The sequence below is a fragment of the Macrotis lagotis genome, chromosome 7, assembly GCF_037893015.1.
Source record: "Macrotis lagotis isolate mMagLag1 chromosome 7, bilby.v1.9.chrom.fasta, whole genome shotgun sequence".
In the NCBI taxonomy this organism is placed as follows: domain Eukaryota; kingdom Metazoa; phylum Chordata; class Mammalia; order Peramelemorphia; family Peramelidae; genus Macrotis; species Macrotis lagotis.
In genome coordinates, this window is record NC_133664.1 from 135,833,364 (window position 1) to 135,905,452 (window position 72,089).

A 72,089-nucleotide genomic window follows, 5' to 3' on the forward strand; every position below is an offset into this window, starting at 1 on the left:
ATAAGAAACAAGGCCTATTATTAGGGTCAAGAAATTTAACTCAGAGCATCAAAACAGAGAGAAAATCACAGAATAATAACTCTAGATCCATGGCGCAAAACTCAGAGGCTGCCCTCTGTAACTCCCTCATTCTATTGATGGAAGAAGCAAGAAGACAAGACAAAATCAAGAAGACCACTTTAGGGTTCAGAGTAAGACAAACCCCAAGGTAATATAATATGTAAAGAGACCAATCTACTAACAATTGGTATAGCCCTTTATAAAACATTTATATAGCACTTTAAGGTTTGAAAGCACTTGACATCTATCATTTCATCTGAATGAATCAAAGCAACAGTGTGAAGTAGATATCATCATCCCCATTTTCCATGGGGAAACTTGATACTGAAAGACTTATCTCAGATCACAAATTTTATAAATGTTTGAGGCAGAATTTGATATCATGTTTTCATAATTCTACATCCAGTACACTATCCCCTACATTACAAAGTCTCTCCCTAGAAAAAAAGCATTAAGAAAATTAGCAGAATTTATGGGTCTAAAAGGTAAGAAAGAAATGCCAATAGGCAGAAACCAGGTAGCATGAGCTGAGTAGAGCTTCAGATTGTAGTGGCTGGCTACTTGGGGTTCAGTTCTGCCTATGAGGTATCATTATTCAGACTGGGAAAGCATGGGTGGAAATTAAACAAAATATTATTTAAAAGGTTACAAGACATGGGAAGGGCTAGAAAGAGAGAGAGAGATAAAAGAACTGGAGTCCAGCTCAAGTTTTTATATCTTGCCTCTCATCTAGAGGGCAAAAGGTGAACTCCCTTCCCCTATACTCCAACCAGAATTAAATAGAGGGTAAAACCCAAGGAGATCAGGATACAAATTTTACATTAAACAAAGGTACTTTAAGAATGGGGAGAGTCCCCACCCAAGATTACAATTATTTGTTACAATCATAATTCTCTACTTCAAGTCAATTTACATGCCAAGAGTCAATTTACATCTCCACCCAAATTCTTTCTGTTACATTCAAATTCTCATCTTCCCTGCATCAAGATGAAAAAGAGACTTTTTTGAATGAAAGTGAAAATGATGGTTCTGGGACTTAAATGCAAAAAATATTTTGCTCCTCTGGAGACAGAAAGAGAACTAAAAGTACATTAAATAAGGTTAATTAATGAAAGACAGGGAATCCAAGGAGAATCAAGTAACCAGAAGGGCAGTGAAGCCAAATTAAACTTGAACTTCTCCAAAGGTAATGAAATAATACACACCTTACTAATCTGAATATACAGCTTGTGTCCTGATATTCCCTCCATTGTGGTTTTAGAAAATTGTCCTGGGTTTCTTTAAAAAGAATCAGGTTCTTTCTGTTATGTGTGAAATGCGTTCAAGAAATAAGGAGGGGGGAAAAGCAAAATCCCTTTAGAAAGTCTCAAACAGGAAAAAAAAAGCTGGTTGCTTATTTTATAAACTCTAACAGATGAGGGGGAAAATGTAAATTCTCCCATTAGAAATGAGACAGGAGCTTGGGCAAAAGTGATAAAACATTAGAGAATCACTCTGAGGAAGGCCAATAGCCAGAGGGGTCTCTTCTGGTAAAAGATAGTCATAGGGGAGATAGTTGTCATCTTTTTAGGGTTTGCATGTTATTGCTGCTGTTTCTGTGGCTTTTATAAGCCATATGGAGGGGACTTTCAAACCTCAGAGGTGACAATTAGCTTTTTAGATCAGAATTAAAGCAGCCAAAGACACAGGAATAGATCAAGCCCTACTTGAAAGCAGTTAGAACTGGGTGGGAGAAGAGCAGGGGAGTAATGGGAAGTATACTGAAGTCAAAAGAAGCAAAATCAGGGTTAGGGATAGAAAAGAAGTGAAAAGGCTTTGATGGAGAAAAAAAATCTACTTTTAAGTTTTCATGTTCAAACTTTCTCCTTCTCATCTTTACAGAAAGAAATAACCCAAGAGAAGCTGCAGGGAAAATCTAAATAATGAGTCACATCTAGGGACTTGACTGAAGAAGGTATTGGCATCAATACCTTCAATTGGCCTTTATTTACTTTTGTTCCCTTTATTTTATTCCCTCTTTTAAGACCTACTGAATTTCTTTTCATTTCCTGACCTCTTAATCCACATATTTAGACAAGAGTAGAGCTCCAATCCTGGTTCTTAAGCCATCTTGGGAACATTTATCAGGAGATAAGGATCAAACTTCACAAGTTAAATTGACCAATAAAGGAAGATTTCAGTAAATCAGTCAATTTCTCTAGGCAGCCCAGTCAGACTGAATCATAGAGAAGGGACCTCCCTATTTTGGTTTCCTCACTAACATCAACAAAATCACAGGGCTAGTCTCTATCATATTATGTTGTATTACGGTTGTTTCTATGTGTGTTATCTCTCCACTGAGTAATAAGCTCCAGGGAAGCAGAGATTGTATTGCATCTAAACTTTACACTTCTCTCAGGATCTATCACAATTTTGAATTAATTAATCCATATCTAGAATGCTTATGACTGATTAAACTGGAATCAATCTGTCCCCTCCAGAGTGGAGCTCTTCCCAACAGGCTTTTACAAACCAGCCCTTGGCAATAGAATTCCACTGAAGCAATTTGCACATCTGGAAAGCTTAATCTCATGTAGTTTATAATCTCAGTTCCGTTACTCCTTTCACTAACTCTTATCTTAAAAATTGCAGTTTACCAAATTGAAAATTTTTGATCACTTCAATGTCCTGGCCCCTGAAATTTGACATGATGGAAAGAGTCTTGGACATGTACTAAAAGAATGTGAATTCAAAACTACTTCTGATGTCCTAGCTAAGATGACATCCAAGGCCCCTTCTAGTTCTAAATGTATTGACTCATTCCACTCAAGGTCCCTCTTGCCTAACTAACTTGCTTGGTGGACTTGAAGGTTAGGTTAACTGCATCTAGGAGACACTGCATGGTGGAGAGAAAAAAGAACAATGTCTTATCGCTGAAACTACAAGATGAGTGAACATGGACAAGTCACAACCTTTCTTTGTGATTTGGGTCTTTTTATCACTAAAATAAAGATAATAATATTTGTTTTATTTAGTCTTTCACTGTTGTGGGGTTTTTTTTGGTAAAGATGATACACATGCATTTGTATATATATGGAAATGTAGATACATATATATAGAGAGAAAGATAAATTAGATATGCATGAATACTTACACATGCTATCTATACACACACATATATACACTATAATACATATATGCATAGAGATGTATATATAAATATAATATTCATCTTAGTTCTCACAAGCCACCTGACTGGCTTGTAGGTTGCCTGCTAATTTACACAATATCCTCAAAGTGTCCTGATATTAGGAAGACCTTATATATGTCTTCCATCTAGGAAAAAATTTTAGGGGATAAATATACTTTTGAAATGGTCATATGTCTTTTTTACTTCCTTCCCCAGCAAGTGTCTTTATTTCGTTCTTGCTTGATGTTTGAATCAGCAACACGATGGGATGTTCTGTAACCTTTGCCAGAATCCTAAAAGAATTTTCAAATGATTCCTTTGATTCAGAATTTCTATTGTGAAATAAAGAGGTGGATGTATTTATAGGATCACGTATTTATAATGGAAGAGACTTTAGGTCATTTAATCTAAGCCTTTTATTTTACAGGTGCAGAAACTGAGACCCAAAGTGGTTAAGAGATTTATTCAAGATTTCAGTAAGTAACAGAGTGTTTGGATAATCTATTTGTTTATTTGTTTGTTTGTTTGTTTACTTCAAATCCAGGGCTATTTTTTCCCCAATTATCCCAGAACACTGAATTTAGAGTCAGGAAAGACCTAATTTCAAATCCAACCTCAGATACATAACTAGCTGTGTAATCATGGGTAGAGTCATTTAAATCTCTAGATTTCCTCATCTGTAAAATGGAGGCAAAAAATATCATATACCCCCTAGGACTGTTGTAAGGATAAAATGAGATAATGTTTGTAAAGTACTTTGCAAACCTTAAAGTGTCAATTAAATACAAGCTATTATCATCACTACAAGTATGATTCCTCTTTTAATAATAAAGATAAATTCCTTAGGCACAAGGATTATTTAGTTTTTGTTATTGTATCCTTGACAACTGTAACTCCAGTAACTTATTAGACACTTGAAATTCACTGAATCAATAAATTGATTGAAGTTAAAATATAAATATAAATATAAAAATATAAATATAAAATAAAGACAAATCTGCCACATTGCCAGCAAGATAAAATAAATGCTAATATGTTTAATAGATGTGTTTTATAAAATGATCTCTTTGATGTGTGAAATTCAAAGTTAAGAATGCAGTCCACTTTTGTAAGATATGCATTTTTAATAAATATAAGAACTTTTTGACAAAAATGTTTTAATTAGCATATCTCAAAATTATATTATCTTACTCTGAAAAAATTCAAAATACATAGAAAATGAAGATATGGCACTTGTCTCCAATTAATATTGATATTACTACATAATCAATTTGTTCAATCCACCCTAAATATTATTCCTGTAATTGATGAAAAAAAAAATCTTACTTCAAATAATTCTTTTTTAACTTCCCATAAGATCTCATCTGATACAGACTCAAACTGTTCATTTTGAGTTTTTCCAATATTTCTCATGCACATATTGCAAGGTATCAGTTCCATTTCCTTTTGGCTAATTTTCTTTCCTTAACTATAAACACACTCCTTTTTTTTTTTTTACATGAAGGCTTTTTTTTTCAACTCATATGTTCTTTTAAATAAAATTATTGATATTTTATTTTATTTTTCCATTGCATGTTATGAAAGTTTTTCAACATTCATTCACACACACAATTTATAAGTTACACAATTTTCTTCCACCCTCTTTTTCCACCCTACTGTCCTCAGTACAGTCTGATGAATATTGTACATGTACATTTCTGTTTAACATGCTTACATTTTAGTCATTTACTGTATGAGGAATTAGGACTAAGGGAAAAGAAAGAAAATCAAGGAATGGGAAGCAAAAACATAATAGAAATTTTTTAAAAGTTAACACAGTGTTCATTCAGATTCTGTAGTTTGTTTTGTAGTTTTGTTTAGTTTGTTGTTTTTTTTTTAGTTTCATCTGGATGTGAATGGCATTGTCCAAAACAGATCTCCCAGGGTTGTCCAAGCTCTCTGAACTGCTGAGAGGAGCTGCATCCATCAAAGTTGATCTTCTCACAACCTTATTATTAATTTGTACAATGTTCTCTTGGTTCTGTTCCCTCTGCTCAGCAGCAGTTCTTGTAATTCTTTCCATGCTTCTCTCGAGTCCTAACATTCATTATTTCTTATAGAACAATAGTTTTCTATAACATTCATATATCATAACTTGTTCAGTCATTCCCCAATAGATGGGTATCTCCTCAATTTGCAATTCTTTGACACCACCAAAAGAGCTACTATGATACATGCACATTCTTTGAGGGTAGGGATTATATCTTATACTTCTTTTGTATATTCCACAATACCTATTGTAGCAGTTTTAAGCATAGACCAGAAATTCAGTTGCTGCTTTTACCGATTAACTAATATGATGTTCATCTCAAGACAGCATTGACCCCAATGTCTTCCAGATTCATTTCCTAAAATGATATCTCTGAGGTCTATCCACACCATATTTGTTTTGTTTTTTATTTCATTTTCATTTTCCCATCACTTGATCCAGTTGGTCTCTTACAAGTTGCATGCTGAAGTCTGCTCAGGACTCACAATTGTTGATTGGTAAATTTTCAATGTGAGAATTTACTCTTCAGAAATCAGTGAATGCTAAAAACTAGGACTTAATTTATTGTTCTGTTGATTCCCTAGACTTAAGAAATAAGAAAATGTTAAATATGCATATTTAAGTTAAAAAAAAGTGATCTGAATATATATATGTGTGTGTGTGTGTGTGTGTGTGTGTGTGTGTGTGTATGTATATTTGTGTATAAGTGAGAGCTGATTGTAAGATACCAGCACACTCCTGATTACATCATAACTAACTTGGAATTCTTGACCTGGTAGTTACAGACTTCTAAAGGGTTTAAAAATATATTGTAAGTGTTCTATGAACTAAGATAGGAAAACATTACATTTTTATTTTCACTCAATATTTGAAATTTAGCATTTCATTCAATTATTTAAAAACATTAAATGGAGAAATAGTCAGTAGTTTTCACCAAAATGTCAGAGATCCATGACAAATAAGAAAAAGTTGAGAATCCCTACCTTAAACAACTATAAAATTAGAACATCCTTGAATGAGAGAAGAGAACAGCACATAAATAATGAAAATTAGGATGATCAATTGTTGTTTAAAAATAAAGATTTACTTCATCATCTACTGTTACATGTAGTTATCTTGCAACTAGCCAACATCTGACAATGATCAGAAAATTAGTAGATTACATCATTATTGGTCATACAGTTCCCAGCCTAATGATTAATTGTATTACATTAAATGATGACGATTTCATCTTTAAGGAAAGTTAGCAAATCAAAATGATATATGGTGAAGCTAGAAATGAATTAGTAAAATCAGACTTTATTCAGTTGCTAGAGTCTAATTGCAACAGTATTTTAATTCATGTAGTTCTGATAATGAGAACATCAGAGAATAGACAGGGGCATCGGATAGTGGCATGAAGTCCTTAAATATCATTTAACTTAATTTTCATATAGTAAGGAAGAATTAATCCCAGAACCCTAGGCTGCTTGATAAAATTATAGGAAGAAGTAAAATGAGATGTTACAATCTTAAAAAGAAGTACTGTTATTGAGTCATTTCAGCCATGTATAACTCTTTGTGATCCCTTTTGGGGTTTGCTTGGCAAGGATACTGTGGAGTAGTTTGCCATTTCCTTCTCCAGTATATTTTACAGATGAGGAAACTGAGGCACGTGGGGTTATGACTTGCAATTAGAAAGTGTGTGAGCTGGAATCTTCCTGATTTCAAGATGGGTGTTCTGTCCACTACACCACTGCTCAAAAAGAAGTATATAGATATAGTTACTATCTCCTTTATTGTGCTCTGAAGAAATTACTCAACTAAATTTAATGGAATCATATAATGGTTAACCAAAGTGACTAGCCACTGCATGCAACTAAGTGTCACAATAAATAAAGTTCCAGACCTAGAGTCAGGAACTGCCCTGATATTTTAGAAGCAGAGAGTAAAATAGAAATTGAAATAATCCACCCATCACCTTCTGAAAGAGATTCCAAAATTAAAACTGCCAGGAATATTATAGTCAAGGAGAAAATATTAGAAGCAGTCAGAAAGAAATAATTCAATTATCATGGAGCTATATACAGGGTTACATAGGATTTAGCAGCTTCTACATTAAGGGTTCATAGGACTTGGAATATGATATTCCAGAAGGCAAAAGAGCTTGAATTATAACTGAGAATCATCTATCCAGCAAAAGTGAACATATTCATTCAGGGGGAAAAGTGGACATTCAATGAATTTGGGGACTTTCCTGATGAAACAACCAAAGTTGAACAAAAAGTTTGATCTTGAAGTATAGGACTCAGATGAAGCATAGAGAGGATGGAAGGGAAGAGCAAATTATTAGGGATTTAATAATCTTGAACTGCTTATATTCCTGCATGGGAAGATGATACTGATAACTTATATGAACTTCATTTATTAGGGCATTTAGAAGGAGTATTTATAGACAAGGCACAAGAAAGTTGAATTTGAAGGTATAAGATATTAAAGAGATTGAGTTAATGGGGAGAGAAAGGAATGTACTTGGAAAAAGGGAAAGGAAAGGCTGAAAGTGTTAAGTTAATTCACATTAAAAGAAGCAAGAAAAAGTTTTGGCAGTGGAGTGGAGGAGGCAGAAGATTAGAGGGAGTGAGTGAGCCTTATTCTCCTCAGAAGTGACTTAGAGAGGGAGCAACATACACACTGATTTATGTATAGAAAACTATCTTAACCTAGAGAAAAAATAGGAGAGGAAAGAGATAGGAGAAGTGGGGTGGTCTAGGTGATAGAAGACACGGAAGATTGTGGAAGAAGGTGGTCAGATGCAACATACTTTTGAAGAGGGACAGAGTGAAAGGAGAGAGAGAGAGAGAGAGAATAGAATAATTGGAATGGAGGAATAGGATTGAGGGAGATACAGCTAGCAAGAGCAACTGTGGGGAAAAAAACACTAAAGCAATTTCTGTGATTTAAGAATGCTATACATCCCAAAGACAGAGCTGATGGTGTCTGAATACAGACTGAAGCAGACTTTTTTTTCTTCTCTTTATTTTTCTTGAGGTTTCTCTTTCTTTGTGTGTGAGGGTTTATGTTTACTTTCACAACATGACTATTGTAGTAATATTTTTCATGGCTATACATTTTTAACCTACACCAAGTAACTTGATTTCTCAGTGGGGGGAAGTAGGGTGGTAGGAAGGGAGAAAATTTGGAACTCAAAGTTTTGGAAGTAAATGCTGAAACTTGCACTTGCATGTAGCTAAGGTAAAATTTAAAAATAAAAAATGAACTTTAAAAGACAGGAAAGAGCCCTAGCAATCTGGTGAGTGGAAATAAGGGGAGACTCAAAGTATTTAATTTTAGAATGAGAACTTTTTTAATTTATAAAATTTTAATAATTAGACATAAGTCTATTTATCTAAAACTTTCATAAGAATACAACATAGTTGTTGTTTGTATTAAGATGAATGACATTGGCCTGAATCAATCATACAATTCTATATCTAGGCAATAGTTAATAGGCAATAAACATAAATTAAATGTCTACTATAGAATATGACAGGCACTGTACTAAACAAAAAAAGACAGTTCCTGCACTCATGAAACTTACAGTCTAATGAAGGAACTAGAACTAGAAGTGACCTTGGAGGTCATTTAATCCTACTCCCTTATTTTATAGTTGAGGAAACAGAAATTCAAGGAGTTTGAGAGATTTGTTCACAGGCATTAATGGTGTAAGTGGCAAAGAGAGTGATTAAACTTAGGTTCTTTGTCTTTAAAGCTACTTTCTTTTCCACTATTCCTTACTATCCCCCCCAATCAAGAAGCATTTATTAAGCATTTACTATTTATAGGAGCTCACCTATCTACTAAAGTTGGTTTAGTTAAACCCAACCCCTTTTTGAGAACATAAGTCAGCAGACATGTACCTGAAAATAGTAAAAATATATTTCTTTTGAAATATTTCCTACTAAGTTTTCAGTAATTTCAACTGTCCTTTGAGTTAATTAGTGCTGTTTTATGAAACCATTAATATAGAGGATTGTATGAAAGATGAGAGGGAAGGGGGAAGTAGGGATAGACCATCCATGCTCAAGAGAACAAAGTCACTTTTCTAGACAGAAATCTATGTAGACTTCTAGGAATGTGCTGATTGTTTTAAAAATGGAATGGAGGGGGGGAGTGGCTAGGTGGTACAGTGGATAGAGCATTGGCCCTGGAGTAAGAAGTACTTGAGTTCAAATCTGGCCTCAGACACTTAATTACCTAGCTGTATGGCCTTGGGCAAGCCACTTAACCCCATTGCCTTGCAAAAAAAACTAAAAAAAAAAATGGAATGGAAGAATGAGGAGAGTTGAATCTTGACATCATTACACCATTCCTGTCAGGAATGAATACAGAAACATGGAGGGAATAAAATTTAAAGATAGGATCTTGAAAATGAGTTCCAATTTTGACATCATTAAATTTGGAAAAAAGAATGAGTATGATTTCAAAGACAGCAGGTGGATTAAGATCTGTTTTTGTTATCTTTATTGAGTCATTCCTCAAACAACTTAATTCCTCAGAGTTTTTCCACCTATCTTATTTATTTGATATTCATAATTTCTATCAACCCAGTTATATATCTACTTAAGAGACTATCTTCAGAGCACAATTTGTGGTGTTAAAACTTTGGCACTCCCTGAAAATAATTTAATTGTTCATCATTCACCATTAAGTAAGTCTTTATCCATAGACAAATTCTCAATGATTATTCTGTGCATACTTTAAAATAAGAATGTTAGAGGTCAAGGGATTGGAGTAACATTGGCAGGATAAAGGCAAAGATTTGCCTAGTACCCTCTCCCCCTCCCCACCACAAACTCCCTTCAATAATGACTCTAACAAAATTCTAGAGTGGTAGAATCTGCAAAAAGACTGAGTGAAAAAAAAATTTCTCAGATCAAGACAACATGAAAGATTAGCAGGAAAGGTCTGTTATACCTGGATGAGAGAGGAGTACAGTGTCACAATAGTCATGGAATTGACCCAGAATCCAGGAACAAGCAATTGGGCAACTAGATCATTGGCAACAGTGGCAGTTTCCAGACCTCTCAGCCCAAAGACTGCCAAAGACAACTTGAAAGATCAGCAAAAAAAGTCTGTCACAACAGGGTGAGAGCACAGTCGAACATAGTCCTTAGCAGCACACACCCAGCCCTAGCTATGCAGACCGAGGGCAATCCTTGGAAGTGGGCTGGCAGTTGGTTCCAGAGCTCTCAACCCACAGACTGTAAGGGGCTCTGAAGGAGATTACAACTATCTATTTGCTATCACTGAAGCAGGAATCTATTGCTTGGCCCAGGCTGAGGAAGAGGAATAGCAATAGCAAAGTAGAGCTTGTTGCAGGAGAGCAAGGACTCTCTCCTCACACTTCCAGAGTGGAAAAGGAACACTTGAGGTCACCAACAGAGCAGAACATAAGTCAGGAGAGTAGTAAAAAATGTCTCCTTAAATGATACTGTCTTAGAAATAATGAAGACTTCTATTATTCTTCTATTATGTCAATCTTTTGTGTTATCTTTGATGGAATCTTGGTGACTCATAGAGTCTTTTTTTTCCCCCATTTGTTCAATTCTAGTTTTTAGGGTTTTATTTTTTTCAGTTAGTTTTTTTGTTTCCTGTTCCAATTAGTTAATTTTAATTTCAGATGTGCTGTTTTCCTTTTCCAGTTGGCCAATGTTATTTTCTAGCTGGACAATTTTACATTTAAAATTATTATAGTTAGGGAGCAGTTAGGTGGCACAATTATTTAGAGCACTGGCCCTGGAGTCAGGAGGGCTTGAGTTCAAATCTAGCTTCACTTAATTAGCAGTGTGACCTTGAGCAAGTCATTTAACCCCATTGCCTTGTAAAAAAATAGCAAAATTATTATGTTTCATAATTCTCCTGCAAGACCCTCATTTCTTTTCTTTATCTTTCTTCTTCCTCTCTTCTAAAATCGCTTTTAAATCTCTCTTTTAAAATCCTTTTTGAGATCTTCCAAGATCTCAATTTTTTAGATTTGAGATCAATTCATAATCCTCTTTGAGGCTTCCCATGAAGGCATTTTATCCCTGCTTTCCTGTTCTGAGATTGTGTTTTTATTTTCCCTATTAGAATAACAGTCATCAATAATTCACAGTTAATTTGGAGACTTTTTTTTTTGGTTCATTACGACAGTTGAGCTTCTGTGGTATAGGGTATATAGTCCCAACTTTTTGTGCTGGGGGTAGGGTTCTAGACCCTGGCTTTCCACTCTGGTGTTTCCATTGTTCCCAGTTTGCTCCATTTCCCCAACTCTGCATCAATACTCTGGGACAGAAACTTTGCTCTCTAAGCTGGGGTGGGGGCCTCACTACTGGTCTGCTGATCTGAGACCTAAACTTGCTGGGACCTGAGTTGTACTATAGCTACAAGTCTCTCACTGGCTTCCTACTTCTCCTGCCACACTGGAATACACTCTTCTTTTACCCATGTGAGACAGGCCTTTTCCTCAAGTTCTTCTAAGATACCTTGCTGAAAAGTTGTTTCACTGTTAGTTTTTGGGGGGTTTTGTCACTTTGTTTAGATACTTCATTCAAAGTTACAGAAAAAGCTCCAAGAACTTCCTAACTTTGTGCCACTGTCTTGGTTGTGCTCTGGAAGTCACTAATTCACCATTGATTAGAAAACTGCAAATTATAACAATTCTCATTTAGATTGGTTAAAAGGAGACAAAATGGAAGGTTAACAAATGTTGGAGGAGATGAAGGGAAAATGAGACATTATTTCACTGTTGGAAATTTTTCAACATTCCATAGAGCACTTTGGATACCCAAAGGGCCATAAAACCATACCTAACCTTTGACTCACTAATTGTTCTATATTGCAGAAGAGATGAAAAACAAAAAAGAAAAGGACCTATATGTTTAAGCACATTTATAGCAACTCTGATTTTTTGGCAAGGATTTGAAAATTGAGGGGTTAGATGCCCATCAATTGGGGGGAATGGTTGAACAAACTGTAATATGTGATTATTATGGAATGTTATTCTGCTATAAGGAATGATGAGCAGGATGATTTCAGTAAAACCTGGAAAGACTTACATGAATAAATGTCATGTAAAATGTACTATATACAAATAAACAGCAATATTGTAGGATGCTCAGCAGTGAATGATTTCACTTTTCTCAGTAATGCAATGGTCTAAGACAACTCTGAAGAATATATGATAAAGGATGATATCCATTCTCAGAGACAGAACTAATGGTGTTTGAATAGAGATTGAAGCATACTATTTAAATTTTATTTTTATTGAAATTTCTCCTTTTTTCCAGGGGAAGGGTCTATGTTTTCTTTCACAACATGACTATTAAGGAAATGTTTTTCATAACTCCATATTTTAACCTATATCAAATTGCTTGCTTTCACAATTGGGGGGAAGGAGAGAATTCAGAACTCAGTTTTAAAAATGAATGTTAAAACTTGTTTGCACATATAATGGGAAAAATAAAGTAAAATAAAACATTCAGTGAAAAAACAAGAAAAAAAGAAGTGGAGAAGAAGATTGATTATAGTAAGAAGTATTGTTGAACAGGAAAGCCAGGAGACAAATCGTATCTGAGGAAATACTACAACTGGATTTTATGAGATTATGACAGGTCTTCTTGGTTAGTAGGTCTACTGAATTCATTCTGAACTTCATTCCACCATTAAGATAAAAATGTAGAAACAAAATATTTAATTCATTATGTTATTTTTACTTTTATGCATAGACATTCAAGGGCATGAAATTTAGAAAGAACAAGATATTATTTAATCACAGAAAATGATAACATAGATCTTTTTCCTCTGAGGTCCTACCAAATATTTGATTGCTACAGAACTTCATCAATGCAAAAACAAAAGATTTTGTATCTACTGCTAGGTCTTCTAAGGAGAGTACAAGGACTTGTCTCTTCTAAATATCTATATTTTCTATAGTTTCAACCAAAGTATCAATGTGACCTGTTCTAAAATTAACCCTTGTTTTTGGCCCAGGCCTGTGGCTCCAGTGATGGAGGGAATCTCTTCCACCTGTGCAAATCAACAACTGCTCTGAAACTTATCTTTTTAAATTATCTGAAACCTTGAAAAGTTATATTACATTCGCAGGCTCATAGAAACCATATGTGTTAGAGGTAAGGTACACAGGTTCTTCTTGACTCTGAATGCAACTCTTTACCGATTACAGTATGTTGCCTCTTCATAATTAACATATTATGTTATGCATCAATATATGTACATTATTTTGTATATATAAAGTGTCTAGCAATTAACCTCCCATCTATATTCATAGAAATGTTGGCAGCTTAAATACCATTTATAAGAATGACATCATAAAGTTGAAAGGTACATTTAGAATATTAATAATTAATGTTTATAAAACAACTCCTTTTTAACTTTATGTACTATTGAAAACTTTTTGTTTTGCAGACCATTCTGGAGAAGTTCTTTTAAAAAACTATTAGCTTTTTAAACATTCTTATTTAAAATTCATTAAAAGTGAGATGTTTAAAAATTCATTTTCAGTAGTAGTAGTAGTAGTAGTAGTAGTAGTAGTAGTAGTAGTAGTAGTAGTAATAGCAGCAGCAGCAGCAGTAATAGTAAAGTTCACATTTACATAACATTTTAAACTCTATAAAAAGCTTTAGAAATATTATTTCATTTTTTCTTCAAAACAATTCTAGTAGAAAGACATTATTTATTATTATTATTATTTTTATTTTATAAATGAAGAAATTTAGGTACACAGGGTACGCAGATATTAAGTGACTTCTCTAACAAGTTAATATGTGAGATTTGAATTCAGATATTTTGACTCAAGGTCCAGCACTCTATACACTGTACCATATACCTGCCCATAAACATTATCATTATTTATCATTATTGACATTTACATATCATTGGATTTGGGGTTTTTTTTAATTATTTGTGATTAAGTGACTTGCCCAAGGTCACAGAGATCAGATCTGAACTTGGTTCTCTTGGGGTCCCCTATCTGCTCCCATATATTGTTTGAAAGGCTCCAAAGCATTTTATAAATATCATCTCATTTTATACTCACAACAACTATGCAAAGGACTTTTATGATCCCCGTTTTACAAAATGAGAATACTGAGGCAGATAAAAATTAAATGACCAGACAAATAGATGATAAATGTCTGAGGTCAGAATTGAACTCAGTTCTTTCTGACTCCAAGTCCAGACTTCTGTCCGTCCACTTTGACATTAGGCACCTACTAATTCCAATCACTGTGCCTGGCACTGGGTCTACAAACCTATGTTTTGTTTTGTGGGGTTTTTTAGTTTTTGCAAGGCAATGGGGTTAAGTGAATTTCCCATAGCTACACAGCTAGGTAATTATTAAGTGTCTGAGATCAAATTTGAACTCAGGTCCTCCTGACTCTAGGACTCCTGACTCTAGGACTGGTGCTCTATGCACTGCACCACTTAGCTGCCCCTTCTGGGTCTAGAAACCAAAAAAAAAAAAAAAAAAAAGTAGAATGAAAGACTGCCTGTCCTTCAAGATCTTATATTTTAAGGTGCTAAAACATGTGGGTTGAAAATGCAAGGCAAAATATACAAAGCAATTTCCAGTGGGAGAGTAATAATAAATAGGGGAATCAAGACAAGCTTCCCATAGGAGTCAAGGAAACTAGGCATTCTAATTATATGAGGAGAGAGGAAAGGAGGGCTTTTCAGATCATTCAAAACAGAATATGCAAAGACATGGAAAAAAAGAGAAGAAATGTTTTGTTTGGAAAGTGGTAAAGCAGGCTACCTTGCCTGAAATATGAGTATAAAAGCATTAAAGGTAGACCAGAGCCAGAGTGTGAGGGGTTTTAAATGTCAAATAAATTTAATGTTAGAAACAAAAGGAACCAACAAAGGTTTGTTAGCATGAGAGAGATTAATATACCAAAATATATCCAAATTTTCATAAAGTGGAAATGACACAGGATTATAAATTAGTGCATCTGAGTTTGAAAGTAGCTTCTGTCATTGCTGTTATCTTTGAATCTTTGGGAGTCATGACCATAAAAAGATTATTTTGGTAACTATATAAATTGGATTGGAGATTGAAAAGACTTTAAGTGAGGAGATCAAATAGGAAGTTAGAAGTAAAAAGTGCTGATATAAAGTAGTGGTCAGAAGTGAAGGGAACAGAAATAAGATACAATATGAGAGTAGAATTAATAAAACTTGACAATTGGTTGCATGTGGAAATTGAGGGGGAGGAAAGAGTCAAGGATAATTTTGAGATTATTAATCTGGATAATTGGAAAGACATTATTATCATCCTAAACAGAAATAAAAAAAAAAATTAGAGGAAAGTCAAGCTTAAGGAAAAGATAATGAGCTCTCCTTTGGATTTGTTAATTTTGAAGTGCTGATAGGTCCTTAAGATGGAGATTTTTTTTTTCAGCAGGAAGTTAGCAAGGTAGAAACGGAATTCAGAAGAGATATTAGAGTGACTGTAGATTGGGGAAGAGATCTACAAAGGAAAAGGGTCTGAAAAGAAATGGAGAAGAGAGTCCAGGACAAAGTCTTAGATGACCCCATTGTTTAATAGAAGCACATTGATCCTACTAAAAATAGTCTGAGGGTGGGGTGCTAGGTGGCATAGTGGATAAAGCACCAGCCCTGGAGTCAGGAGTACCTGTGTCTCAGACACTTAATAATTACCTAGCTGTGTGGCCTTGGGCAAGCCACTTAACCCCATTGCCTTGCAAAAACCTAAAACAAAAAAGTCTGACAGACAAATCAGATGAAAAAAATAAGAACAATGTCACAGAAACCAAGGGAAGAGATATTATCCAGAAGGACATCAAATTCAATTTCAAAAGATACACAGTGGTGAAAAATGATAACACTATTGGATTCAGCAGTTGAGAAATCATTGGCAATCTTAGGGAGATACTTTTATTATAATGTCATGAAACTAACTTTCAGGGAGTTGTAAAGTGAAAGAGGGAATGAGGAAATACAGACAGCAGTATAGATGATTCGGAAAGACTGATTTAAAAAAATGGAAACAACTTAAAGAATAACCGGTCCTAATGAAGGAAGTTTTTAAGGATTTGGGAGCCCTGAGTATGCTTGTAAGCATCAGGAAAGGTGCCAATAGATAGGGAAAGATGGAAAATAAGAGAGAAGGTGGAAGTGATAGAATGGGCAAGCTTCCGGAGTGATGCAGAGAAAGCTAGGCAGGGGAGTGATGAGATCAGATGGAGACAAAATTTGTAAATCTTGTTCTCCTTGTAAAGGGAATTCTCCTTTCTTATCTAATTTAGGCCACATCTGAGGGCCTGACCTTCAACCTGATTCCAGTTCCATTGTTTTTTGATGGGGTAGCCAGGGAGCACAGGTCCCTGTCATTCCCAGGTCACCACCCCCTTCCCAGGTACTCTCAGAAAGAACTGAGGGAGAAGGAGGCAAGGACTGCAGTCTCTTTGACCTTCCAGTCTCCTATGGAACCCTGGCCAGCTGGCCTGGCCAAAATTCAATCAGCAAACCACATGGTCTTCTCTTAAAACTCTTTCTAACTTTTCTATCCCTTTCTTAATATGCTGTAATTTCCTTTAATAAATCTCTATTTTCTTTCCAAAACCTGCATTTCCGAGTCTGAGTCATAATTCTTAGCAGGGCATAACTGAACCCAAGAAACAAATCAGAGGCTACAAGAGGAGATGAAGGGGTCACCTGAAGGGTGCAGTGGAGGGCAAATTATCATAACCATAGTAAGTACTTCACTGAATTATTGTGACATTTATAATGTATGTTATAATGTGACAAAATAATGTATTTAAGAGCTTGCAAATCATAAACTGATGAATAAGTTGTTATTAAGTTGTCATTCTTTATTGTAAAATAATTAGCAGAGCACAAGAGGTATTATCTATCATAATGAATCATAATGTCTTCCTCTTAGCCTGAGATCTTCATCTGTCCTCTTATTTTTCATTTTACCTTTCCCCTAATAGTGACTAATTCTAATCCTAGAATATAATCTGTTCATATGATCTTAGCATAACCATAGATCTGAAAAGAACTGGAAATCAATATCTGGGACATTTCTTAAAATCATATCACCAGACAGTAAGATGAAGTGATCAATTTCAAATTTTTGTTTACCTCAAAAACTCTTGATAGAAAACAAAAATCAGCTGAAATCTGAATGTTTCACCATTTATATCTAATGTAGTATAACATAAACCATCATAACAGAACTAGAAGGAACTATAAACATAGCTCAGCTATCTGAGTGGCAATAGAATTCATTGCCAGTGCTATGATGTTGATCATTAATCAAGACAAGAGTTGTTTACTTAAAACTCTTATCTTGAAGTTAGCTCAGAATTTTAGAACTAGAGCAGTTAAGATGACAATAGTCCAACAGAAGAAATTTTTCAATTATTCTGTATATGTTAAATTATAAAATACATCTTTAAAAATTTCCTAGAAGTTATTTCCTACTCAAACACTTAAAACTCAGTTTCTCAAGTTTCAAGTAGATATTACACAAAACTATGAAAATTCCTTCACTGTACAATATATAAGAAGAAAACAATTATGATATTTGCTAACATAATTTTCCCCTGTCTCCTGATACTTTCATTTCAAATCAGGAAACTTTGGAGAAAAAATATTTACCTAAACAATTTACAGGGTCCTGATTTGCCACCCTTTGGGTGATGATGTTTAGAGATAGTTTTTTTCTTTAGAGACCATTGCTGCCAATTGTAGGAAGAGCTGTCTTTTTGCAATTAATTTCAGAACAGAAACAAACTTACATAGCTAAGTGTATAAGCACATATTTTTGCAAGATAAAAAAGATTTCAGCAAACTTTCTCAAATCTTTATGCAGTTCAGACTCTATTAGCTTACTATTGAATCCATCTCTTTGTCTCCAAAACAATCTTCTTTCCCCTTCCCCTATAAACTCTTCAAACTCTGTTTTAAACTCTGATGTTGCATTTGATCTGGATGCTGACTCCTACCTCTGGCCCTTCTGTTCTTTGCACTCTATAGTCCTGTTAACTCCAGCATTACATGATTAATTCAATAGTTTTAGATCCTTTCTATAAAGGAACTTTCTCTCTACAGACTTTGCTCAGTCTCTCCCCAGGAGACTTCAGCTTACATCTTGGAGAATTCTCAACTCTAACTCATATTCCATCACAAGGTAGGGATACAAAGAATGTTATACATTCTTGATAGTGTATGGATGACAGGAAAAGATAGAAATATCTTGTCCTGATTAGTAATGTGAATGAATTGAAAAGACTTGTTTGTAATTCCCTTTCCTTTCAAGTTTAGTTTGGAGCTTAAGGGATTTCTACATAACTTCTATATCTAACATTTCCATTTATTTATTTGTTTGGTTGGTAGGTTGGTTGGTTGGTTGGTTTTTAAGTTTTTGCAAGGCAATGGGGTTAAGTGACTTGCCCAGGGTCACACAGCTAGGTAATTATTAAGTGTCTGAGGCTGGATTTGAACTCAGGTCCTCCTATCTCTAGGGCTGATGCTCTATGCACTACGCCACCTAGCTGCCCCTATCTAACATCTTTTAATATAAGTACGTTTATTCCAAGCAAAGATTTTTAAAATCTCTTTTATATAATATATCCCTTTGGAAATCTGTCAAAGTTGTAGGAATTTTTTTATATCCAAGTTCAGAGATCCTCTGAATTCTTATCCCCAGGTTAAGAACTTTTGGTCTCAGAAAAAGAACATGGCAGCTATTGTTGTTCATTATTTCAGTTTATCCTGATTAGGGTGCTTTGTTTCCTATCTAGGTCAGTTCATTTGCTGTTGACAGAATTCCAGAATTTACTGCTGACCAAATTTGGTACCCATTAACTGTCTAGGAGAGATTGAAAAGTAGAGGAAAAAAGTGAAAGAGGTAGATGATAGATAGAAAGGAAGATAAATAGAGAGATAGATAAATAGATACATAAATAAATATACACACACATGCATTCATGCATATATATTCACATGCATGTATTATTATTACTAGACACTATTACTAGATATAATTATTACTACAGAATTATAATTAATAACAATTAAATTTATCATCTTCTGCCATTTCTTAGAATCTATGGCAAAACACTATAGAAACTCCTTTCCCTTTGATATTAGTTTCTAAAAAGTGTATTAAATACATTTTAAATTAAGATAATCATGAATATTTCCCTTTCCTTAATTCCATACATCAATCTATCATAAACTCCCTAATAATTTTAATTTGAAATGCTTCCAATCTGGTCCAAACTAAGTTTAGGATGACATTTCACACTGACATAAGTTTCAAATAGGTAAAATAACTAAGATATAACTAAGAAAAAAACATCTAGAGGAGCAAGGAATAAATTTCCTTTCTGATCTATTGATAGGAAAAATTTATAATCAAACAAAGGAATCACTGAAGATAAAATGGATGATTTTAATTACAGAAATATTTATAAATTTTTGCACAAACAAATCCAATATAGCTAAATTAGAAAGGAAATAGGAAGGTATAGACATGTAGGGAACTAATTTAAATTTTATAAAAATAAAGGCTATTTTTCAATTGATCAATGGGCAAAGGATATAAATAGGCAGTTCTCATAGGAAGAAATCCAAGCCATCTATAATGACTTTAAAAAATGTACCAAATTACTAACAATCAGAGAAATGCAAATTGAAACAACTTTAAAGGGTCACTTCATATATACTTGGGAAGAATTCTGTGAACTGATACAGAGTAAAATTAGATATCTGATGAATTAAATGACCCAACATGATCCCAACAGATATATGATAAAACTTGCTCCTCTCAACCTATCAGCATATGTCTGCAAGAAAAATGAAAGCAGGACATTGCATCAAATCTTTATTTAGTTCAAATCCTCTCTATTATCCACATATTTAATTCATCTCCTTAATTTCTGGACAGCCTTTTTATTTTCCTCCCTTTTCAAGCTAATGGATTCAGGATGAAAATTAAGACATATTTTTGAAAAAGAACAATGTGGGAATTTGCCTTGCTTGACTATGCATGTTTGTTACATTTTTTTTCCTTCCTTTTTTCCACTAGTGGGAAAGGAGAAATGACACAGAGAGAGAAAAAACAATTAATTATTTTTAAATAAAATATCTCAATGATGTTACCTCTCCATTCTTATTCTCAATACAATAATTTCTCAATTATCCCAGAAGATTTGAATAACAGTCTCTTAGGCAGGCTCCATCTCTAGGTTATATATCTCCTCCAACTCACCCTACTTATTTATTGCAATTCATTTCTAACTAAGCTTCCTAAAGTACTGATTTTATAACAATTCTCTGCTCAAGAGTCCAGTCTATCTCCTTGGTCTATTATGTAGAATCTGCTTTACTTTCAAGGCATAATTTGCTGCCACTATAGTTATCTCACCTTATTTCCCATTATGACTTCAGTCAAGTAAGCTCAGTTTTGATCTCTACCTTCTATGATCTCCTATTGCACTTTCATGATGACTTAATGCAAGAAGTATATATCACATTTCCCCTTTCTCATTATTTTTCTAATTCTATTTACTTAGTGTATTCATCCTCATTCCTTCTACTTATCTTGATCTTTCCATCCTTCTTCCTAGATCATTTCCATTCAGATCCTTTATACTTCAAGGATTCAGATCTTTAAGGACCAGATTAAAGTCCAAATGTCTCCTATCAATAAATCAATCACAAGAAGTTTTTAAGTGCCTATTGTGTGCCCACACTAGGCCTATAAAAGAACCAAAAAAAAAGTAAAATAGGCCCTGTTTTCAAGTGGCTTACAAGAAACCTTCAGTAATCATTCCAACCTGGAATTGCTTCTCACTTCTCATAATTCTTTTGCTCTTTAGAGATTGGATCTTCCCTATACCAAAATAAGGTCAAAATAGGTACAGGATTTAGACATGGCAACATCATAGACAAATCAACAGACTAAGAAATACTCTATCAGATCTATGGAACAGGGATAAATTTATGACCAACAAGAATTGGAGTACATTATAAAATGCAAAATGAATGATTTTGACTATATTAAATTCAAAGTTTTACACTAATAAAATCAATGCTGCCAAAATTAGAAGGAAAGTCAGAAAGCTGGGAAACAATCTTCATAACTAGAAGTACTGATAAAGGTCTCATTTCTAAAATATATAGAGAAATGCATCAGATTTATAAGGTTACAAGTCATTTCCCCAATTGATAAATGGTTAAAGGCTTTGAATAGACAGTTTTCAAAGGAAGACATCAAAGCTATATATATATAATTATATGAAAAAAATGCTCCAAATCATTATTGATCAGAGAAATGCAAATTAAATCAACTATGAGGTTTCACCTTACACTTATCAGATTGGCCAAGATGAGTAAAATGGAAAATGATCAATGTTGGAGAGGTTGTGGGAGGATTGAGACATTGATGCTTTGTGAAGAATCCAACCATTCTGAAGAGCAATATAGAACTATGCCCAAGAGCAATAAACTGTTCAAACCCTTTGACCCAGCAATTGCAATTCTAGGTCTATTTCCAGAAGAAATTATAAAAAGAGGGGAAAATCCTACATGTTCCAAAATACTCACAGCAGTTCTTTTGGTAGTGACAAAGAATTGGAAATTGAGGGGGATGCCTATCAATTGGGGATTGGCTAAACAAGTTATGGTGCAGGAATGCTGTGGAATATTATTGTTCTACAAGAAACCATAAATGGTCAGACTCTAGAAAAGCATGGAATGAGTTACAGAATCTGATACTAAGAGAAGGGAGCAGAACCAAGAGAACAATGTACACATTAGCAACAACACTGTAGATGATCAACTTTAATGGAGTCAGCTCCTCTCAGCAGTTCAGAGAGCTAGGACAACAGTTTTAGGCCAGCTATGGACAATGTTATCCCCATCCAGAGGAAGAAAAACAAAGCAAAACAAATCAAAAAAGAAAAGAAAAACCAACCCTTCAGAATCTGATGAACACTATAAAAATTATCTAAGTATCACTTTTCCTTAATCCTAATTCCTCATACCCCAAAATGTTTATTATGTAAACATGTTTATCCAAAATATGTATGTACAATACTAATGTGACTGTTCACCACTGAGGAGAGGAGGGTGGGAAAGGAGGGTAGAAGAAAATTTTATAACTTAAAAATATACATGTGCATATGGGATGAAAATAAATAAACAAATTAATTAATTTTAAAAGATTGGCTTTCCCAATATTATGCAGAGGCTAGCCATAGGCCCAATTTCACCCCAAATTGGCAACCTGGTGGCTTCTCAGTCCTGGGGTCTCATGATACTGATGCCATACTTGATATGAACACACTATTTGAATAGACCACTGCAGCCCATAACTCCTAAACTCAAGATGTATACTAGATTCAGTTTCCCTAAAAGTTGGAATTAGAGATGTGTACCATAGCAGTTAGGTGGTGCAGTAGATAGATCACCAGCCCTAAAGTCAGGAGGACCTGAGTTCAAATGCAGATTCAGATACTTAATAATTGCCTAGCTGTGTGACCTTAGGTGAGTCACTCTCAATTCCATTGTCTTAAATAAAAAAAGAAAAAAAAGAGGTGTGAACTTCAACACCTGGTTTCTATTGCACTTAAAGAAAATACTTCAAAGTTAACTTTTTAAAAAGTGTTTTCTATTTTTTCTAATTGAATATCTTCTCTACAGGTAGACTATAAAATCCATGAGGCTAACATGCTCTCAAAGCTTTTCCCTACCAAAGTTAAATGAAGCCTCTGCATGATATTAAAGTTACAGATCCCATCAAGAGAAAGAGAAGATGCAAAGAAGTTTACAACAGTAGACATCATGGAGGATTTTCAGTGAGGGTCTGTCTCTTTGGAGGAAAAGGAGAAGTAAAGTCAAGTGAGATTGGAGGGGGGGGGAGTCAGCAGGAGGCTTTAAGTCACAGTACAGTTCAGGTCCTGACAGACAGTTTAACTCCCAATTGGTGGTTAGTTCACTCTTTTCATTTCTGATTCTGGTAATTTGCTTGGTAAAGTGATTATCTTTATTCTTTTTTTAGAAGACTAGTCCTGCTCTCCTTCATCCAGAAAAGAATTGTGACCTTTATAATTTGAAAAAAATTACTTGCCCTGCCCTTCTGATACTTAAACTCAAAAAAAAGTTATCCAGTTCAGACAATATAGAATTATGGAAGGATGGTTCTCTTTGATACCAAACAATAGAATGGTCTCCAGGCAGCCTTAAGATTTTGTCTCCCTTTGTTATGGATATTATGTTCCTCTCCTCTTGATGAAGTGTAAATTTTTTAATCTCACCTTGTGGGTCATTGCTAGAATGGTCTTCACCTAACAGTAATGGTAAATCCCAGAGAATAAAACTTCAGGTCTCATCTAAAATAAAATAAATTTAGATTAACCAAAGCTTTATCTATTTTATTGAATTTTTCTCAGTTTTATTTATTAGATCAATGGTTTTCTTGCTTTCAATTTTATTAATCTATTCCTTAATTTTCAGAATTTCTAATTGGTATTTAATTGGAGAGCTTTAATTTGTTCTTTTTCCTAGCTTTTTTAGTGGTATACCTAATTCATTGATCCCCCTCTTTCTCTATTTACAGGTTCTAGTGCTAAGCAAAGGAAGAACCAAGAGAACAATGTTCACATTAACAACAACACTGTGAGATGATCTACCCTGACGGATTCAGTTGCTCTCAGCTAGGACAACCCAATTAGTTCAGCTATGGGCAATGCTATCCCCATCCAGAGGAAGGAAAACAAGACTAAACAAAACCAAACGAAACAAAAAATCCTTCAGAAATCTGATGAACACTTCATTCACTTTTTTAAAAAAAAATATCTCTTATGTATTTCTTTCCCTTAATCCTAATTCCTCATAATGAAAATGACTAATTTGTAAACATGTTGAACACAAATGTGTATGTACAATATTAACCTGACTATTCTCCGCTGAGGAGAGAGGGGTGGGAAGGGAAATTTTGAAACTTAAAAATATACATAGGCATATGGATGAATAATGAAAAATTTCCATAACATGTATTTGGAAAAATAAAACATCAATAAAAAAGTAAATAAAGTCCATGAGATTATTTACCATGTGTTATGATTTTTTGTTGCTTCTTCTACAGTGTTTAGTTATGTTAATCATATTATGTCAATAACATGTCAGTTATATACTTTTAAAATTGATAAGAACATCATACATATTATCTCATTTGTTACTCACAAAACATTCTATGATAAGAAATAGAACTTTTATTGTCTTGGTCTTACAGATGGAGAAACTGATTCTCAAAGAGTCACTTTGCCCACAGACATCTAACTAACAAGGGACAGAGTTGAGAATCAAACCCTTTCCTCTTGACTTTAAGTCCAGTATTTTTTTCTAAAACACTGCAGTATATCTCCTTTGGGGTATTCTTAATAATAGCTTGCTGATTGATTTATTGATGATGTGAAAATGGTTCCCTCAAGAAGTGCTCCATCTCCAGCTGTAAAAACAGATGACTCTTCATAAAGCTCCCAAGAGACTGTGCTGGCAAACATTGTTGATTTTTCAATACAGAAAAAAAAAGAGAAATGCTCATAAAATTATGCTTGGGGATGAAGGAGGGGAATTTTTTATTTCCTTGGTTAACAAAGTTCATAAAAGAAAAGGAAATGCATAAAGAAGGAAATGTAAGTTTAAAATGTTATACTCTGAGCAGATCTCAGTAAATGGGAGTCTGTCTCATACAATCACATTCCAGCCATCCTATCTATAGGCTAAGGCCTATATGATACTATAGCTTGTTTCCTCATAAACTGCCCAAATTCAGTTACCTTAATTATATTTCCATTATATTTTTCTGGGCAGTCTTTTGGTCCTTTGTCTCATCACTGAGCTAATGTTGTCTCTTTATTTGCCTTTTCTTAATCTGGTTCTGATATTTCTATCATTTCTGTTGCAGTTCTCTTAAATTGGCAATGTGCATGAGTTCTGATTTCAGTTTTAAGTTGTCTGTTTAGCCCTGGCACTCTATCTTTCTTTCCTCTACTTAGAGTAGCTGTCAAAACTCTGAACACGGGCAAAGATGCTATAGCCGTTCATTCAACATCTCACTACATCAGTAGGATGGAGAACAAGCTTAATCATTCTATATTTCTAAAATTTAAAACCCAACTCAAAAAACTCAAAACTCAACTCAAAAAATTTCACTATGGAATACAACTGTAGGAAATCAAAATAAATACATACTAAGAACTGAGGGATATAAGTTCTGGACCCCAAATTTTACTTGTATAGAGAACACCCAGGTGATTAAAAACTCTCTTTACTAATGCAGTTTGGCACCTTCTCTGCAATTTATAATCTTAGAAAACTACTTAGAGCATAGTGGATTAAGTAAACAACCTTAGGTCACCAAGTTTTTATATGTATGAGGCAGAAGTTGAATACAGAACTTCCTGGCTTCAGGACAGCTTTCATGAAGAGGTAGCAGGGTGCTACAATGGATAAAATCCTGCATTTGAAGTGAGGAAGACAGTAGACAAATCTGGGTCTGCTCTGTGATAGTGGACAGACAAATCCTTTAATTTGTTTTCCTCAGTTTCATCTACTATAAAAAGTAGGTAATAATATTAGTTACCACCTGGAGTTTTTGTGAGAATCAAATGAGATATTTGTAAAGTACTTAGCAAGCACTTAATAAAAGTTTGTTCCCTTCCCCAGTCCCATATCTACTATGCCATATTGCCTCAGAAGCTCACAAGGAACTTAAAAAAAAAATTAAAGATTAGTATTATGTCATATTGCTGCCTACCTCCCTGACATACAGGACTACAAATTAAGAACAGTAAAGGGTTACAAAATGCTTCCATTCCAATCCTCTCATTTCATTTTAGATGAAGAAACTGAGGTCAGATGTTAAGTGCCTTGTATAAAGACACACTGGTAATAAATGTCAGGTCTAGAATTTGAATTCAGATCTCATTGCAAATTAAGTGTTATTTCTACTAAATAACTTTTTCAATCTTCAATCAAAAGTGACCTCATTTTCTATGGCTTTCCTTGTTTCTCTAAGTTATATTGGCAATACACTTTCCAAGGATGTACAGGGTAATAATAAGGTTTATGCGCATATTGCCAGAGTTAACTTAGTGTTTGGGTGGCTCTGAAGGAAAGGGTGGAGAGAAGAGATATCAGTTAGACTCACTACCAGCCTGAAGGTCTATAGCACATTGGTCTTACCTATATAGTCAACCAGCACCATTATAGGAAACTGAATCTCTTCCATTAAAATTGTTTCAGAAAGATTCTGAAGATCACCCAGCAGGATAAGGCAAAAGATAGTGAGATCCTTTCATTCAGCTCAACTGCCAAGCTTTCAAAACTTAACATGAGAGTGCAACCTATGCTTGCCAAAAAGACTATTTTATGGAGAACTCACACAGGGCAAGTGCTAACTTGGAGATTAGAAAAAAGTAACATAAGGATCTTCTCAAGATCTCACTTAAGAACTTTGGAATTGATTGTGAAGCATGGAAGACACTGGCACAGGACCATCCAGCATGGAGTGCCCTCATCAGAGAGGGTGCTGTGCTCTATGAGAAAAGTAGAATGGAAGTAGCTCAAAGGAAATATGAGATTCAAGAGTTTAGAGAACCCATCTGAGCTATTCACATGGACTATTTGTGTCCAACTTGTGGTAGAGCATCCAAGCTCCTATTGGTCTATTCAGCCACAGTCAGACACGCTACAACTGGACTCTTACATAGTGATGTCATTTTGTTCCTCTTTGCAAACAAATGACAAGAACCAATGTAAACATGGACATGTCTCTTCACCTTGCTGAACCTCAGTTTCTTCATCTGTAAAACTAGAAAAATAATTTTTACTCTACCTTTCCCCACAGGATTGTTCCAGGGGAAATTATCTGGTAAATTGTGAATTGTTGCATGAATGAGATTTCTTTCCAAGTGGGGAGTGTGAGGTCACGTGTCAGGAAGACCCATCTTCATGAGTTCAAATGTGTCCTTAGACACTTGCTAGCTATGTAACACTGGACAAGTCACTTAGCTCTGTTTACCTCAGTTTCTCGTCAACAAAATGAATTGGAGAAAGAAATGGCAAACCACTCTGAGACCTCTACCAAGAAAACCCCAAATGGAGTCATAGAGTCAGACATGAATGAACAGCAACAACAGGTACCATTTTGCTACACAGCTTCTCAATCACCCATCCTGTACTTTGACCTTTATCCTAAGTATTAAATTGCTTCAAGTCAAGTTTTCCAGTTCATGATCTCACAGAATCTTTATAGGATGCCAGATGCCCCAGATCCTTAAGAACAAAAATGAATCTCTCCCAAAAGAATTTGATGAAGAAAGAACCTAGGTCTTAGGCAGTTCTAAAGGTTGCTGCCTGAATATCATGAATTGAGAGTTCTGGATGCTACTTCAGCAAACAGATAATAACTTGGGTTAAGGAGTTAATGTAAAAGAAGAAAGAGGCTAAGGAAAGCTTGAGAGCTCTCATTTCTGATCCATTTGAATTTGTATTTGTCCTTATTTGCATAGTACCCATTAAGTAAATAAGGTTCTATAATTCAGTTATAACAAAACAGACTATGCCTTAGATTTCTACCCACTATCAACAGTATCAAAGAACCAGCATATTCTGGACCATTTTTCTTTATGTTTTCCCCTTTTTTTGGAAGGGAAGAGAAACCTGTGATCTCATTTGTATCATAAGTTCCCAGTTTGAAAACTCCTTTTAGCAATACAGCTTATCAACTCACCCAAAACTTAGAGCCTTAGATAGCTGGCTGAAGTACTGAGAGGCTTAAATGATTTATCCAAGGTCACACAGCTACTATGTATCAGAGGTAGAATTTGAACTCAGGTGTCCCGAACCAACAACTCTCCTCCTTCCATTTCACCACTGTGCTTCTAAACTATAATAATGATAATAAAAAAATAACAATTAATAATAATAATAAGCAGCATTATTATAGAGAAATAAAGTATAATCTTATAATGCATAAGTATAATGAATATTATATCATTAAAACTATCATCCAACTCCAGGGAACAATTTAACCCTCTAAGGATTAGTTTATCACTTCTAATCTAAAACCTCATGCTGCTAATTCAAACCTTGGATGCCACCTTTCCCAACCTCCTTTACCCTCTGATTGGAGGAGGATTGGAGGGTTGAGTATTAAACTCCTCCAGAGTCTTCTTGTTTAGAGCACAGAACTTGGATTCTCAGATCAATATACTTTATACCTGCAGTTCACCTGATTTCAGTTTTGTAGAACAAGATGTCCTCATAATCTGGGAACCCCTTGTTGTCCTCCTCCACTTTCCAGTTTCCTTTTGTGTATTGTCTTCCTCCATTAGATTGGGGAAAGGATTGTTTTGTTTTGTTTTTTAATTAATTGTTTCTACAAGCATTTAGTTGTATTTGAAACATAATAGGCAATTAATAAAGGTTAATTAAATTGAATTAACATATTTAAATAATATATAACAATGTTAACAACACTAACTATATCATTGTTAATAAGATTTTAATACATACAAAACCTGATACAGTTCAATTGGTAGATAGGTGTTTATCACAATGAATCTAGCTATTTCTTAGCCAGGGAGTAAGACATAGATAGCTATCAGCAAAAACTGAAATACTGAACATTAGTAAGCAAAGGTTCATCTTTGGAAAACTTTTAAATGTGGAAGGCCTTTTGAGATCCTTTCAGTTCTAAATTGAAACTTAAAAAGAAGGAAATTCTAAATAGGATCACTGAAGTTCAACCGTTCATTTGAACAACCTTGACCTATTATAAATGAAATTTTACTCTGATATTCTAGATAATTACCCTTAAAATCTGATCAAATAAAAGGCAAATAGTAAATGATTCAACTCTACCCTATCTCCCCAAATATATTGGATGGATGTGGAAAATAGTTTCAGTAGAAACAAACATCCATAATAATGGTGCTTATAAATTGGTAAATGCTGACTATTTTCAGAAGAAAGGGCAGCATTCTTTATCACAAATGACTTCTTGCTACGGATGACATTTCTCTGAAAAAACAATTAAAAACAAATGATCTTATAATCTTAAGAGACACGCTATTTGAATAATCAACCTGACCCTCTCTTCATCACCCTTCCAACATAGGCCATCAACAATATTTTATCTAGCTCTAAGAATCTAATTATATTTATGAAAAACAATCCAATGTTTATATTTGCAAAAATATGTAGCAAAATGTATCATTTTGAGAGTCTGACCTCCTTGCCTTTATAAAATTTTGCAGCTGGGTGTAAGATGAATTATAAAAGGGTTAGACCTGATATAAAGAAATCATTTAGGAAACCATAGCAATAGTCCAGGAAAGAGATGATCAGATTCCAAATGAGTCTGCTGATCATGTGAGAGGAGAGAAGGGAAAGAATATAAGAAATGTTGAGAAGGCAGAATTGAATTAATGTCTTGGCAAAGAACAGGATGTGGGCAGTGAGTAAGAATGAAGGTTGAGGATGACTCCTTTGTTAAAAACCTGGGTGTCTGAAAGAATGGTACTGCCCTCAACAGAAGAAGAGAAGTTAGGCTGAGAAGTAGAATTTAGGAGGAAAGATTATGCATTCTATTTCTGAAATAGTGAGTGTGTGATGCCAATGGTTATATGCAATTGTAGCTTAAAAGCACTTAGCAGAGTACCTGTAGGCACTTAATAAATACATATGCCCTTCAACATTCTTTTATGGCACTTGGAAATGATATATTCAATTAAATTAGAAGAGCTTAAGCACAGGAGCTCATAGCAAATAAAGAATGGAAGAATCATAAACATAACCTTATACCTTCTCACTCTGACAATTACTCCTTTTTCCCCCCATGATAATGGGGATAAGCAAGTTCCCCAGGGTCACACATTTACAGTTAGCTGCCCCTGACCAACTGCTCCTAAAAGAATTATATTATTTAATTTGGTCCCACACCCCATATGAAATTACTAATCCAAAAATCTTTCAGATTAAAAATATTTTAATGGCCATTTGGGGTCAGAATAGGACAATAACTTTGCATATAGGGAAAAAGTCATTAATATCAAGTTGGGGGAAGAGAGTGGAAAATAAAGTGTTATGGCACAAAGAACTTAAGGGCAAAATCATACTAAATGTGAGAGTCTTCTAGACACGCAAGTCTTCACTAAGAGAATCATTCTCAAACCTTCACACTTAGTCACTCCCCACATCCCATCATCTGCAAAGACTTTAATTTAATTCTACCCTCTCAACATTTCATCTCCTTTCCCTTCTCTCCTCTCATTTGAGGAAGAGAGGTTCCATGATGATGGAACTCTAGGGATGACAGAGGATTTTGAGATAAGAGACCATGGTTCCCACAGATGTCAGTTTCCTGAGAAAAACTCATTTGCCCCCTTCAAGTTATAGCTTTGGGTCAGAACATTCCCTTTAAATAACAAACAAATATAATCGTATGTTGTTCTGACTTTGTTGTTTTATTTTATCATATAGGTATGTTTTACTCCTTCATTAACTAGATTGTAAGATATGTAAGGGAAAGGGCCAGTTCATCTCTGATGCTAACTACTTGTGAGACCTTAAGCAGATTATTTCACTTCCTAGACTTCACTTTCCTTATAAGTGAATGAAATGGTTGACCTGGATGGAATTTAAGGTACTTTCCTTTATGCCCAAAAGGGCAATAAAAATGTGTATACCCTTTGATCCAGCAATATCACTACTGGGTCTATACCCTGAAGAGATCATGAAAAAGGGTAAAAACATCACTTGTACAAAAATATTCAAAGCAGCTCTGTGGTGGCAAAGAATTGCAAATTGAATGAATGTCCATCAATTGGGGAATGGCTGAGCAAATTGTGGTATATATATGTATGTTATGGAACACTATTGTTTTATTAGGAACCAGGAAGTATAAGAATTCAGAGAAGCCTGGAAGGATTTCTATGAACTGAAGCTGAGTGAGATGAGTAGAACCAGAAGAACATTGTACACCCTAACAGCAATATGAGGTTGAATATCAATCTTAATGACTTATTCATTTCATCAGTGCAACAATCAAGGACAATTTTAGGGTGTATGTGATGAAGAACATCATTTGTATCCAAAGAAAGAATTGTGGAGTTTAAACAAAGGCCAAAGACTATTACCTTTAATTTTTTTTTAAAAAAAGATATCTTATGTAATTTTGCTATCTCATATTTTATTTTTTCCTTAAGGATATGATTTCTCTCTCAACACATTCAGTTTCGATCAATGTGTAGCATGGAAACAATGTAAAGATTATTAGACTGCCTTCTGTGGGGACTGGGGGGAGGGAAGCAAGATTGGGTGAAAAATTGTAAAATTCAAAAAACAATTAAAAAAGATTTAAAAATATGCTTTCCAGATCTAAAATTATGGGTTTATGATGTGCTTAATGTATATAGCCTACTCTCACCATAAAAAAGTACTAGAGTGACAGTCAATACTTAATAAATTATTTAGTGAATAAATTATTATTAAATAAGTGTAATTAGGCATAGTAGATAATTGCCACTTTCAGAAAGATTGCCAAGCAGCAGTTTTACATTTTTTTTACCTTTTTTGGTACTTATGTCCTTTTAAAAAATTGTGAAAAAACACAGTGGAGTGAATACATAGCTGGTCTCCTTGCCAAGAAAAATGAAGCTCAGGTTCATCTCTTCTGGCTGGGTGACTTTGGGTAAACATCTCACTAGTGTTCTAGAGAACTATCTAAGGCTACAAGTTACAGCAAAGGGCCTGACCTATAATTGTAGAGGGAGTTTTCTTGCCTAGGACGTTTGTATTTCATTTAAATCACAATCCAATCCCCATCTCTATTTTCCTTACTGTTAGCAGTTTTGAGAAAAATAGTACCTTGCTGCAGAGTAAAAGTGATTCTGAATGAATATTTAGCAGTAAAAATTTTGGTGGTGGTGGTGGTGGTGGTTGTTAAGTCATTTAGACTCTTTATGACCCCAGGGACCTTGGTATGCCATACCTTCCCACCAGAGGGGTTTATCTTGTGTTGTCATGTCTTTTAACATTTTAGTACTGCATATAGTGTTTTCTTGGCAAAGATATTGGAATGAATCACCTTTTGTCAGAATATTCCACTATAACCCTTACAAATTGAGTAACCCTGCCCAGCATAGCTCATTTCATTGAGTTGCATAAGCCCCTCTGCCATGACAAGGTAATGATCCCAGAAGGTGAAAGACTTTTGTATTGCTCAGCAATTTGTTATAATTTATATACTTTGGAATTATAATTACCAATAGAAAGGGATTCAATGTCATTCACTCCTTTTTCTTTCCAAATTCATGTAGGAATATATGATAATGAAGTCAGAGATTAAAATGTTATTAGATAAAGCAATAAAAATGCTTAGAAAACAAAATCAAAGTAGAAAATTAAGGGGGAAAAGTGATTGTGGGGAATTTTTAACTGCCATTGGTAATTAATGGCACTTCAAGGTGAATTCATAGCTTTCCCACATACTCTCACCTAATTTTTGTCTGTGTGACTATGAACCTGACAAAAGGTACCTGATAGAGAACCAAGTATCCTGACAACTAGAATAACAAACATTTCACATTAATACACTTTAAGAAAATATTCTCTGTTGGAAAAGAGTTTATTGCCCTCCTGAAGCATCATTAAAAACATATATTGCCTTTAAAATACTAGTAATTTTTATGTATGCCTTTTTATACGAAAATCATTTCCCTTTATACATCCCCATTATTGTAGAGATGGCAGAGTAGACTTTTCTTCTAGGAAAAGGGTAGTATCTCTGCTGTGTTCCTACTGATCCTCAAATCAAGAGGAACTCTGAAATCTTTGTATCTAGGGGAGTCACACCTAGAAGTGACCAGTAACAAAATTAGTTCATAATGAACCCTGTTAAGCAAAACAAGTAACACCTGTGAGAGACTTGGCTACATACACACTTACTCTAAATGTCCCACCAAGACTATAAGCCTAATAGAGACCCCACATCATTAGGTCACAGGTCCAATGGGAGTGACAAAATGTTATCATTAGAAGAAATCAGAGTCCAGATGCATCCAAAACAAAAATGTCCTCTTCAACCATGCAACATAAGTAATATGTTCTCTAGATGTATTTCCCTCCATATGTATCCCTTAGCCATGTCTTGTGTCTATACATGCCCTACCATGTGTGCATTATATTCATATGTTTTCTCCAATAATGCCACCACACATGCTTGTTCCTTGATCACCTGAAATCCCTAAATGAGTGACTCTCCATGTGTGTATTCTCTAGGTGCTGCCATTATTCCTACTTATATTATACATGCAGGTTTGGAAAAGTATGCTCCAGGTTTTTAGGAAAAATCTATTGCTACTAATGATTCTGTTGCATTGACTACATTCATTTTGGTCAAATTGTTTATATGATCCCAATGACTTTTTTTTTCAGTACTGAAATTTTTTGCTCTCCCACACACTTGTAAAGTAGAGCACATAAAGGAAGCTAAAGTCAAATCAACAGGCATTTTCTTTTGCATTCATCATGTGCCAAACAACCTGTTAAGCTATGGGAATACAAAGAAAAGCAAAGACAGACAGAGAAATAAAGCTTTCCTTGCTTTCAAGAAACTCACAGTCTAATGGGGGGGGGAACAATATGCAAACAATATACACACAAGAAATAGGCATACTAAATTAAGGATAATATCAGAGAGAGAAAGCATTAGCATTAAGAACAACCAGAAAGGGGCAGCTAGGTGGTGCAGTAGATAGAGCACCGACCCTGGAGTCAGGAGTACCTGAGTTCAAATTCAACCTCAGACACTTAATAATTATACCTACCTATGTGACGTTGGGCAAGACACTTAACCCTATTGCCTTGCAGAAAATAACAAAAAAAGTAGAATTTTATGTTGGGACTTGGAGGAACCCAGAGAAATCAAAAGACAAAGAGGAAGAGGAAGAAGATTCCAGGCTGTCCAGGAGACAGTCAGTGAAAATGGAAAGGGAGTATCATAATCAAGAATAGCAATGAAGTCAGTTTCACTGAATCACAGAATAGATAGAGGAGATTAAGATGTTAAAAGAACTGGAATGGGTCATTTAATGGGTCATTTTATGAAGGGCTTTAAAAGCCAACCAACAATTTATATTAAATTCTGGGGAGTGAAAAGGAGTTCTTGAAGTTTATTGAATGCGGGTAAAGGTTGACATTCCTTTGGAAAAATCACTTCAATAGCTGAGAGAGGATGGACTGGAGTAGGTAAAGACTTGATGCAGGGCAACTAATCAGAAGGCTATTATAATATTCTATCTGTGAAGTTACTGAGACCTACAACTTGTTGGTAGTCTTGAAGAACAGAACACTGTATAAATGAGATTGGTTATGAAGGTAGAATATACAGTCAGCAAATGATTGAATATGGGGTTAAAAAAGCATGAGAAATTGAAAATGACAACTGGATTGTGAGCCAGGATGACTAGGAGAATGTCTTTTTCTTCAGCGGCAATAAGAAAGTTAGAAAGTGAAGAGGATTTGGAAGAAATAATGAGCTCAGTTTTGGACATGTTATATTTAAATGTCTTTGGGACATTCAGTATGAGATGTCTGATAGGTGACTGGAGATGTCAGATTGTAGACAGTAGAAAGAAAGGTTATGTCTTGAATTAGATCTGAAAATCATCTTGACAAATGTTACAATTCATCCTATAAGAGCTAAGATCTCACCAAGCAAAATTATATAAATAGATAACAAAAAAGAACACAGGGCACATATGCATGGTTATCAGATATGAGCTAGAAGAAGAACCAGGAAACTGAAAATATATGGTCAGAGGGGTAGGAGGAGAACCAGAAGAGAATGTTGTCAAGAAAACCTAGAGAAAAGAGAATAGAAAGGAGAAGAGGGTGTTTGACAGTTTCAAAGGCCATAGAGCTAAAGGAGCAGAAGAATGAGAAAAGGTCATTTTATTTTATAAATCAGGGATAATTGGTAACTTGGGAGAGAGCTTTAATCAGTGACATAATGTGAATAATGAAGTAGGAAACCTGATTGCCAAAAGGTAAGAACAGAATGAGACAAAAGAAAGTGGAGGCACCATATAGATGGTCTTATCAAGTTTAGCCAGGAAGAAGAAATGTAGGAAGATGACCATCAGGGATGAAAGAAGCATGAGGTTGGTTTTTTCCTAAGCATAGGGATAGAAGCAGAGAGATAAATTTGAACCAGAGCTGGACCTACCCTAAGGAAACCTGGGTCTCATTATACCCACAAAGTTTGTTAGCTGTGTGACCTTAGGCAAGTTATTTAATTTCTGTGGGTCTCAATTTTCAACATAATGGTCGATTCACAATTGGCCTCCTCTGAGGTCATTTCCAACTTTATACCTATGATCCTAATTTTAAAAAATCTCCTTTGGCCAAAGCCATGATGATATATTTTCTTCAAATTCAAATCTCTGTTTCAAATGTATGCCTTTATTCTGTATATCTGACTGGCAATAAGCTTTGGGCCACTTTACATAGAAATGGATTACTTAGGGTAGTTGCTTGTTTGATTAATTATATTCAATTAATGTAATGAAAATTCTCCCTATAAGACATTACTCTCTTTTCTCATGTAGGTCATTAGCCAGAATTATTTTAAGGCATGGAATATTGTGTGTTTGAATACTTTCTTGAGTAGACCTATGTAGGGAGGATGGAGGAGTAAAAGATCAGTATGAAACTGTGGGGTTCACCTTCAAGTACCATTAATTAATTATAACAGGTGAATAAATAGCGCAGGAAAATGAGGTAGTATACTTAAAGAATAAACACATCAATTTGCCATTAAAAAACCTTACAATTCAATAACATTAGAAGGTGAAATGGAAGAATCACTCTGATGTGTAGGTAAATTAAATATTTGCATATCTCATTTTATACTTGTCTTTTATGGGATCATTATACTACTTAATTCCATTCCCAAAAAGACCAACAACAAAGTCAATGCTTGCAGAAAAATGCTCATATTAAAGCATTTATTATGTTGGATATTTCAGAATGCTTGAAAATTATGATTCACAATTTCTCAGAAAATATGTTTTAGTCCCCCCGGCCTCTAGCATAATCATAGACCCTCTACAGTTAAACACCTTGAAAAACATTGTTTCATTGAAGATATAAAGTCCAAAGAGTCCAAATGGGCAAATACTATTATGGTACCTGTTTATATCTACAAAAATTTAATACAATGAGTATAATAGGAGTTTGGATTTAGTATGTGGAATAACAATTACATATATAATTATAATATTTACATAATTTTACAATGGTTTATTTATATTTGTATTGAATCTATATTCTAAATGACTGGATCAGGTAATAAGTAAAGCACTGTGAAACCATACAATACAATAAAGAGGCTAGCTATTGTTATTATTTATAATATAGTAAAGAAAACATTTTTAAGCACCTATTATATAAAGAGCATTGTGCTACCTGCTGTACAAAATAAGTTTAAATAAGATATGGTTCCTGCCATTGAGAAGTTCACAACCTAATGGGGGGAGGGTAAAAGATCAATAAAATCATCACTATTATTGTTATCATAAACAACATTTATACACTGTTTTAAAGTTTGCAATGTTCTTTACATATGTTTTCTCATTTAATCCTCACAACAATCCTCTGAGATAGGGAAGGTTATAATCCCTATTTTAAAGATGTAAAAACTGAGATTCAGAGGGATGTTTTATGACTTGCTTTCAATTACCTGTTTAATAAGTGTATGAGGGCATTCCAGGTATAAGGAATAACCTGCATCAAGATCTTAGGAGTCTAGTTTTCCCTAAGAAGGTGCAAGGGAAGGTAGTAGGATAAGGATTGAAAAGTTGGATAGCACCAGGTTGAGTTTCCTTGGTAATAAAAAGTTCAAGTCATTGATGAAGTCTTGAGCAGAGAAGTTAGTTGAGGAAACTAGAGAGGTTTAAGCTTGGTTAAAAGGATGCTTGTCTTCAAGCATTTAAAGGGCTGACAGAGGAATAGTAGAAAATAGAATTGTTTGGTCTCTAAAAAACTTCTCTAAAGACAGAACTAGGAATAAGGAACAATTATTCTTTTTTATTTTTTTATTTTTTGATATATTATTTTAATAAATAGATGTTATGAGAGTTTTTCAACATTCATCCATATACATATGTATGTTTTTCAGTTACAAAATTTCCTTCCATACTCCCTTCCCACCCCCTCTCCTTAGTGGTAAACAGTCAGGTTAACATTGTACATGCATATTGTGATAAACATATTTACTCATTAGTCATTTTTATTAGGAGAAATTAGGATTAGGGGAAAGATACATAAGAGATATTTTTAATAAAGTGTTCATCAGATTCTGAAGGGTTGGGTTTTTGGTGGGGGTTTGGTTTGGTTTGGTTATTCTTCCTCTGGATGGGGTTAGCATTGTCCATGGTAGGTCTCTTAAGTCTCTATGAACTATTGAGAGGATCTGCTTCTATCAAGGCTGATCACCTCACAATGTTGTTGCTAATGTATATATTGATCTCTCGGTTCTGTTCCCTTCGCTTGGTATCAAATCCTGTAACTCATTCCATGCTTCTCTAGAGGCCTATTTATGGTTTCTTCTAAAACAATAATATAGCATAGTATTCATGTACCATAACTTGTTTAGCCATTTCCCAATTTCCAATTGGGCATCAATTCAATTTCCAATTCTTTGCCACTACAAAAAAGAGATGCAATGAATATCTTAGAACATTCAGGAATTTTCCCATTTTTTATAATTTCTTCTGGATATAGCCCTAGAATTGGAATTGCTGGATCAAAGGGTATGAACAATTTTATTGCTCTTTGGACATAGTTCCATATTGTTCTCATGAATGGTTGGATCATTTCCCAACTGTACCAGCAATACAATAATGCCCCAATCCTCCCACAACCTTGCCAACATTGATCATTTTCCTTTTTTCTCATCGTAGCCAATCTAATAGGTGTGAGGTGATCTCAGAGTTCTTTTAATTTGCAATAATCAATAATGATTTGGAGCATTTTTGATATGATTGCATATAGCTTTAATTTCTTCATTTGAAAACTGTCTATTCATATTCTTTGACCATTTATCAATTGAGGAATGACGTGCAACCTTATAAAATTGATGCAATTCTCTATATATTTTAGAAATGAGACCTTTATCAGAACTCCTACTTATGAAGATTCTTTTCCATCTTTGTGCTTTCCTTCTGGTTTTGGCAGCATTGATTTTATTAGTGCAAAACCTTTTCAATTTAATATAGTCAAAATCATTCATTTTGCAGTATAAAATGGACTCTATTTCTTTTTGGTCATAAAATTGTCCCCCTTTCCATAGCTCTATTGGATAGAGTATTTCTTGGTCTATTAATTTATCTATAGTGTCACCCTGTATATCTAAATCCTGTACCCCTTTTGACCTTATTTTGGTATAGGGTGTGAGATGTGGGTCTATGCCTAGTTTTTGTCATACGATTTTGCCATACTGTTTTCCCAACAATTTTTGTCAAATAGTGAATTTTTATCCCAGAAGCTGATGTCTTTGGGTTGGCCAAATAGTAGATTCTTGTAATCATTTATTACTTTTTTTTAACTTATCCTAATCCACTGATCCATTACTCAATTTCTTAGCCATACCAGGCAGTTTTGATGACTGCTGTTTTATAGTACAGTTTTAGATCCAGTAGAACTAGGCCACTTTCCTTTACATTTTTTCATAGTTCTCTTGCTATTCTCTCTCTTTTTTTTTTTAGGTTTTTGCAAGGCAAAATGGAGTTAAGTGGCTTGCCCAAGGCCACAGGGCTATTATTAAGTGACTGAGGCCTGTTTTGAACTCAGGTACTCCTGACTCCAGGGCCAGTGCTCTACCCACTGCACCACCTAGCCACCCGACTCTTGCTATTCTTTTTTTTTTTTAGGGTTTTTTGCAAGGCAAACGGGGTTAAGTGGCTTGCCCAAGGTCACACAGCTAGGTAATTATTAAGTGTCTGAACCGGATTTGAAACCAGGTACTCCTGACTCCAGGGTCATTGCTCTATCCACTGTACCACCTAGCCACCCCACTCTTGCTATTCTTGACCTTTTGTTGCTCCAGATGAATTTTGTTACTATTTTTTCTATCTCGGAAAATAGTTATTTGGTACTTTGATTGGTGGAACCATTATTCTTAATGAACTAGGGACAACGAACACAAGTTGCAAAGAAGTAAATGTAGTATTGATGTAAGAAGAAACATTTTAACAACTGAGTATAATCAAAATTTTAATGGACTGCTTCAAGAGTCAGTGGGTTCAAATCAAGTTAACAAGTATTTATTAAACACAAAGAAAGTGTTGGGTATTATAAGTGCTTTCTGAGTGTTATTTCATTTGATCTTAACATCAACCCTTAAGAGAAGGAGGAGGAGGAAGAAGAAAGAACTAGAACAAGAAGTACAAGAAGAAGAAAAAGAAGGAAGAAAGAAAGAACAGGAAGAGAAGGAGGAGGAAGAGGAGAAAAATGAGAAAGAGGGGGTAGAAGAAAAAGGAAGGAGAAGGAGAATGAATTTGTAATGTATAAAATGAGTTTATTAGCAACTGTAGCAAGCCTGAAACAGGAATGTAGAAAATAAATGGTACAGTTTGTCCAGGAATAAGGATTTTCAGGTTGATAATAATGAACCTTCAGAAAAGTGATTTCTGGATAATGATTAAAGTGGAAAACATGGATCAGAGAAAAACTGGATATAATAATAGAATTTTGAGTGGACCATTGGATTGGAAAATAAAAATGGATCATGGGGATGATGGTCACATATGAGCAAAGAGTAGGTTCTATATGGATGAAAAAGTGGAAGGAGAAGAAAAAAAGTTAGGTTAAGATAGTGCAATTTTAGAGTTTAAGTGCTCAAAGGTCACTGATATAATCACCTTAATTATTCCCCCCCCCTTTCCTTACTCCAAAGATAAGATCTAAAGTGTGATGATATTCTTGTGTAACTGAAGTGAAATTGAAAAGAAGTCATTGGAGTAAAGGAGATCCAGAAATTCTGTACTTATGGTATCTGAAAAGCTGTCAACAAATATATTAAAGATCCCAGGTTGATGGCAAGGAAATGGATTAGGAAAAAAATCTTTGATCATATGTTAAAGCATTTGAAAAAAGTCAGGAGAATGCCTGAAGTTTGGTACATGTCTTCACAAAATCTGGAAAGAGGGTGGAATTTGTACACTTGGACAATTTCTTCACTTGGGTAATTAGAGAGCTCCAGTGAGTATACTGACTGGGGTGAGGGGAGAGAGGAGGGAATCACCTAAGCAGCCAAATTTTAAGGAAAATAGGTATTAGTATGGAAAGGAAAATTGCATATTGATAGATTTAACTTTCTAGCATACACATTTGTTTTTTAAAACTTTTCAAACCCACTAAGAATATATAATCAGCACAATTCTGCAGCAATTTAGGTTAGAGAAATAAAACCATTCATGGGAAAAAGAAGTAGAAAAAATGATGAATTGACAACAGACAAGGGAAGAGTCAAACAAAATGTTTGCCATGAAACTAGCAGTTTGTTATGGAATGAGAAAACATTCCCTGTTCTATGGCAGGAAAGCAAGAATCTAGTAATATAATTATTAATGAAATCTATTTGATTGAAAATTGCCCACTGAGAAATCCACTTAGAGAAAGGTAAGGGTGTCTCCATTCCAATGGCAGTAAACAGTTTTTACAACAGTAGATAAATTCATCATCTTATCTTGTCTTTTTATTTTATTTCTCCTTCAAAGTCAGGCCACAAAGAAGAAACATCCCTCACTGAGAGATGATGGTAAAGAAATGATCTGGAAGCAGCAATGGAGAGCAAAGAATATATTCATATCTCCTCCCATCTCTATAAGTCAGAAGGATTGGCCACTAAAATGAAGGAAATGGAATAAAAATTTATATATCATCTATGTGCCACTCACTATGCATGGCCCTTTTGACAAATACTGTCTCATTTGGAACTTCACAACAATGCTGTAACATAAATACTATTTTTCTCCATTTTGCAGTTGATGATAGCTAGTAAATATCTGAGACTGGTCTGAGACTAGAATTCAAGTTTTCCTGACTCTAGCTCAGTCCATAATGCCACCAGCTGCCAATGAGCTTCTGTGTCAACAGTAAAAGATAGAATGGGTGAAAAGCCAACTTTCCATTCAATGAGGAGAAAATAATGGTTGAAAACTTGATAGTAGGGAAGTATAGAAATACTTATTCACTCTTAGTAAGACTTGAATTAGTCTAAATATTATGGAAAACATTTAGAAATTATTTAAAAAAAGTAATTCTTACATTTTGCTCAAATTTTCAACAAGTTCAAAGACTGCAGTATATTAATGTAATGAAAGATTATTTCACCATAAGAAATGCCAGCTATCAGACATTCAAAAAAAGAAAAAAGATAATACACAGCAAAGGAAATAGAATCAAGAGCACAATATTCACAATGCCTTAAAAAATACAAAGAAAAGGGGGCAGAGCTAAGATGAGGGCCTGAAGGCAGCATTTCCCGGGAACTCTTTCTCCCCAAACTCCAAAAAAACCAAACAAATGATGATTCTAGCCAAAATTTAGAGGGGAAGAACCCACAGAAAGACTGAGACATTTTCCCAATCCAAGACAACTTAGGAGTTCCACGGGAAAGGTATTTCACCAGGACCAGGGGTGGGGGAAAAAATCACAGTTGCAGCCCAGTCGAGTCCAGTGATACCAACAACAGTTTGAAGGGGTGGGGAGAGAACTCTGCTACACCAGAAAGAGTGTAGAATGAGGAACACTGGCTGTAAAATCTGCAGCAAGAATCTGGAGAAAGCAGCCTGCACCCCCAGAGAAGGAAAGGGAAGACTGCAGAGATTTCTCTGCTCTCCCTGGGGTAGAACTCTGTTGTTTGCCTACACTCAGCTCCAAGTTGCAGTTTGGACTTCCATACTAAGTTAACAGGATCCCTCCTTATAGTCCCAGGGCAGAGGGGAGTACAGGGGCCATCTACATCTCAACGCACAGTCAAGAGAGCATAAGACCTTGGAGGAATAAAAGTCCCAGTGCGGTGTCCCCCCCCCCAAAAAAAACCGGAAGCTGTAGAAATGCTGTCTTGGGCTGAAGAAATGAATAAACAACAGAAAAAGAAGACTCTGACCATAGAGAATTACTTTAGTCCCATGGAAAATCAAAACAAATACTCAGATGATGATAAAATCAAAGCTTCCATATCCAAAACCCCCAAGGGAAATAGAAAATGGGCTCAGACTATGGATGAGCTCAAAAAAGACTTTGAAAAGCAATTAAGGGAGGTGGAGGAAAAATTAGGAGGAGAAATGAGAACAATGCAGAAAAATCATGAAAACCAAATCTACAGATTGGTGAAAGAAATACAGAAAAATACTGAAAAAAAATAATATGTTAAAAACCAGTTTAGGCCTAATGGAAAAAAAAAGCAAAACAAAAGGCAAATGAGGATAAGAATACCTTAAAAAGCAGAATTGGCCAGCTGGAAAAGGAGATCAAAAAGCTCTCTGAAGAAAATAACTAATTCAAAAGCAGAATGGAACTAAAGAAAGCTGATGACTTTGCAAGAAATCAGGAAGAAATAAAACTCTTCCAAAAAAAAGTCAAAAATTAGAAGAAAATGTGAAATATCTCATTGGAAAAAAAAAACAACCTCAAAAACAGATCCAGAAGAAATAATTTTAAAATTATTGAGCTATCTGAAAGCCACAACCAGGAGAAGAGTCTAGACTTCATTTTTCAATAAATAATACAGCAAAATTGCCCTGAGATCCTAGAAGCAGAGGGTAAAATAGAAATTGAGGGAATTCACCCATCACCTCCTGAAAGAGATCCCAAAAGAAAAACTTCCAGGAATATTATAGCCAAATTCCAAATCTCCCAAATCAAAGAGAAAATTCTAAACATTGCCAGAAACAAGCAATTCAACTACCAAGGATCTATAGTCAGGATTACACAGGATCTGGCAGCATCTACATTAAGGGCTCATAGGGATTGGAATATGATATTTCAGAAGGCAAATGATCTTGGTTTACAACCAAGAATCAACTACCCAGCAAAACTGAACATCCTCTTTCACGGGAAAAGATGGACTTGCAATGAAACAGGGCACTTTCAAACTTTCCCATTGAAACAACCAGAGATGAACAGAAAGTTTGATCCCCAAGTACAGAACTCTGGTGAACCATAGAGGGAGTGGAAGAGAAGTACTAACTATGAAGAACTTAATGATATTGAACTGTTTGTATTCCTGCATGGGAAGAAGTTATTGATAACTCGTATGAGCTTTCTCATTTATAAGAGCTGTTAGAAGGAGTATATATATATATATATATATATATATATATATATATATGTATATATATATAGACAGGACACAGGAAGGAGCAGAATATAATAGTATAATATAGTAAAAAGATGGAGTTAATGGGTGATAAAGGAAAGTACTGGGAGGAAGGGAAAGGAGATGAAGAAGCAGCTAAGAAATTTCACATAAGAGTTAAGAAAAAGCTTTTTCAATGGAGTGGAGGGGGGGAAGACAAGGGGGAATGAGTGAGTTTTTATTCTCATCAGAAATGGCTCAGAGAGGAAATAACATATATACTTAATAGGGTATAGAAATCTCTTACCCTAGAGAAAAATAAGAAGAAAGGGGCAGTATAAAGGGGAATGGTGGGGTAAGGAAGGAATAGGTAGGTGATAGAAGAGAGAGAAGATCAAGGGAGAGTCTAAACACTTTTGGACAGGGCCAAGATGACAGGAGAGAGAGAGAGAGAGAGAGAGAGAGAGAGAGAGAGAGAGAGAGAGAATAGAAGGGAAATGTATTGAAGCAACTTCTCTGGTGGACTTAACGATAAAGAAAGCAACTCATCCCAGAGTCAGAGCCATTGAAATCTGAACATAGACTGAAGTACAATTTTCTTTCCTCTCTCTCTATTCTTGAGGTTTCTCATCTCCTTGGGGGGGGGGGGTGTTTATGTTTACTCTTGTAACATATTCAATTTACATCAATGTATTTCATGGAGACAATGTAGAGACTAGCAGACAGCCTTCTTTGGAGGAGGGAGAGAAGGGAAGGTGGGGGAAAATTGTAGAATTCAGAGCCTTGCAAATATGATGATTACATATTACTATTGTATATAATTGAAAAATAAATAAAATGTTAAAATAAAAAATATAATTCCAAATTAATCATATTGTGAAAGATCAGAAGGAAAAGGGGAAAAAACATAAGGGAAAAAATAAAACAAATTTTAAAAATTGAAAAAGTACAAAGAAAACAATACAAAAGCAATCAGAAATCAGATTTATATAATGAGTAATCTTGATCCCAAATGACAGATAATGAGCATTTTTCTCCTTTCAATGGAAAGATAGTACACTTTGGATATAATATACCACATATACTATCGCATATGGGCACTGAGTAGCTTTGTTCTCTTAACTGTGTTACAACAGAGACTGTAAAAGAGGGACTTAATAAAATTATATTAAAAAAAATTTTAAATAAAATGTTGAGAATATAGTTATCAGAAAAGTATATGTAATAAATTTATACTGATATACTGTGGTAGGAACAATATCCTAATTCCTTACTCTATATAAGTTAAGGTCTCTTAAAAAAGTATTGACATTCATCAAGTCTTGATTGCTTCAGGAGACTAAATAAAAACAGTCACAAGGAGCTTCAGGAGCAATCTGATGCTTGTCTGATAGATTACAAAATCAACTCAATGTATTGTCATTATCTGCTCTTATCAGCTATCCATCTCCTGCTAAAGCTGGGTAAATACACTTTTGTCAATTGTTGAATGTCTTACAAATGTCTCATTTTGTTCCAGTCTCAAACAAAATTATTAGGGGACTGGTATGAGTCAAGCCAACTCAGAAAATCTACCAAGTATAAATCTATAAAACCCATATTTATTTTCATAACAAAGATAGAATAAAAAAAATCTTTAAAATTAGGAAATATGAAGTTCTATTTTATGGGAACAGTAATGAAAGAATTTTGAAGAAGACATTATGTGAAATATGAGACCTCCAATAATAAGAGAATGTTTTCTAGCTATTTTACAATTCAATATTTAATAACCATTGGTGAATACAGTTATTACAACCACTTCAAAACACTCCATTTCCCTTTATTGACTTTCTGAAAACCATAGTAAAAACTCAAGATGTAACTTTAGAAATACTGGTTTAGCATAAGCTCTCAAACAGTAACTACACTTCACTTTTGCACTTAATTTGCCAAGAGTTGTATTAGAACTAACTTAAAAGGACGTTCGTTTTCCTATTTGCTGTTTTACATTATTTGAAGGTTAAGAATTACCTTGAAATATTATATTGGATCAAAGCAAAAAAAAAAGTAATTAAAAATATCATTATTAGAAGGGCTAAAACAGGACTATCACAGCAAATATGATTTCAGAAAATGACTTGATATGATGAGGCTGTCAGCCAGAACATATTCTTTTCTTATCTAATTGTTTTCCATTTCTCAGATCTTTTCATTATTTGTGACTCAGTTATGAAGTCATTAAATTTGCTGACAAAATGATGATTTGATAAACACACAAATTTCCTCAGTTTTAAACATTATTTATACCATTCACAGCATAAAAAACAAACTTTATCCATATTATGCTAGTCAAATATTGTGTTAGGTTTATGCTCAGGTCAGTGAGACTGCAATGTAGTTCTCCTCTATTTATAAACTTAAAACGCAAACCACGTATCTCAAGAAAACCAACATAGAATAGTGAATGGAAAAATGGACTCAGAGTCAGAAAGACACACCTCTGACTGATACAGGCAACACATGAACCTCTTAATGTGCCCAGAAATCTCTACAAAACTATAAGTTGTAGAGTACTTATCTGAATTGGTAGAAGGAAATGTCCTACTGGAAATTCCTTGTACTAATAACATCCTTTAAATTAAAATGAGTAAAATAAAGCAGTGGTATAAGTTGAAACAGAAAGTGCGGCCATGTGAATCTCTATGGACTGCATATTGACTTAGAAAATTACCCATGCTTATATATTTCTTTTTTATTAGTACATAAACACATCAAAATATGATAGGAACTGCATTTAAATCTGATCCAGGGGTCTCTCCAGAATACAATAGGTGGCAAATATTCTGAAGGCCATGGTCGAGATTTCCTTAGAAGAGGGTAAAATTGGAATCCCCAAAAGATCTCAATAGTCTGTAATGTGGGCCTGAAACTAATAACATGAAACTTTATAAATTTTATGTTCTGAGGTTCCTAAAAGTAATAGAAATACATAGTAATAAAAGCTTCATTACTATATATGAACTAGACAAACATAAGATTGAGGTGGCTAGAAAGCAATTTATATTAAAAACAAGCTAGATCTTTTAGTGAACTGCAAGCTCAATATAAATGAGTACTATGCTTATGTAGGCCAAAAGTAAGTAAGTACTTAAACGAGGTTAATCTCTGTAGCCTGGATAGTCAATAAGAGAGAACCAGTCTCAGAAGCAAGAAGACCTGCTATGTAACCCTAAACAAATTGTTTAAGCTCTCAGGGCCCACAAGCTACTTTCACAGACTATAAATCACAAAATAATTACTACTCTACATTTCTCACTTGGAACTTCCTATCCCAGTAAAATCACAGATCTGGACCCCAAAAAAGTTACATTAAGTATTTGTCCTACTGTACTCTTCCTTAATCATATCACACCAAAAGTACTCTGTATAATTCAGATGCAATATTTTAGAAAGGACATTAACAAGTTGAAAGTGAAGGAGAAGAAGACAATCAAGATGGTGCAGGGGACTTGAATCTATTATCATGCAAATATTACTTCAAAAGAATTAAGGGTATTTAGCATGAAGAAAAGAAAACAAGTGTAATTGGGCAGGTACAGTGATATATAATGGTAATCTTCAAGTATTGATCATGTAACAGAAGGATCAAATTTGCTTTTTTGCACAAGGGGGGCATATTTTCATTCAGCATCAGGAGGAAAATATATTCTTAATAATTACAGCTGTCAAAAAGTATAATGCTTTTGAAGGTATTTTAGATATATTCTTGATTTAAGTACAGGTAAAAGATATTCTCTGAGGTCCCTTTCAACTTCAAGGCTATGGTATAAAAATCATCTAAAAGCTGATGACTAAAATCAATGAACCAGTGTTTATTAATGGTCCATCAGTTATCAAGTATTTTAATTTTGCTATAAAGAAATATTATAAAGCAGCTAAAATAAACAGATGATCAATACAATCTTAGATGCCACTACTAGCATTATAATATCCTAATAACAAGAGGTATAATTCCATTGCATTAAATATTTGTCAGACCAGATCTAGATCCTGATATTTAGTTCTGTCAGGGAGACAGTGACAAACTAAGTTATGTAAAAGGAGCATGATAAGACTGGCATCTTGAATCCATGCTATAAGAAATAACTAAATAAGAGAAAATATTTTGCCAATAAATAGAGAAAATGAAAGTTTTTGAAGGAGCAATAACTTCAAATAACTAAAAATAGTTATGCTGAATTGGGATGAAGATAGGAGATAGATTTGTTTGGTGTTGCTATAGGAGGCAAAACTAAGACAGATAGCTAGAATTTCCAAGGATATAGATTTCAATTCAACATAAAAAAGAACAATTAGAGCAGTCTAGCACTGTCACAAGGTAGTCAGTTTCTGACCACTGGATGTGTTCCTACAGAAGCTGCATGACCATCTGTCAGGGACAAATTAGCTAATGTAGAAATCTCCATTAAAGTAATATTGGGGCAAACTTCTGGCCAAGTTGAAGGAGAGAAACCAGGCACTGTTTTTAAGTTCTCCTAACTTTCTGTCAGAACCAACAAGAAGCAATCCTTTAAAAGATTTTTGGTTCTGCAGAACCTATAAAAGAACAGAGGTAAGAACATCTTCCAGCCAGGTCTGTCATGGGGAAATGTGGGCATACCCAGTTCAATGAGCAGAAGACCAGTGAATGGGTGGCAGAGTGAGGTAGGGGTCTAACCTTAGAAGCACCTTGATGGAAGCAAAAGCCTTTGTAGTGTGTACGTAAGGAAGGTGACCTGAGAGATCTCCAACACAGCTGCCCAGGATACTCATTTAGCTAGGGTGGCTGGTATAGAAGGGCCAAACTCTGAGCCCCTGACATTTTCAAAGGAGCCCTGGGTGTTTATGTGGGAGGGTGGGCTTTCTACAGTACAAATGCAAAAACAGCCCCAGGAGTTCCCATCTTTCCCAAAGGCCTGGGTGTGAACTGTGGAATGCCCTAGACCTGAATAGTCAGAGAGACCCTCTGGAATTTTTCAGCTCTGATGGCCTAGCCCAGTGACTGGGTTACTGTGAGGATAGCCCAGATCCAGTCTCACACCTAGAGAGTGTACTGCTGACCCCCTAATGCAGACAATCCAGAGAAAGTTTGTGACATTCCTTACTGGTTGTTCCAATGAGCAAACCCCTGGTTTTCCTAGCTCTAGTAAACAAGGATTTTGGGGTTCTCAACACTGAAGTTGTGTGAACCAGCCCCTTCCCCAACACAGAACCTAGGGAAAGATAAATCCCAAAATGAAGAAAGGCCAGAACAAAGCAGGGCCTATTGGATGCTATCTTGGAGATAAGGATATTAGCTCAAAAGGAACACTATATTTGAAGCTTCAGAAGAAAATATGAATTGGTTACCAGTCCAGATATTCTTCTTAGAAGAGATGAAAAAGGATTTTAAAAATAAAATGGGAAAATTGGGAAAAGAATGACAAGAGAAAATTAACATCTTGCAACAAAAAGTGATAGAAGAAAACAAATCTTTTGAAAATTCAGTTGGACAGGTGATGCCAAGATAGGGGCGGAGCCAAGATGGCAGCATGAAGGCAGCAATTCCTGGGGAACTCCCTGCCCCAAAACTCAAAAAGCCAACAAATTATGACTCTAGCCAAAATTTAGAAGGAAAGAACCCACAGAAAGGCTGAGTGATACATTTTCCCAGTCCAAGATAACTTAGAAGTTCCGCAGGAAATTTGTGTTTCACCAAGACTAGGAGGTGGACAATTCTGCTACACCAGAATGAATGTGGAGTGAGGGAGCACCAGTCACAGAACCTGCAGCAAGAATCTAGAGAAAACATCCTACAACCCCAGAGCACAGACCCAGATAGTAAGGGGGTCAGGGAAGACTGTATTAATTTCTCTGGTCTCCCTAGGGGCAGGACTCTGCTGTTTGCCTACACTTAGATCCAGGTTGCAGTTTGGGATTCCACACTAAGATAGCAGAGCAGGGCTCTTCCTTACAGCTCCAGGGCAGAGGGAAGGGTGGTGGTCATCTACATAACAAAGCACAGGCAAGAGAGCATAAGACTTTGGAGGAAAAAAGGACCAAGTGGGGTTTCCCCCCCAAAAAAACCCAAAGCCTTGCAAGTGCCATAAATTAGTCTTGGGCTGAGGAAATGAGTAAAAAACAGAAAAAGACAAATCTGACCATAGAGAATTACTTTAGTCCCATGGAAGATCATAACACAAACTCAGATGACAACAAAATCGAAGTTTCCATATCCAAATAGAAAATTGGCTCAGACTATAGATGAGCTGAAAAAAGACTTTGAAAAGCAATTAAGGGATGTGGAGGAGAAATGAGAGCAATGCAGAAAAATCATGAAAACCAAATCAACAGCTTGGTGAAAGAAATACAAAAAAAAATACTGAAGAAAATAATATGTTAAAAACCAGTATGGGTCAAATGGAAAAAGCAAAACAAAAAGCAAATGAGGAGAAGAATGCCTTAAAAAACAGAATTGGTCAGCTGGAAAAGGAGATAACAAAGCTCTCTGAAGAAAATAAGCCCTTCAAATTCACATTGGAACTAAAGGAAGCTGATAACTCTGCAAGAAATCAGGAAGAAATAAAACTCTTCCAGAAAAAGTCAAAAATTAGAAGAAAATGTGAAATATCTCCTTGGAAAAAAAAATCGACCTCAAAAAACAGATCCAGAAGAAATAAATTTAAAATTATTGGGCTATCTGAAAGCCATGATCAGGAAAAGAGCCTAGACCTCATTTTTCAAAAATAATACAGCAAAATTTCCCTGGGATCCTAGAAGCAGAGGATAAAATAGAAACTGATGGAATTCACCCATCACCTCCTGAAAGAGATCCCAAAAGAATAAACTTCTAGGAATATTATAGCCAAATTCCAAAATTTCCAAATCAAAGAGAAAATTCTAAAAGCTGCCAGAAACAAACAATTCAACTACCAAGGCTACATAGTCAGGATTACCTAGGATCTGGCAGCATCATACATTAAGGACTCGTAGGGATTGGAATATGATATTCTGGAAGGCAAAAGATCTTAGTTTACAACCAAGAATCAACTACCCAGCAAAACTGAACATCCTCTTTCAGGGAAAAAGATGAACTTTCAATAAAACAGGGGACTTTCAAACTTTCCTATTGAAACAACCAGAGCTGAACAGAAAGCTTGATCTCCAAGTACAGGACTCTAGGGAACTATAGAGGGAGTGGATGAGAAGGACTAACTATGAGGAACTTCATAATATTGAACTGTTTATATTTGTGCATGGGAAGAAGATACTGATAACTCATATGAACTCTCTCATCTATAAGAGCTGTTAGAAGGAGCATATATAGATAGGACATAGGAAGGAGCTGAATATTATGGTATAATATATTTATAAGATGGAGTCAATGGTTGATAAAGGAAAGTACTGGAAGGAAGGGAAGGGAGATGAAGAAGAAGCTAAGAAATTTCACATAAGAGTCAAAAAAAGCTTTTTCAATGGAGTGGAAAGGGGGAATGTGTGAGCCATCATTCTCATCAGAAATGGCTCAGAGGGGAAATAACATATACACTTAATAGGGTATAGAAATCTATCTTACCCTAGAGAAAAAGGAGAAGAAAGGAATGGGATAAGGGGGAATGGGGGGGAAGGAAGGGGGAATAGGTAATAGAAGAGAAGGAAGATCAAGGGAGAGGGTACTCAGATACAACACACTTTTGGACAGGGACAGGATAAAAGGAGAGAGAGAATAGAATAAATGAGAGTGGGGAGGAATAGAGTGGAGGTACAGCTAATAATAGCAACTGTGGGGAAAAATATCGAAGCAACTTCTCTGGTGGACTTATGATAAAGAAAGCAACTCACCCCAGAGATGGAGCCATTGAAATCTGAACACAGACAAACGTAAATTCTCTCTCTCTCTCTCTCTCTCTCTCTCTCTCTCTCTCTCTCTCACTCTATTTTTGAGGTTTCTTATCTTCTTAGGGGGGTTATGTTTGCTCTTATAACAAAATTATTGTAATAATAGTATTAATAAATTAAAGTTCACCTGTAAAAGAAATTAAAAGAAAAAAACAGTTGGATAAATGTGAAAAGAAAATTCCCTTAAGAAAACAATTGGGTAAATGGAAAAAGATAACAACTTCTCAAAAATTAGAATTGAACAAATGGGGGGAAAGAAGCAATGTACAAGCTAAAGAAAGAAAATATTCCCCTGAGAAATAGCTTGAAACTAATGGAGGCTACTGACTTTTTGAGATACCAAGAATCTGTTAAAAGAAATTTGAAAAAGCTGAAAACAAAAAGAAGAAAATGTAACATATATCATTGGTTAAAACAACTGACCTGGAAAATAGAGATAATTTAAGAGTCATAGGACTACTTGACAACCATCTTCCTAACAGTGCCTGGAATTCATTCATTCTTCAGGATATGGCTAAGGAAATCTGTTCTGATAACCTGGACCCAGAAGACAAAATAGTCATTATAAAAATCCATTCATTAACTTCTGAAAGGAATCCCCAAAAGAAAATACCATGGAATATTATCAGAATTATTAGATCAAGAAGAAAACTCTGCAAGTGACAAGAAAGAAGCAATTCAAATACCAAGGAGTCACAGTCAGCATTACTCAGGATCTGATTCCATCTGTATTAAAGAATCAAAGGCCTAAAATATGATATTCTGGAGAGCAAGGAAGATTGGATTACAATAATTTTTTTTGGCAACAGGGGTAAGTGGCTTGCCCAAAGCCACACAGCTAGATAACTATTAAGTGTCTGAGACTGGATTTGAACCCAGTTAGTCCTGATTCCAGGGCCGGTGCTTTATCCACTGCGCCACCTAGCTGCCCCTACTGCTCCACCTAGCCTCCCCTGAGTCTTCTCTTTCAAGGGAAAAGATGAATATTTAAGGAAAAGGCAACTTCCAAACTTTTCTGAGGGAAGGATCACAACTGAACAGAAAATTTGATCTTCAAATGGTATATTCAAGAGATACATGGAAAGATAAATAGGAAAAGAAAAAGACTTATATTCAATAGCATTAAACAGTCACATATCTACCCAGGAGGAAGATTCTCATACTCTTGAAAAAGGTAACTCTATTAGAGAGAATAAACATAGGCTGAAGTTATGGATATTCATGGTATTCATGGTCCATGACTTTGATAGATAGATTTTAAAAAAGGACAATAAAAGATGGGGGAGAGGAGGAGGCTGTAAAGAGATGGGAGGTAGAATCCATGAAGAGGTGCAAAGGACCTATTGCAATAGAGGCAATAGGTAAGAGGTAAGAATCACCTGAACCTTACACCTTACTCTCATTGGATTTGGCTCAAAGAGAGATTAATTCACACACACACACACACACACACACAAAATTGAGTTCATAAAATTATCTTACTTATCAAGTATTAGGAGGTAAAAGGGGGAGGGAAGGTGGGACTGATAGAAGGGAGAGAAGGAAGAAGGGGAAAAGGAAAAGGGGAAAGAAAAAGAAGGGAGGTAGATATAAGGGTATAACACATTGAGGGAGGTAGTATTCAGAAGCAAAAGACTGGGGAGGAAAGATTAGGTGAAAGGGAAGTAAAAATATGAATGGAAGGGAGATAGTATGGAGTGTAATAAAGAGTAATTATAACAGAGAATTGCATGGTACAAATATGTTTAGTATTGAAATTGCTTTATTGTCTATAATACCTTTTAGCAGAAGGTTTCCATCCTTTTCTCATTTAATGGACAAGTCATCAGTGAAGTCCCTAAGAACAAATCTCCAGGGCTAGATGAATTCTCAAGTGATTTCTACTAAACATTCAAGGAACAATTAGTTTCAATTCCATAAGACAGTTTGAAAATATAGATGAAGAAGGAGTTCTGCCAAATTCCTTCTATTATACCAGTATGGTGCTGATATTTAAACCAGGAAGAGTCAAAACAGAGAAAATTATAGATAAATTTCCCTAATGATTATGATGCAAAAATTTTAAATAAAATGCAAAATGATTACAGCAAGTTATCACTACGATAATACATTATGATCAAGCAGGAGTTATACCAGCAATGGTATAAATTGAATAATTCTATATTAGGACAATCATCAGAATAATTGACCAAATCAATAACAAACCTGACAGAAATCATATGATTATCTCAAAAAATGCCAAAAAAATTTTTTGACAAATACAACTCCTATTCCTATTAAAAACCACTTGAGAGCATAGGAATAAATGGAATGTTCCTTAAAATAATAAGAAGCATCTATCTAAAACCATTGGCAAGCACTATACGTAAAGGGGATAAGCTAGAAACACTCTCAATAAGATCAGGGGCAAAACAAGGATGCCCATTATCATCACTATTATTTAATATTGTTTTATAAATGTTAGCTTTAGCAATAAGAGGAGAAAAATTAATTGAAGGAATTAGAATTGGTAGGACTCTCACTGTATGCAGAGGGTATGATGGTATTCCTAGAAAACCATAGAAAATCATCTAAAATCTACTAGAAACAATTAGCAACCATAGTAAAGTCACAGGACATAAAATAAACCCACATAAATCCTCAGCATGTTTATATATTACTAATCAGATATAGCAGCAAAATATATAAAGAAAATCCCCTTTAAAATATCTGCAAATAACATAAAATACTTGGGAGTCTTCCTGTAAAGTTAATCTCATAAATTTTTTGTAAACAACTATAAAACACTTTCTACACAAATCAATAATTTGGCAATTGCTCATGGGTAGGCCAAATTAATATAATAAAAATGACAATTCTGCCTAAATTAAATTTCTTATTTAGTTCCATATCATTAAAACTTCTAAGAAAATTACTTTAGTGAGCAAGAAAATAGAGTGACTAACTTCATATAGAGGGGAAAAGGTCAAGAATATCAAGGGAGGGCAGCTAGGTGGCATAGTGCATAAAGCAACGGCCCTGGAGTCAGGAGTATCTGGGTTCAAATACGGTCTCAGACATTTAATAATTACCTAGCTGTGTGGCCTTGGGCAAGCCACTTAACACCTTTTGCCTTTCCAAAAAAAACCTAAAATAAGAAAAAGAATATCAAGGAAATTAATTTTTAAAAATGCATAGGAAGGCAACCTAGCCTTGCCAGATCTAAAATTATTTTGTAAATTATCAATCATCAAAACTGTTTGGTACTGGCTAAAAAATGGAGTGGTGGATCAGTGGAATAGATTAGATGCAACAGAAACACCAGTAAATGACTGTAGCAATCTACTATTTGATAAACCCAAAGATTCCAGCTTTGGGGATTAAAAACTCACTCTTCAATAAAAACAACTGGGAAATCTGGAAGATAGGATAGTATGGCAGAAACTAGGCATAGACCAACATCTCACACCCCATACTAAGTTAAGGACACATTGGGTGCAGGATTTAGACATAAAATTTAATATTTTGAGCCAATTAGGAGAACAAAGAATAGTTTGTCAGATCTGATATGACCAAAGAAGAGATAGAGAATATAACAAAATGAAAACTGGATAATTTTGATAGCATTAAAATAAAAGGGTTTTGTATAAACAAAACCACTGTAACCAAGATTAAAAGGAATGTAGTAAGCTAAGAAATGATTTTTACAATTAGTGTTTCTGAAAGAGGACTCATTTCTAAAATATTTAGAGAAATGCATCAAATTTATAAAAAAAAAAGAAGTAATTCTCCAATTGATAAATGGTCAAAGGATATGGAAAGGCAACTCTCATATGAAGATATCAAAACTATCTACACTCAAATGAAAAACTGATTTATATCATTATTGATTAGAGAAATGAAAATTAAAACATGTCTGAGGTACCACCTCACACCTTTCAGATTGATCAAAATGACTAGAAAGAAAAATGATCAATGTTGGAGGGGATGTGGAGAAAACAGGGACACTAATACATTGGTGATGGAGTTGTGAACTGACCTAGTCTTTCAAGAAAGCAATTTGGAATTATACCTAAAAGGCAATTAAAATAAGCAAATGCTTTGTATCCCAGAGATAGTGAGAAGGATTTTCTTTTTTGCTTTTTAGGTTTTTGCAAGGTAAATGGGGTTAAGTGGCTTGCCCAAGGCCACACAGCTAGGCAATTATTAAGTGTCTGAGACCAGATTTGAACCCAGGTACTCCTGACTCCAGGGCCGGTGCTTTATCCACTGAGCCACCTAGCCGCCCCCCAAAAGCCCATCTTTACAAAAAAATTCATAGCAGCTATTTTTGTAGTGGCAAAGAATTGGAAATTGAGGGGATACTCATCAACTGGGGAATGGCTAAATAAATTATGGTAAATGTATGTGATGGAACATTATTGTTCTATAAGAAATCATGAAGGATGGGATTTCAGAAAAACCTGGAAATATTTGCATGAATTGATGCTTAGTGAAATGAGCAGAACCAGAAAAATACACTAACAACGTGGGGTGATGATCAACCATGATGGTCATGTTCATGAAAGACAATTTCAAAAGACCTGTGATGGAAAATACTATCCATTCCCAGAGAAGGAACTGTGAAGTTTAAATGAAGGCCAAAGTACATCATCTTCAATTTTTAAAACCTGACATGTATGATATCATATTTTTCTCTCTTATGTCTTCTTTTCCCATTTAGATCTGATTTTTCCTCAATACATGATCAATATAGAACTATGATTAATATGGTTATAAATTTAGAACCTATATTATATTGCTTTCTCTCAGAGGGAAGAGGGAAGGAGGAAGGAAGAGGGAAATATGTAAAACTCAAAACCTTACAAAAATGATTGGTAAAAGCTATCATTGCATGTAATTAGAAAAAGAAAAAGAAAATATCAAAAAATTCAGTATTGGGACAATAAGAAATAAAATATTGATGATTCATTTCCATGAATCATCTGCACATAATTTTTAAAAACCCATTTTGGAGGTTACATGTATTTGATAGGAGGTTGGAATAAATGGCCCTTAAGATTCCTTCTACCTCTAAAATTATAATTTCATGATTCTAATTTGTAGCTCTCTATTTTGCACTTTTTATATCATTAAGCTACACTAGCCTTTGATATGGTACTGAAATTAAGCCCTTGGCATGCATTTGTTATTCAACAATGATATAAAATGTTTCATGTATTTCTGATTCATACTAATGAATAAACATCATTAAACTGTGGAGCTCCTCAGCAGAAGAAAAGAAGTACATTTCCTAATGTTATACATAATATCCTAAAGTATGTAAGCATTTTATTCTAACATGATCTCTCTTGACAAAAATAATACTTTAAGTTTCTAGGAAAGCAGAGCAAATAGTAGAATGGTAGATGGAATATTAGGAAATGTGAGCTAATATCTCACTTTCACCTATTAAATAGCTGTGCCTTTCTTCAATCTCTTTTTTCATCTGTATAATGGTGATAGTAATAGCCATTATATAACAGACATATTAAGAGGGTCAAATGAGATCGTATACATAAAATGTTTCACTAGTCTATTATTACGTAAATATAAGTTATTTCAATGCACAAATTAAAAAAGGACTTGAGAATTCTTACTACAAGCAAAAAGAAGGAATTATTCATCAGTTTATTATAAAGAATACTAACACCAAATAAGCAGATACCTACCACTACTGACAATCTCCTCATATAGGAATTTTTAATATTATCATAATGATTGACATTATCAATCATAACTTACTGTTCTGATTCCATAATATAAGACTATATTCTTAACACAAATCAATGTAACTGGAAAATATTGCCATTATTCACTTAAATATTTGACTCATAAATAGGCATTTAAATTTGTTTTATAACAGAAATGACAGATTAAAAAGTCATAATCCTCTTTATTAATATACTAAATAGAGGACTAAAGAAGTTTTGGGATGTGTATTTGTATTTTGGGAAGTTTTTCTGGGAAAATATGTATTTAATATTTTCAAATAAACTTGCTTATTATGAAGTTGTCTGACATAATCAAGAGGAGAAAAATCCTGTTTCTGTGTATTTCTGAATTTTTTTTTCCTTTCTATTTAGTCTCACTGTATCTAGGCAAACTATCTTGAAAACATTGGAATTTTGCATTTTATAATACTTTCTATCTATTCTTTGCAAAATGAAGTGTCATTCCCCTAGTCTCTCACATTAAGCTAATAATCTTGATACATTTGAACTTTTGTTCTCAAATATAATTGAAAAGTGAAACTGCAGACACCACACATGCTTACAAAAATGAGCTTCATTTTGGTACATGCTTTTTAATCTGACACTAAATGATATGTGGCATTCTTAAAAGAATAGGTCCAAAATATTGTGCCTGCAAGGCAGAAAAATTGCCATAAAAGCATCATCAGTGAATCTTCTTTCTTTGCATAAAAGAAGTTTTCATTGTGGCAAAGGAAAGAGGGAGCAAAGAATAGTACAAGATTTTTATCATGTTTTATGTACATTTTTCTAAACCAATAGGCATTTATTAGACATGTGCTTTGTGCAAGTCCTTCTTCTAAGCTCTGATCATAACAAGAAAATTGAACTAAATAGAGTCTTCCTTCAAGGAGTTTACTTTCTATTGGGGTAACAGTATAAATTGAGAAATCAGGAAAAGCTCTCTGTAGGATATAACACATAAACTGCACTTTGAATGAAGGTAAGGATGGAGCCAAGGTGAAAAATATTAGTAATAACACTCACAACTTTTAAATGACACTTACTATGTGACAAACCCTGTGATAACTGCTTATCTATTAACAACAGGTAGGGTAGAAAGCATGAGTTGGTTATAAGAGTGTATCAGTACTAGTTGTGACACGTACCAGACCTTCACTTTCAATATGTTTTGAATTTTTTTTCTGTACAGGATAGTATTACCATTAACATTTTGAGATAGGTCAATTTTAAAATAAAATTACCAAAAATTTCTTGTATTACAAATACAGAGCTTAAAAAGGCATGCTACATTCTTAGATATGAATTTTGTATATACAAGAGTTATAATTTTTTTCTAGTAAAACACATCTGGAATTTTATATTACCTCATCTTCTGGAAACATAGTTGAATAGTATTTACTTAACAGAAATTTAACTATCACTTCAATAATTCACCAATTCAGTGAATACCAAGTGTCTAATAAATGACTGGAGCTATGTATGTCAAGGATACAATGACAAAAACTAAATTGTCCTTGTCTCTAAGGACTTATTGTTGGGTTTTTGGTGCTTTTATTTTATTTATTTATTTATTCTGGGTTTTTCAAGGTCTTGAGGTCAAGTGACTTGCCCAAGGTCACACAGCTCTTAAAAGTCAAGTATCTAAGGTCAAATTGAACTCAAGTCTTCCTGACTCTAGGGCTGGTGCTCTATCCACTGTACCACCTAGATGCCCAAGGATACTGATTTTTTTTCCATTGAATGAGAAGTCATAGTAATAATAATACTATTGATAATAGCACTTTAAGATATCCAAAGTACTTTACAAACATTATCTCCTTTTAATCTTACTATAACCTTGGAAGTCAGGTGCCATTATTATCCCTATTTTACAGATGAGGAAACTAAGGCAAACAGGTTTAAGTAACTTGACCCAGAGTTACATAGTTAGTCAAATGTCTGAGGCCACATTAGAACTCAGGTCTTTCTAACTCCAAGCCTGCAGTGGCAAGACATGGCGTTCTTAGTATGTCAACTGAATCCAACCATTGACTTCATTCTTTTCAGGGTTTATTTTTTGCAGGCTATTTTAATGATAATTCCTCAAAGAATTTTTATTTTTCTCTAAGAATTAAATGGTATCTACTTCCCCCAAAATTATATAGATCGAATCCCAAAGTTCAAATAATCCAATTTATCACAAAATGCTCAAGAATGAAGAAAATGGGTAACATCTGGTCAGGCCTACAGAGTATAATTAAAGTACTGGGAGTTGTAATGATACTCCAAGCATTCATATCCTAGCACAGAAACAGGTAGGTAACTTAAAGTATTATTACAGAACTTTGATGTTATCTCCTTATGATGTTGAAGAACAAGCTATCACTGCATGATGTTATTGCTTATGAACGTACTTTTCCCTCCTGGTTCCTGAAAGCTGTAATAATGTAGAAAACTCTCCATTAGCAGCTTCTCTTAGAGCAGTCCCTCTCACCAGAGGGACATATTTTCACACCCTCCCACATAAAACCAAAGAGATACACCACCAGAGTTCTAATTTAAAGATCAAAAACTGGCTGCAATATTAGTTAAATAAATATAATTTAGACAAGCAACATCTCATTCCTTTGGCTTTCCAAAATAAAGGAATCTATGAATGCCAATTCACACAAATGTGATTGTCAAAAGATGATAGTATTTTCAATTTGCAGTGAGTTCAGGGTTTATTAGGAAGCACAACAAATTTTTATGGCATGTGATAAGAAGGATACATCCTTGATGCAATATAATAAGAATTAATATTGAAGAGGGGGAATGGGGTATTACCTTGCCAAAAAAAATTAAGCATATTTTGACCTTAACTGTACTTATCAATAATATTTTTCACTAATAAACAAAATACTAAATATGTTCAGTATGTGTCTGTCACCTAGTGGCAGACACAGTGGGAACAGTGTTTTCATAAATAAAAGCTGCAGACCATACCATTATCCTCCTCTCTGATTCTGCATGAATCTGATGGAAATTGTGTTTCACTGTAGGCAGCAGAACTGAATGTTGATGAAATCTGGTCTATCCTCCAATAGTTATTTTTTGGGGGAAATATATAATATAATCTGATCTATCAATTAGTCATTAACATAATGACTGTATTTGGGGTTGGAAAAGTAGTTAAAAGAAATAAAATCCACATTACAATAGCCCCTAAATTTGAGCATAATACCTACTCATCACTTAATAATGGACCCAATTCCCCCCTCCCTACTAAAGTTAGGCATTAGCAGTAGTGCCTAAAAAGAATTATGCCCCTCCCTGATTACCTAATTTACAACCAAAGAGTGACCTGAGTTTTGGAAAAGGTAGTCCATTATTCCAATTTAATTTTCTTACCAAAAAAACCTTTTTAAGTAAATATGCATCCACTCTCTGAAATTTCCTGGATAAAATTTATGGCTTGTGTAAAAATAGAAATGGAAATAAACCACAAAAGAACTTGGTGAGATGTGACTGATGGCTGAAATACATCAATGCAAAGATATAATTTATTCAAAAGCAACAGATAAATAAAGTAGTGGAGGTATGACATAGATATATCAAAGAGATATATTCCTATGTGGGGAAATTCACAAATCAGAGTTGGGAAGCATGATGGAAAACATTTGGGCAAATCTCAGTACAGGGAGGAACATCATTTGTATTGCATTAAGAGAATACTACAGAACATATGAACAGAAGGAAGAAATGAATGACTTCTGCAATAGATAACAAAAATAGCATAGAGACAGAAGCCAAGATGAGTTCACCAAAAATTAATCATTTCCATTTTTGACAATGTTTCTAGTTCATAAGAGTGTTATAAACATAGCTTATCTGTTTTCTAATTTAACATTGACAAAATGTTTCATGATATCTTGGTAGACAAGGAGGTATTTAACAGGATGAAAGTAGTTAGGTGGATTGGTGGAATCAGGAAATCTACAGGATAAAAACAACAATGACCAATAGAGACTTGTTAGTCTGGACAGAGATGTCTAATGAAATCCCTATTCTATTCAGCAAATTTGCCCAAAAAAAACTGTATGAAAGTATATCTGTAAATATTTATCATATTTTCTGATCACATGAAGTTGAAAAGGGTGGCAAACATGTATGATGACCCAGGATCATAAAAGGTCACAACAGGCTAGGATGATGAGCAAAATTTAGCAATATATGTTAACAGATAAATATCTTTCATTTCAATTTTAAAATAATTTGATCAATTTCATAAATATAGGAATGGAGAAGCCTCACTTCAAAAGAGTTTGTGTAAGAATGACTCAACATTCCAGAAAGTAAAATAAAAACTATCACTAGAGTTTTTCCTCTCTTGATTATTTCCAATTCATCTTCTATATAGTCTGTTTTACATAATTGTTTGCATGTAGTTCCCTCCATTAGACTGTGAGCTTCTTGAGGGCATGGACTTTCTTTTTCCTTTCTTTGTATCCTCAGAGCTTTGCACAGTGGCGGCTGACAATTAAATATGTATTGGCTAGCAGGCAAAAACAGCATATTTAATCTTGGATTCTATTAATTAGAAGCACAAAGTCGAGAATTAGGAAAGCAATAATCCTACTGTTTTTACATGTCCTCAGACTAAGATATCTCTGAGATATTTCTAAATATATCTGGAAAATTTTGTCCAGTGTATACGATGCATTTTAATCCATTTCAACTTTTAAAGATGTGTTACTATCTCATTTTGTATATGTGAATGTGTAATAGAGATACAAGTATACAAAAGAAATATTATCTGTCCATAAGAAGTATGTTTTCGGGGCAGCTAGGTGGCACAATGGGGCAGCTAGATGGTTCAACGGATAGAGCAGCGGCCCTGGAGTCAGGAGTACCTGAGTTCAAATCCGGTCTCAGACACTTCATAATTACCTAGTTGTGTGGCCTTGGGCAATCCACTTAACCCCATTTGACTTGCAAAAACCTAAAAAAAAAAAGTATGTTTTCTACTTTATTGGAAGAATATAATAAATATAAATATATATAAATACAAAATGCATGTAAAATAATATAAAGTAGTTCCAGAGGGATAGTGGGGAAACCTGAATGACTTAAAAGATTAAGAAAAGTCTTCTATATGAGGTGGCACTTGAGTTGAGTTTGAAGGGAATTGCAGGAGATACCGAAGGGAAACATTTAAGGTACGGGGAAATAACTTTTTCAAAAGCACAGTCATGAAGTATAAAATGTTGTGCATAGAGAATAGCAAATAAGCAATGAGGTTAGGGAAATTTGAATGAAAGATTCAAATTTGAAAAGACAAATTTGAAAGCACAAATTGGAACCAGACAGTGAACTACTTTTAAAGCTTAAGTTTTATTTTATACTGGAGGCAATAAGTATTCACTAATTTGTCTGTTTATTTTGAGAACAGTGACCTAGTCCTATGGTTTAGAAACATCAATTCGATGTTTCCATTCTGAAAAGCAATGCAGAAATATGCCACAAAAATCATTAAACTATACATATCCTTTAACCCAAGGATGTCCAACCTTTTAACTCTTCTGGACCACACTCACCTACAAAAACTGGTTATGCAAAAACTGGTTGACAAGTTTCTGTTGGACAACATAGCCCAGAAGAACTAAAAGTTTCTGTGCCCCTGTTTTAATCCAATGATTCTACAAGTCAAAGATAGATGGGAAGGGTCCATTTACACAAGAATATTTATAGCATTACTTGATGTTGTGACAAGGAAGTAGACAATAAGGAGTGCCAATAAATTTGAGAACAATTGAAAATATTATGGCATATTAATGCAGCAGAATATTATTATACCATAGTAAATAACAAATATAGTGAAGTCAAAGAAACATGAAAAAATTTGTCAGCCGATTCAGAATAAATGACAGATTTAGAAAAATACTATAAGAGCCTAGTAAAAGAAAGGAAAATAACTGAGGAAGAGTATAGAACTCTAATCAATGCATTGGCACAACTTCAGAACACTGATAATGAACATGTTACCTCTCGGCAGAAAGGTGATAAAATTGGGGATAAAATGAGGACATAAATCAGTATAATTTGCCTCAAAAAGCAAATGAATCCTCCATCCATCCAGATTTTCAAGTACTGAATGGTTGGTCACTTAACAGGGATGTGGAAAAAGTATGAATATTCCAATTCATGTATGATTTACATGACTAGATAGCATTAGATCCTTCCCAAAGCTGAAGGTTTGACTCTGACACATGCATGGTCTGATGGAAGGAATACTGGGTTTGTACTGAGAATTTCCATTCCCAATTCTGTCACTTCCCTAGTACTTCCTAGCAAGGCATCTTATCTGATAATCTTGTTTCCCCATAAATAAAATAGTTAAGCTCTTAAATTTCTTTCAAGTTCCAAACCCAATGATTCCATAACAAGTTCCAATTCTGCACTAGGCTTGCTACATAATACAAAATCACCAGGTAGCAGTTGTGAAAATTTTCTCCAATGAGAAGTAATACTCCCTCCACCGAATAAAGGCACTTGTCCTTCTGTCCATTGACTAGGCTCAGAATCTCAAACAAAACTCTACTCATATATATTTAAGAGGGTCCTGCATTTGTTTTCATAAATGCAATGGAGGGAGCATCAATGACAACAAGGCAGCCACTTAGAACCACAGTCTAGTAAATTTGGCTTAGTTAGGAAATACAGGGTGAAATTTAACATAATTGAAAAATACTAGACTAGGATAAATTATGTTAATCCCAGTCATGCCATTTATTAACTATGAGGTCTCAGATGAGTCATTTAGTTTGGTGTCAACAAGACCCAAGGTCAAATCAGCTATCTATGTAACCTTAAGTAGGTAATTTAACAACCCCTCAAATGTGAAAATACCTATAAAACATTTTGCCAAATGCAGAATTGCTACCTCAATGCTACTGTTGTCAATTTTGTCAAATGCAATGACATTTAAAAATATCAATCCTTGTTGCTTTTGAATTTGTAAAGTGTCATCTATGGGAGAAGGAGGGGAAGGGGGAAGGGGGGAGTAGAGGGGGCAAAATGGAGGGAGGGAGGGAGGGAGAAGGAGCAAGAGCTTACTAGCTATGTAATTCTAGCAAAATTAACTTTCAGACTGAATATCCTCATCTGTAAAATTGAACTATTAGCACCTATAAAAAGTGATCAAATGAGTAAATATATATATAAAGCACTTTGCCAGCTTCAAAGTACTATAAGTGCTGGCTATTAGTATATGTGAAAAATTCCTCATTTGTAAAATATATAGAAAACTAAGTCAAATTATAAAAATATAAGTCATTCTTAATTGAAAAATGATCAAAGGAATTTTCTAACATAAATGAACAGGAATTTTTCAGATGAAGAAATTAAAGCTATCTATATCATATGAAAAAATGTTCTAAATCACTATTGATTAGAGAAATGCAAATTAAAACTCTTGAGGTGCCATCTCATCCCTATCAGATTGGCTAAAATGACAAAAAGGAGAATGATCAATGTAGGAAAAGTGGGACACTAATGAATTGTTGGTAGTGTGGCAAATTAACCCAACCATTCTAGAGAGAAATTGGGAACTATGCCCCCCAAAACTTATAAAACTATGTATAACTTTGACCCTAGCAATACCATTAATAAATCTTTATAGTAAAGTGATCATAAAAAGGGAGCAAGGACTCACATGGCAAAAATCTTTATAGCAGTTCTTTATGTGGCAAAGAATTAGAAATTGAGGTGATGCTCTTCTACTGATGAATGGCCCAACAAGTTATGGTACATGGATGTTATGGAGTACTGTGGCTCTGTAAGAAAGGGTGAGCAGGCAGATTTCAGAAAAATCTGGAATGACTTACATGAACTGTTGCTGACCGAAGTGAGCAGAACCAGAACATTGTACACAGTAGTAGTAAAGTTGTATGATAATCAACTTCTCAGCAATACAGTGATCAAAGAAAATTCTAAAAAGACTCATCATGGTAAAAGCCATTCACATCTAGAGAAGGAATTATAAAGTCTGAATGCAGATCAAGGCAGACTATTTTCACTTTTTTAAATTAGTTTTTTGTTTTTTTCTTTCTCATGAAAGCTATGTCTATCATATTCCTCCCTTTCATTGTCAAACTCCTAGGGGAAAAAAACAATTATTTGTTACATAAATTTCCTCATCACCAACCTATGTCTCAGACCTTTGTTATCTAACTTCCTACTCTGCCCTCTACTAAATTTGCTCTCCAAGATAACCAAAATTTTAGCTTAATAAATCTAATAGCCTTTTCTTTGTCCCTGTCTTTCTTGACCTCTTAGTGGCTTTTGACATTATTGACGAATCCTTCCTCATAGACACACACTCTCTCCCATAACTTTTTGTAATATTAGGCTCTCTTAATTTTCTTCCAAATCCTTTCATTATAAAATTTCAATTCACTTTACTAGATCACAATTCATGTTCCTCTTTTCCTACATAAATGTTCCTAGGAGCTTTCTCCTCAGTTGTCTTCTTTTCATTATACTTTCTCTTGGATATATCACCTCCCATGATATATGACCATCTCCATGAACCTAAAAATATAGCATATAGGCAAGCTTCATCTTTCCTAAGCTTCAATCTCACACTACCAATTGCCTGCTGACATTTATTCACTTGCATAATCCATAACCTCTTAAATTTAACATGTTAAAATATTAGCCATACACAGCTCTATTGAAAACTTTCTTATTCTGTCAAAGATACCATCAAATTCCAGTCACTCAGATTCTTATTCAAAGAGCTATTAAATCAGTTCCTCTTCTCATACCCTCCCTCCTCACTATCACCCACAGAAAGTTCTAATTTTCTTCATTATCTACAGGTGGATTTTTCTAATTATCATTTATTCTGTATACATGAATTCTTATCTATATACATTATTTTCCCCCAGTAGAGAGGCAGGTTCTTGAGGACAGTGGCTTTTCAATTATTGACTTGGTGTTTAGAACACTCAGCACATACCTGACTATTTCTAGGTATTTTAATAAATTTCTGTTGAACCAAATTGATTTTTTCAAGGCAATGGGGTTAAGTGGCTTGCCCAAGGCCACACGGCTAGGTAATTATTAAGTGTCTGAGGCTGGATTTGAACTCAGGTACTCCTGACTCCATGGCCAGTGCTCTATCCACTGTGCCACCTAGCTGCTCCTTGTTGAACCAAATTGAACAAGAAAGTTGATAATCACTGCACTCTTTTCTGGTCAAATCACATCTGAGTATTGTATGCATTCTAGGCGTTACATTTTAGGTACAACATGGACAAGTTAAACTTCATCCTGAAGGACGCAACCATCTATTGAAGAAATTCAGAAAAGAAAAGTCTTACTTAGCTTGGAAAAGAGAAGATACAGGGGGGAATATAATTAATGGATTCAAAGATTTAGAAGGCTAGAGTAATGTGGGTTACATGAAGGAACAACATGCTCTGCTTGATCCAATGGGCAGCAACATAAATCATGGGTGGAAGTTACCCATGGTGTCAATTTTGAGTCAATATGAGGAAAAATTTCCTAAGATTTAGAAAGTTCAAAAATGAATCATTTCATTAGAGTTTTCCCATCAAAGGAGTCTTTAAGAGAAGATTAACGAAGCACTTACTAATACATTTATAGAGGTAATTCCTGGCAGGTAATAGAAAACTTTAGGTCCTTTTCAATTCTAAGATGTTAAGATTTTGGCTTAATTGCATAGATTTACATGGGTAAGACACATTGCACTGCCCTTTCTGAAAACTTTTTTTTTTTAATTACTGAGGTCAATTGAAGACTGGTAGATCTGGATGGAAAAACTCAGTTTAACCTAACCTGAAGTCATTCCAGAGTCCTGTAGGTTAAAAACAACCTCATTGACCTCAGGAGTAAGTTTTAGACCTTTTTTTTAATATCAAATTTTGAGAGGGAGAACACTTGAGGACATTTTGGTACCCAAGAGGCAAAGAGAAAATATGGTCAGAGGGAGAGAAGAACACAGAAATGAGAAGCTAAGGGAAGAGGAAAAATCCCAAAAGAAAATTTGTCTATTTCACAGTTTTTCTTAGAGCCACACTGACATATTGTCTATGAAATATGATAATTTCCCACAGTCATCAGATTTTTGCCAAATAGAAAGCAATCAATCAATCAATTTACAAAGTATTTATTGGGCATTTATTGCCCAGCACATTAAAAACATTTTTTGTATGATAAGCAGTATTTTAAAATCTTGCAAGGAAATGACAATTGTGTAAAGAGAAAAGTTTAAAATGAGGCTTGCTTTAGTAGTACAAAATACAGCAATAATTTGTTGGGAATTTACTATAGAATCAGAGTCAGAAATAACTTTAATTCAATGTCTCATTTTGCTGATGAGGATATTAAAGCTCAAATACATTAAGCAATTTGCCCAAGGTCAAAGAAAAAAAGAAATTGTAGTAAAATTAAAAACAATATCCAAGTTTCTTAACTTCCAAACTAATACTCTTTCCTTAATGCCACAGCATCTACTGCTTTACATTAAAAGGATTACTACATGCAAATATCAATAGGAAATAAAATTATTTGTTATTCTTAAATTTTTAAATTAAATTTACTTACATATATACATATCTGAATAATTATTCTCTTCATCTAGAATATATTAGATGTTAAGACGAATGTTAAATTGAGTCAGAATTTATTCTGATAGAATAATTCTAGTATGCTCACAGAAAACAAAAGCATATAAAAATTGAGTCATGGAATCTACAAGAATTTTAGAGGTATGGATAAAATTTTCTTTTCAGAATGTCTTAAATTGACTTAATTAATTTTTTGTTAAATAGATTTTTAAGATATACTATGTACAATGCACTATATGAAGATTTAGAATGAATTTGGAAAATGCAATAGTTTTAGATTTAGGAATCTCTGATTTTATTTGTGAATTTCAGGTGCCATCTATTGTCGAAAAGAGTGAATGCAGTTCATTCACAAAGGCAGTCAATTGCTTTGTCATTGAGCACCTTGGAAAGCTAAAAGAAAATTGTCAACACAATAAGTAATTATTTTCTCCAGCTCATAGACTTGAGACTTTAAGAACATAAATACACAGAGAGAAGTATTTGGAGGGGTTGTTTTGGGGTACAAAATGGTAAATCTTTTCCAAGTCCCTGATCTCAAAGAAAATAAATGAAAAAGCCATAAAAGTTCTGGGTGATGTACCTCAATTTGTTGACAAAAGAAATTGTATGCTATTGTGCGGTAATCTCTCTATTATATCTCAAGTTTCATGCACTCCTGACTAAATCCTATGTGGTTACTTCCATTCTGGTTATGTCATCCATCTTACAGTATAGCTTATCTAATATGATGTTTGGAATCCATTTCTGTCTGATTGCATTAATTAGTATTGACCACTTACTTCTAAGATGACATCCTTTTCCATTTCTCTTTTCCAACATTCCTATTCTTCTCAAGGTACTACTCTCCCTTCCCACAATGTTTTAGTGGTACCATTTATTTTTTGTGAAATAACAAGTTGTCCCATCACCACAAAAGAAACCACCAACATATTTCCTCCATTAGAAAGCTTCTGAGGTTATTTTGTTGCAAAATAACCTGGTTTCCTTTTGAAGATATGTAAAAAAAGTATTATGCAGAATAAGGTTATTAAATTTCAATATATATTAAATTTCAATAAAATTCAGTAGCATTCAAACAAATTTCAGCTCTGCAATAAAGGACTTGTCTGTTTGAAATCAAGCTTTCACTCGACATTTTGCTAACATAAAAAATGTTTATAGAGAGCACAAAAGAGACTGAGATATCTATGAAATGTTAAAATGTAAAGAAAGACAACATCTGTGAAATTATTTGAAGAGTTAACAGGAACAGGCAACAGTTTTATTGCTGGTAAGAAATAGCAAGGTAAACAGTCCTTTCAGGCTTCACACCCCAATACTATGATCTGCATGGAAAAAGAGTAGAATTATTAGTCCAGGAGCAGGAGCATTGGGATTGTTTAGAATGTCCTTATCACAGAACCCAAGATTCTTTACAATTTTGTTGATGTTCTTAGAAATGTCATCCTTGGGATTAAGAATTTAAAAGGAATTTTCTGACTATAAATAACCTAAGGGTAGTCCAAATGAATGTCAACAGAAGAACCAGTTCAAAAGGAAAGATATAAATGCCTAAGGGCTGTTCTTGCTAGTTGGATGAATGTGATGTTTTTGGCTGAGGTATATATTGCCCAAAACAAACAAGCAAACAGTCTTGGGCTATGAACTTTTAAGATTTTAAATTCAAGAAACTGTAGCAGAAGCCCACAAAAGCTCTGCAAAGAAGCTATTGTCTCTAGGACCAGTACACACACCAATAGAGAACATCTTGCAAAGTTGTTACCACCAATGTCCCCTAGCACAGGTGCCCAGAAACAGAGCAGATGACCTAAGGAGAACAGATATGGGCAGAGATTTAAAAAAATAATCAACACAACAACATCTAACAAAGGTAGAAAGCATTGGTTCCTATGCAATGAAGTGACATGAGATGTTCTAACTGCATATGTGCATGCATATGCTCCTTCATGCCTGTTCAATCTACATGTAATTCTTTGTGTGGGTTCCTTGGTCACATGTGTTCTAAAGAGATTACCCCTGAATGTATCCCCCCTGATGTGACTCTTCATGCTCCTATTTGTGTTTCCTAAATATATATAGACCTCTCCCAGCTAATGTCTTATACATAGGATGCCCCCAAAATTTTAGTGCGATTTTAAGTTATTTTTAGCTATTAAAACTTAAACCTATACAAATATTTGGGGGATATTCTGTATGTGGGGACAAATATCATTTTCCACATTTTTCCTTTTTTTAAAATTAAAAAATATTTTTCTTTGAACTGTGTCATTTAGTACAAGATATTAGTGGAAAGGTATGAATAGTGGTTTTGAATAGATACTTACCTGCTAACTGCCTTGAACCTGAGATATCTTCTGGATCCCACTTGTTTAGAGTTTTGTGAGAACTATAGCATGTCTCTTTTCTCAAATATTTAAAACAAAAAACTTCCTATATTAAAATGAAATAGTTTTTCTCTTAGGAAAAAAAGGGGAAAAAACAAATTTGAGTCATAGTCTGTTTTAAAAAGCTAATAACTACATATTAAATAAATTAATCAGTTGTCTCCACTCCATTAGCTTTTATTAACTTATCACCTGATCTTCCTAATGCACACATCTGATCATGTCACCTCCTTATTCAATAAATTCTGTGTCCTCACAGATCAAAGATAAAATACTGCCCTTAGGTTTTAAAATCCTTCACAAAATAGCCCTTTCTTACTCTTCCATTATTACTGCTTTCAACTCCATTCTTCCTAAGAATTCTCTGCTGCATCGGGTAGTCTGAGTCTACTCTAGCATTAAAGTCACCCAGAAATATAAGCTTGCCCTCTTTTGATACACTGATAATGAGGGTCTCCAGGTGTTCATGAAATTTTTCTTTGAATTCATCAGGGTTTGTTGTTGTTGTGGGAACCTAGGTACTGAAGATGGTAGCAAAGCATTTTCTATAAGTGGTAATCACATTGTAATGAGCCTATGGATCACAGTTTGTTGACTAGATTAGTTTTGATTTCAAAACCCAGGGGAAACTAGGTGATGCAGGGGGTAGAGCATTAACTCTGGAGTCAAATTCTGACATGAATTCAAATCTGGCCTTAGACTCTTGATAGTTACTAGAGGTATGACCTTGGGCAAGTCATTTAACCCCATTGCCATGCCAAAACAAAAATAAACCAATATATAAATTCAAATTAAAAAAATAAAAATTTACACCAGTTTAATGATGTTCCCCTTTACTGTGACCACACAAGAAAAATAGGTATCCAACTATGACTTCTGTAAGCTGACTTTCATTAGCCAGCCTTGTTTCACCCAGGGCTACTATTTGGATATGAGACTGCTGAGTTGTCTTGCAACAAGAGCTGTTCATTTTTCAGGTCTATTGAATCTTGCATTGTCTATGACTATGCACATATGTCATGTGTCAATATGACTAGAATCTTCTTTGAAGAAGTTTTCAAACTTTTTTGTATATTTCAACTGCAATGTGGAATCCCTGCCTGTCTTGGTAATCAGGCCAGGATTAGATAAACAGATAATTTATGGGGCACCTTTCCTAGCCCCTTGCTTCCACCAAGAGGTGAACAGGGCAATCCTTACAAGGTTGCTCAGACACCCAGGAGGCTGTCAAATCCCCACTACTGCTTCCAGGGAGGAGATAACCATATGACCTGTGTAGGATTGTGGATACAGCTCCCAGTGTATTTGAACCTGCTGCTTCATCACTTGCCTGTTACCACAGGACTTTTAGATAAGAATGGAAAAATGGTATAGGTAATTTCTTTTGATTCCTATGCTAATTTGGGTTTAAGAGAGGCAGAGTTGCAAGAAGTCTTCAGACTCATTTTCTCTTCCAAAATCACTGTAGTTAAGTAGCAAGAAAGAGTCAAGGCAACTGGCAATGTCTCTAAGCAGTGGCTGACCTTGATGCTTTCGATGTATAACCAATCTCTAAGTGTTCCACAGTACCTTCTTGAGTTGTCTTCATGGCTATGGCATGAATTGTTCTCATCCACCCATTCCATCAAAAGAAGACTTCACATGCTTGGGGTAGACAACCCCCTAACTCACCAGTGGGTTTGAGATCCTTTCAATTACCCGAAATCTCATTTAGTCTATCTTCTGAATGTCAGGGTGCAGCTTCT